The sequence below is a fragment of the Beta vulgaris genome, chromosome 1, assembly GCF_026745355.1.
Source record: "Beta vulgaris subsp. vulgaris cultivar EL10 chromosome 1, EL10.2, whole genome shotgun sequence".
NCBI classification, from domain to species: domain Eukaryota; kingdom Viridiplantae; phylum Streptophyta; class Magnoliopsida; order Caryophyllales; family Amaranthaceae; genus Beta; species Beta vulgaris.
In genome coordinates, this window is record NC_079202.1 from 4,530,781 (window position 1) to 4,602,869 (window position 72,089).

Consider the following 72,089-nt stretch of genomic DNA (forward strand, 5'->3'; position numbering starts at 1 on the left):
CAAGCTCACAAATGTTCCAAGTTAGAGCATTCATTGTCAACAATATTAGTTATGGAATGGATAACAACAGTTAGGGATGACCAACCCAGTCCCTTTGCTATTGAGAAAGAACAATCTCAATTCTTTATTATAATTCTTCAATCGAGCCCGAGAAAACCATTCCAATTCTTCCAGCAAATTCAATGATTTTTTAGGGGAGATTTGGAATTGTTGGAGATTATCATGATGGTGACGCATAGATGGGTGAGATTTGCCAAGATTTGAGGTTGATTGTTTTTGGCGAGCTTTCTTCTTTTGGAGCTTAATCAACCTTGTTTCTTCCTGAATCAATGTTGCTGAAAGGGGAATAGAGTCCTCAAATTCGGGGGGATAAAATGGACCTGACGAGGAGGTACAAGAGGATATTGGCCCTTTGGTTCGGAGTAGTGGCTCAAATATGTTGTTGAGTTGGATTTGACCAGAGGGGGAGGGTGAATTTTGTTTGGATAATTAGGGGGAAGGAATTGGAGTAGGGACAGACCAAGGAAAAATGGACTTGGTATAAGGTTGGACCTGCAGCGAGCTAGCCAAATTTTGTGAGGGGGGTTTTAAATTTGAGCCCAACGGAAAATTCTCATTGGTTAGGTTTAGTCGCACGTGATCATTAGAATTAGGTGGGGCAGGGGAGTTTGAGGTGGGAGAATGATTGAATAATTGATTGTTGTCATTGTCATCATTATTGAGGTGAAGTGAATTCCCATTGGAAGGAGAGGAGACAAGATTTGGGAATTGTTAGTTTTGCAGGCTAGACTTATCTTTTGGATTCTTAAAACCTTCATTATTAATGAGGGGCCCAGTAGAGTAAATTCGGCTACTGTCAGGGGTTAGAATTGGAATAGGTTTTTTAGCGACTGGTATTCCAGGGGCCCTATTTTTCAAAGATGAATACTATGAACTATGGTTCTTCAATTTCCAGGAGTATTTTACAATTAATCATGAATAAGCAATCCGTGTACACTAGGAATTTTGAGCAATCAAAATTTTTATGATCTACAGACAAGACCCTTCCGAAAATGCTCCCTATTCTATACATATTGTCATAGCCCCATGCACCAAGTGGAACAACATAAATGGACAAGCATGTTTCTCTCCAAAGTGATGAGAAATCATCATTCACATTCCTTAAATTCGTAAACTAGTTCAACAACCATTGACTTTCTAGCATTACATCTTTATATTCAATGGAGTCAAAGGAAATTAAATGTGACATACCTCCAAGTGGTTTAATGGATAAGCATCTTACTCCTTGTGAGAGAATGAGTTGAAGGATGTTATTAGATGAAAGGGAGGAGTTCGCCATACCAATGACACTTTGGTTAAACATCTCCATATAAACATTATCTTCACATTTTGAACCTTTTAGTATTGCTGCATGTTCATCATCATCTTCATTCATGGTGATGAGAGACTTTTTTTGATACGTTCCACATTTTCTCCCAGCGCACGTGAGCTCATCAGCTGATGTTGGTATGGTTTAAAGTGGGTACAATCAGGTTTGGGGCCAGGTATATTGAAGGGAGAAGAGAGTTCATGGTTTGTATTTTGTAGATTAGGATTTTGGTGTGGTGGTGGAGGTGGGGGTAGGGGTGGGGGTGGAGGGGGGAGGAGGTGTGTATGGGGGGGGATTTGGGAAGGGGTTGGTGAAGGCTTCTTTGTAGGAACGATGATCACGAGGGTTAAATTTATGAGAATAAGCAGGTTTGAAGTGGGTTTCGGGCTTCAGTTCAATGGGTCTACATTGCATGCAGGTGGGATGTTTCTGAGAGGGAGGCTTGTCAGCTTTCGCAGGAAAGACTTTCATGGAGGAATTTCCTAGTTTATGGCCATTTTCTTGTTGTACTGCCATGGTGAAAGCTTGATGAGAGTGGAATTGTACAAAAGCATATTTGTTGTTGCAGTTCGGGTGAATTTTCGGAGGGATATGAATGTTTGAGATATGACCGGCCATATGGCTCAAAGATCTTAAGAATGTCCGAAGGATTGAAGGAAATTAAAGAGGAAGAAAGTCAATAAAACAAGATCGGGAGGCTAAGGTGGGAGAAGGGGTTATGGAACTATGTGACTTTCTTCTCATAACAACAATCCATTAGTGTGTGGATTGGTTGGGGGGGGGGGGGAGGTTTCTCTCTAGGAATTCCCCCTCTCTCTCTCATGGTTGTTTTTCCCCATTACCTGTGATATTAGGCTAGTTTAAAATTTCTATATGATTTTACATGATCGGTGGAGTAAAGCAATATATTGTTAACATAAAGAAGATTATAGTCCAATGTTATTGGCTTATTCCAATATTGTGTAAAGTTAAAGGTAAAGAATTTGAGGATTACTACCTAATATGAGCGGAGAGAAGTACTCCATAGAGTTCAAAGTGGTCGGCCTTCCTACACGCACGCGCTCGCAAGTACAACTTGCTTCGGGACGAAGCCAAGCCGATACATACGATAGGCGAAGGAAAGACCCCCATTTCAGAGCGCCTGGAGAACGCAAGTTTGATCGAGGATTGGAGAAAAAGGTATGGCTGCTCCCCGACTTATGGCCGTTACGCTACTATTACTGTGCTGTGATGTGAGCGGTTTAAATTTAATTTGGTATTTTGTTTCCCAATCATTCTAGCCGGAACATTCACTTATTTTTTCTGTGACCCAAAACGAGCGTAACCGCTTACCGAGAAATAGAAAGGAAGGACAAGTTGGTCGAACAGAGAGTGACAGTCGAGTCTTATCGTAGTTAAGTTTTATGATCCAGTTATTTACATGTACGGGAGTAGATAACTCCCTCGGGCTTGTCGATTGACCTGAACATGTCGGTCAAGAACTTGGTGGCACCGCACGGGCCATGTCGATCGTAGTGCAACAAAGAGGATCCACTTAGTGTACTTGATGGTCTGAAAGATCACGTGGCAACTTGTCGTATTGACATCCTTTCTAGGCAGTGACATATACGGGAACAAATCTGATCATTGGGCAAAAAATATATATGCGAGATTCACTAATGGAAAATCGACCTACTGAGATCTTACTATAAATAGCCAACCTGCACTGACTACGAGGTACGTAATTACGGTTCATCTACCTACTTTACTTGGACATCCTTGCCGTACCTTATCTTACTTAGGCATCGAAGTGGGTTTCCTCGACAACCCTCCGAGGTGAGTCATCCTTGTTCCCTCTGCAGGTATATCGACAACCCAACTTAATCAACAACGACATACTCGACGTCGCCAAGCCTTGTCTACCCCTGAAAGGCCATCAACACCTTTACGTCTAGGGGAACCACCATGGTAACTTCAGGCCTCCCTAGACTGGTACCATACTCATATATGGCTTGCTCATCAGTCGCCAACAGATATTCGTGACTGATGGGATCAATTTCCATCGCTTGGAAGGAGCATCTGGCGGTACAGTGTAGGAAATAGTCCAACAAGAGTCTCATGGTAGAGCTTTTTGAGGATTTCAGGCGAGAGCTCCACCTATGCCAAATACTTCCCTTTTGCATCCTAGGTCTAAAGATCCGACAAACCCTGACACACTTCCTCATGCGTTATCGAAAAAGTATGCGACTCCGAATGGGTGGTTGATACGAGCCGACTATCACCATCCTCAGGGATAGAAAGGCCACCACCGCCGTCTAAGTGAGTGTAGGTCTCCTTAGAAGAAACCTCCGGAGATTTCGGGTCGAGCCCCAAAAGGGCCATGTTGTAATCCTTGAGATCGTTTTGCCTATCCCCAGACACGCTAGACATACTTACACCCTCGAAGAAGAAATTTTAACCAGAAAAAACAAAGAGACAACCTAAAGAGGAAGAAGGTTTGAAGCTTTATCTTGAAAAAGAAAGAAACCCTAACTCGCAAATGGGCAAATTCTCACTCGAGCTCTTACGAGAAAAACTGAAACTCACCAAAGAGAAAAACTGAAACTCACCAAAATAAACCCAGTTAAGAAATGTTGAAAAAACACACAAAAACGAGAGAAAAAGAAGAAATAAAAAGGGAAAAATGGCACCGAAATTTCTGAGGAAGAGGAGAAAAAAATAAGAGAGAAGAAAGAGAGAATTACCAGAGAAGGGGAAGAGTCGTCTGGAGAAGAAGGATCAATAGAGAAGAGAGAAAATTGGAAATAACTGTACCAATTAAGCCAAAAAAATGAATGCCCTAGATTGCACACAACTCAACTGCCGCGCGCAGATTGAAACACGTGGCAAGACCTCACATGAAGTTGCATCGTCACTTTTTTTGAAATAATATTCTGACAAGATCCCGATAAAGCAATGATGGCCTACCGCCATCACTTTGGGGGGGCTAGTTGTACGGAAGTAGATAACTTCCTCGAGCTTATCGGTTGACCTGAACATACCGGTCAAGAACTTGCCAGATTCGTACAAGCCATGTCGAGCGTAGTGCAATGAAGAGGACCAACTTAGTATACTTGGCGGTCTGGCAGATCACATGGCAACTTGCCGGTCTAACATCCTGTCTAGGCACTAGCACATACGTGTACGAATTTTTGATCATTGAGCACACGTGTATATCCGAAATTCACCAATGGGAAACCGACCTACTGAGATCTTACTATAAATATCCTACCTGCTGACTACGAGATACGTAATTACTGTTCACTTACCTACTTTACCTGTACATCCTTGTCGTACCTTGTTTTACTTAGGCATCGGAGTGAGTTTTGTCGCCAATTCTCCGAGGTCAGCCATCCTTGTTATGTGCAGGTGTACCGACAACCCAACTTAATCAACACCGACATACTCGACATAGCCAAGCCTTGTCTACCCCCTGAAAGGCCGCCAACACCTTGACGTCCATTGTTTCATAATCGAAACAGTATCATTTGCTGCTTCATCTGCCATCTATGCGACTGCAAAGGTGGTCAATCATAAACTAATAAAATTATTATTTACATAACTGAGATTGGCATTCTCATTTTCTCATTTCTCATTCTAACAAATATATGTATATGAATTAAATCAGCCAATAAACAAGAAAAAAATTATGTACGACTTAAGTTACTATCTACTACTACTAAGTACTACTAAATCATGACCCATAATAACATTGATAAGGACGTGATAGTCATATTCATGTAATTAACAACTATATTGTCAAAATATCGCTCCAAAAGCTAAACATGGCAATTTGCATCACAATCCAACGGTATTAAACTCCCAACACTACCAACCAAAGAAAGTCTCACTCTTTTCCTCTCCAGTCAATCCTTGCTCACATATCTCATGGGGAAGTTGAAAGAGCATATCAAATTGTATAGCGACATAAACCACGCATCTCTTTCCTCCAGCTATATACTTTCTCAATTTTCCATGATCAAGTATCTGCCATTTCGGCCCCAAATTACGAAGGTCAATTTTTACTTGATTAACATGTGTCCCTAAAGTCATCCTTATGTCACCATAATAGTATCATTAGTAATTCTTTAATTATACTTTCTCTTTATTCTTTTACTTTTCAATCTTCACTTAACTCATTATTACTAATTAATAAGGCATGTAGTATAACCTACTCCACTATAATGATTTATTTTATTTTATTTTATCAAAAAAGATATTGCTTTATTGTATGTAAGTTTTTCTATGTGACGTTGGTTTACTGAGAGTTAAATCAAGTATAATGAGACTTGTACACAATGCATAGCCAGTGGCGGATCCAAGAATTGACCCATGTGGGTTCGAAATCATTCGGAGAAAAAAAATCAAGATAAATTAGTTAAAGTTGCAATACACTAGTCCATGTTTTAAATTACAACCAAGATTTACATTTAAAAGTAGTATAATCAATTATGAATATTATAATTTGTTTATCATCCATCTTTAAATGTTAAAAAATATCCCATGCAATATTTAGTAATTAGCACTAACCCAACTTTCAAACTTTCAACCATTTTTTGAAAATAATTCCAACTTTATATTATTCAGGAGCTTTCTGAAGTTTTAGAGCTTTTTTTCAAAATAATCAATGTCCTTACTTTTCTTGCACTCTTTAATCATTTTGGATGTGTTCTATATAAAATAAAGGAGGAGTAACACATTTTTAATTGTTATAACTTTATAAGAAGAGCGTAACAAATGAGAAGTTACTTATAGTAGTTAGAAATATTAAGTTTCAAAAAATAAAGAGTCCAAATTATTTTATAAGATAACACCCAAACTTTTGGAATTTCTCATAATAAAAAAGTCAAAATTATTTTCAAATAATCGGTAAAAGTTATGATTGTTTAGATAGATTTTCACAAAATAAAATGACTTATATAAGAAAGATATATTCCATAAGACTTAAAGAAAACAATAAAACGTTAAAATTGCATTAAAAAGAAGAGTCTTTTTGTTAGAGACAACCTTTTAAATACAACTTTTTGAGAAAGACAACCTTTTAAAATTTTTTGGGCAACTTCAGACCTCATTGAAATTTTTTTTTGTCAAAAACAACCTTGACCAGAAATCCGGCATTGACTCACCGGAATCCGGCATTGGCTCACCGGACATACCTTTTTCATCCCAAATTCCCCCATTTTTCTCCTTTTACCCCCCTTTAATCATCTCACCACCACTCACCTCACGACTCTCCATTTTCAAATCTTCCTTCCTCAATAGATCGTCGGCTATTAACCCTTGAATCCACCGGAATTTTGGTCGGGGTGCAACGACGAAGACAAAGAGGGATGGTGCTTTTCAGCACTCACTTCGAGGAGAGAGAGATTGCAGCGTTTGAGAGTGCGTGAGTGCCAACGAAAGAGAAGATATGAGTTGCGGGAGAGAGGGAGGTCAGGCGAGGCTTGCGGAAGGGTGTCGGATAGGTGGGTCAGTGGCTGTGGAATGACGTTAGCAGTGGGGCATGGTGCTGCAGGTGGTTCGCATTACATTGCAAGGTGGCAGGCGGTGGTGGTGTTGTGGGCAGTAGCCCAAAACAGAGGAAAGAGAGAGAGAGGATCCTTGAGGTTTGTTTGGGCTATATTTTTCCGGTGGATTCAAGGGCTAATTCCGGCGATCTATTAAGGAAGGAAGAACTGAAAATGGAGAGTTGTGAGGTAAGTGGTGGTGAGATGACTAAAGGGGGTAAAAGGAGGGAAATGGGGGGAATTTGGGATGAACAAGGTTTGTCCGGTGAGTCAACACCGGATTCCGGTGAGTCAACACCGGATTCCGGTGAGTCAACACCGGATTTCGGTGAATCAATGCCGGATTCCTGGTCAAGGTTGTTTTTGACAAAAAAAAATTTCATTAAGGTCTGAAGTTGCCCAAAAAATTTTAAAAGGTTGTCTTTCGCAAAAAGTTGTATTTAAAAGGTTGTCTTTCACAAAAAACTCTAAAAAGAAACCTAAAAAATGGAATGTGGTAGGAGAAACCTAAAAAATGGAATGTGGTAGGAGGCAGGAGCCTGCCAACTAAAACAAGATAACAAAAATAAGAAAGAGAAAGAAAAGTGCTCTTTAAAGGAATTGATCCCTGCCAAGTAAAACAAGATAACAAAAATAAAAAAGAGAAAGAAAAGTGCTCTTTAAAGAAATTGATCCCGCATCCAAGATCTAGTAGGAAAGTTTTGATGCTGTGGAGCTAACCACTGAGCCAACTGTTTCCAATCCTACAAACATCGCGCGGAATGTTAATGTACTATCTTTTTTTTTTTGGGTTTTTCGCCAGTTTTTCTTTTTTTTATTCAGGATTTTGCGTGGGTTCAGTTGAACCCACTGAACCCACGCTAGATCCGCCCCTGTGCATAGCAATCAAGAAAAGTACAAAAGAAAAAAAAACTATATTCTCCTACCATCCAAATGTTTTATTTTTTATAAGATATTGTTTCAAAGATATTTTTAAATTATTTTAATCTCATAATACAGTTAATATAATAAGTAGCTAAAGGAGGGAGGAAGAGACAAATAAAATACACTTTTTTCGTCTTTCTCAACTAAATAGACAATTGACACAACATAAAAAAATGATGAGATATAAAAAATGATATTACACACCCTTGTTATATAGACAAAAAAAAACTTTCTCTGTCTTTCTTAAAACAACGTGTCCGCCCGAAAAACACTACAGAAAGACATAAATCTGCCACGTTTTCTGCAAATTTTACAAAATTTGTAATACGATTTCGCAAACTTAGTTTAATGTAATTTAAATAAACAATATATGAATATTAATCATCTTCAAACCAATCTAATCATATTAGAGTTTCCAAAACAAGTTATAGTTGTTTTGCTTATTTTGTTCAATTACTATATAATGTGTGACCTAATAGGATTTAAATATAATTATCAATAAGTCTAATCTACTTAGGACCTATAGATTGTAGTTTAGCAAAATAGTACAAGCACCTAAATATTTGAATATATTTATTTTCATAATCATATAGATACTAATTAAATATGGTATTTTCTAACTAGATCGAAAGACAACTCCTTCAATGTTAGGGAAACTATGAATATCAAGGGTCACAAGATCACATAATCTTCTAGGCATGATGCACTTTTCCAAAAGTAATATTCTAACCCTAATAATAAAGCACAAATTACACATAATTCACCTTCGAGATACAAAGAAGATCAATAATGGTCACGCTTACTATGAACACTATCAAATGAAAACAAGTTTGTGAAGTTTGTAATGAAGAAGAATTTCAGATTTAATCTTGAGAGTTTGAGTGCAAATATTTGAGAGAGTATATTTTCTCAACACTCCTTCATCATATGACAAATCTCATATAATCGTGCTATATTACTTTCGAAAGCCGAAACAATACAATATATCATCAGAATTAACTGTTAAACAAACGTAAAACAACGCGTCACAGACAACATGTCGCGAGGTGCGACACGCGTTGCGGGAGTCGCGGTCTGGATGTCCTGCTCCTGTCGCAAGGTGCAACGCTGGTCGCAGGGTGTGACCTGTTTTTGCCTCGACGACTGAAAAATGCAATCCATACTGCACTACGCATCGCGAGTCGTGATGTTGCTCGCGGGGTGTGGCTCTTATAGTTGTGTGTGTTTTCATAGTTGTGCGATGCAATTCGAGCAATGCTATGTACAAAATGTACCACGACTTCCATATAACAATATTATATCATGTGTTACTCAAGTTACGACACCATAATCAAACAACTTAAATAAACACATCACTAATTAAACCTTATATTATACTCTAAATCTCCAACAATCTTCCCCCACTTAGAGAAAATCTAAAAGATTTATTGCACAAACATCATCATAACAAAATAACCTCACGCATAAATGAAAGTGTACAAAGAGTTGAACTTTCACTTAATATAATACACATTTTAACCATTCGTATCCAAATGGTGTCGAGAAACGATTGAACCATTAGCAACACATAATGAAAATTTAAAAGATATTACACACACAAGATTAACTACTCATATCCAATATATACGTGACACTAAAAAGCTATGTGTCTTTATCAATTCATAATTGCATTAAATCTATGCCTCACTAGCTCCTTGAAGTGGCCAAACCTTGCACTTACATGGGTAAATTTCTAAGAAAATTATGCTCTTGTGGTAAAGCACAATGTCAAGAGACCTATTAAGATTAAACAATTTCTTAAATCATCACAAATTTAAAAAACTTTACCATTTATGTTAATATAATTTCTTCCAATCATCAAATAAGGAAATTAATCTTAGTGAGCTCAAGACCTAACGTCTTATTAGGCATTCAGTTAAGACCCCCTACTCATGCAATGGACACCAATCCTAAACCAGCACCATCCTTTTCACCGTATCTCTAGCTAATTGCCTTTGTGAAACAATCCGCTAGATTATACGTAGTTCTCACATAGTCAACAGTGATAGCACTATCTTTGATAAGTTCTTGTACTTAACTACGTCTAACACCAATGTGCCTTGACTTACCATTATACACTTGACTATAAGCTCTTACCAATGTCGCATCACTATCACAATGTATAATAATAGGTGATATTGGTTTTGGCAACAAAGGTATCTCAAACATGAGATTCCTTAACCACTCGGCTTCTTTGCTTGCCGATGATAGAGCGATAACTCTGATGTCATTGAAAAATCAGCAATCAAGTATGTTTCTTGGAAGCCCAAGATATAACACCTCCCCCAAGGAGGAATACCCATACACTTGTGGAGGAGTGATCTTCTCTATTAGAGATCCAACTTGTATCCAAATACCCTTCTAAAATCGAAGGATATCCACTATAAGACAAACCATAATCCATGGTTTTTCTCAAATACTTTAACACTCGACGAATAGCTTGCCAATGATCCATACTAGGATTACTAGTATATCTAATTAATTTCCCCACCGCAAATGCGATATCCAGCCTAATACTCATCATAGCATACATCAAACAACCTATAACCCTCGTATGCTCAAGTTGAGATGCGATATTACCATCATTTGGTAACAATTTTTCACTTGGGTCCATATAGGAGTTGAAACAAGAGAGCAATCACTAACATTATACTTCTTGAGCACTTTCTCCATGTAATGTGATTGTGACAAGATCAAGTTTCCGTAGTCTCTCTTAATTCTTATATCTAAGATGACATCCACCTTCCCCAAATCTTTCATGGAGAATCTCTAAGATAGAAAAGATTTTGTCCACTCAACTTGAGACAAATCCGTTACAAAAATCAAGATGTCATCTATATATAGACAAATCATGATAACATTACCGTTGTCGTCAAATTTGCTATATACACACTTGTGAACTATTTAATTTGAAACCATTAGACAAAACAACCTCATCAAACTTTTGATGTCATTGCTTTTGTAAACCTCTTACTCTAGTTCTCTATTCAAGAACGCCATCTTGACATCCATTTGATGTATCACAAGCTTATGAATAGCCGCAAGAGCTATTAATAACCTTATGGTGGAGATTATAGCAACGGGTGCGTATGTATCGAAATAATCATTGCCTGGTTTTTTTGAGAAACCTTGTGCCACTAGACGGGATTTGAACTTATAAATAATCCGATACACTTTCATTTTATTTTTGAAAATCCGTTTAACCCAATTGGTTTACACTTGGGAGGTAAATCAACTAGATATCAAGTATTATTTCCCATGATGGAATCCATCTCATCATCAATTGCCCCTTTCCAAAAAGTGGCATCTTGAGACCTTATAGCCTCATTGAATGTTAAAGGATCCTCTTTCATATTAAATATATATGGAAAATTAGTCATTAATGAATTTCTTGATCCTTCAACTAAATATACACGAAGATCCGGGCCTAAAGATTTCTCTTTTCTCGCCCTTTTACTTCTCCTATGTTGTGATGATGTTGATGCAACACTCTCGTCAAGAGTTTGTTCATCAACTCCTTGATCAATGTTTATTTGATCAATTTCTACTCCTTGATCAATTGCTTGAATATTAGTATTATGGTCTAGGAATTGAAGAATATCTATTTTCATCAAAAATTGCATCTCTTGATTCCACAATAGTGTGAATTGACCAAACGTCATTTTGTTCTATTACATAGAACCTATAGGATTTTTTATGAAGAGTATACCCTAAAAAGATGCATTTAACTTCCCTTTCTCCCAACTTTTTACGTTTGGGTTCCGGCACTTTTACAAATACCCTACATCGATAGCTCAAGTTTTTTCTTTTATACCAAAGTTTATATGGGGGTAACCTCTTTCATTAGAACTCGGTTTAAAATATGACAAGCAGTGAAAACATCTTCTCCCCCCCCCCAAACCATCACTCAAACCCGAATAGGATAACATAGAATTTACCATTTCTTGCAAAGTTCTATTCTTTCTTTCCACTATACCATTTTGTTATGGTGTATAAGCCGTAGTTGTTTCATGTATAAAGCTCATATAATTAAAATAATAATTTGGGTCATAGTATTCACCACCTTTATTTGTTCTAAACCATTTAACCTTGTCACTTAGTTGCAATTCAACTTCATATTTATAGATCTTAAACTTATCAATGGCTTCATCCTTAGTAAATAACAAGTATACATAACAAAAACGTGAATAATCATCAATAAATGTTATCATGTACTTCGTATTTCCTAAGAAAGGAGTGCTATGGAAATCACATAAATCATGCACTAAATCAAGCAATGAAGTATCAATTTCCACATTATTTGGAAAATATTTCCTTGTTATATTGGTTAACATGCATGATTTACACTTCTCTAATGAGGGAATCAAACCATGTTTAGACATGGAATTATGGGGAAATGGAATTTAATGATCAAGACTTCAAGTAGAAGCCTATGAAAACTTCAAGATGTTAGGTTTATACCTTAGTTTGGAAAAGAATTTGATTTTTAGGGGTCAATTGGACTCAGGTAATTTAACCAAGTTCTGTGACGTTTTTGGAAGGTGTCGAAAAGAACTATGGTGGTAGTCCGTGCCTCAAAAAGTATCACATTGTACACTATCATACACTAGTAGAAAAATGTTAATTTGAGTCTACGTATTTGCCTCGAACATTTGGATAATCGACAAAAATATTCTAATCAGCAAAACTTGCATATGTTTTTTAACTTATATCCGACATAAATTAAGTTGTTTGAAAGAGAATTTGCGTCGCGGGTTGTTTCTCAAAATCTTTGGCCTTTGTTAGCACTAATGGTATATCTCTAAAGGGCTATAGGTCTGTGTCTTGGGGCGGAGAGGTTTAAGGCAAGCTCAAGCTAATCTTCTTCTAGATTGTGCTTGGAAAATTGGTAATAAAGAGTCTACTATAGCGTTTAGAGATTATTGGGGGGCGGCCAATAAAATTTCTGAGCCTAGTGCACAATTTTCCTTGAGATAGTTTTTAACAACCAAGGTGAGTGATCTTATTCATCCACATCTTAATACTTGGAACGTTACCCAGATTCGTTCTCTTTTTTAGTTTAAGGATTCTCAACATATCATGGCTATGGAAACACCAAATTCTGAGGCTCGAGATCTCTTATACTGGTCCAAGCATAACTCTGGTAGTTATACTACTAAATCTGGCTATGCTGCTCTTATTTCTTAGGAAAGCGCACATCTTTCAAATGATGTGTCTTCTAAAGTGTTCAAAATTTTATGACATCTCCCGATTTTACCTAAGTAGAAATTGTTCATTTGGAAGCTATGATATATAGACTTCCAACTATGGAGTAACTCAAATTCGTCATCTAACAGATCAGGCGTTATGTGATCTTTTTCCCAGGGTAACTGAATAAGCTAATCGCTAGTTTCGTAATTGTGGCTTGGCCACTCAAGTTTGGAACCACATTCCTCTTGTTAATCAAATGTCAGACAATGCTACTATTTCCTTCAGCGAGTGGCTTGTCACCCATATCCTGCTTTTTTATAGCAATTATGGTTTTCAAAGTGTCTGAATTCAGCGGTTCATAACAACTTTATGGTGTATTTGGCTTCATAAGAATGAAAGAATTTTCCATCATATTGATGCGAATTTTCGAGCACTGATATCTAAGGTTCATGCTCTTCACATATATCATTCAGTTAATGTCCGTATGCCTCCGCTTAATCTTCAATTACTACATTCTCCAGAGCATGATCCGGATTACCCTCCAGGCTTCAATGTTGCTAATCTAGGACGAACAACACAGGGTCGGCCATAGCTTGTTCTTCAAACAGATGGAGCATGGTTTTGGCAAACTCATGTTATGGAAATAGATTGGGTCATTGATCAGCCTAATAACCAATGGCATCAAGGAGGCGGCTCATTTGAGATAGCTCATAGCGCTCTTCACGCTAAAGCCCTCGCTTGTTTGGGGGTCTTAAATGGGATCATGGGCAACAAATTTCCTTCATTGCTATTCATACTGATGATGCTAACCTTGTTGTCATGTTACATGTTTCTTCCCCTCGACATATTAATCTCTACTGGAATCTCCAGAAGATACGAAAGTGGTATATGTTGTTTGAGCACTATCATGTGATCCAAGTAGATAAATCACAAGTTCAAGAGTGCACACTTACTAGCTAAATAGTGTGCGTTTATTATGGTGTCCTTAAATTGTAGATTCATTTACTGTCAGAAATATTGATAAACTATGATCATTTTCATTTGAAAAAATAATTTATATTCCCTTTATCCTTTATAATTTTCCCTATTTGCTTTTTTCGTCTTTTAATGATGCATGTTTGAAAATTAGTAATATCTTTAATTACATATCATAAAAACTAGAAAAATTGATAATTGAAAAAAAAGTCTTACACGAAATCTAACAAAGATCTCTTATAATAATGTTTTTTTTTCTGTGTCTTTCGAAATTTTACCACCCAAAAAAGCAAATGGGACAAACAATAAGACAAACAAGGAAATTTTTTGATTACACAACATTTAAGATATGTGTCTTTCGAAGTAGAATATCTATTATACAACGTAAGGAGGAAGGAAGATAGTGTTCCCCCGCTTAAAAGACTAAATTACTTTTAATGATTTAATTAATGGAATGAAAAAGTTACAAAAGAAAACAATTTAAAAACACTTCTCATTTCAACTTGCCATTTTAAACAAGTTAAAAAATGGTAGTATATATGCATCAAATATTTCAATCAAAAAATTAAATGGATAAAATATATTGACCTTTTTTTTATAAGAGAAGATGGTATACACGACGTCCACTTGAAGAGTTTAAATTATTGACTTTCTTTGGTACTCTTTAATTCAGTTAAATCAACTCATTATGTTTATTCTTTTTGTTCAAAATTCATTCACAAAAAAATTACTAAAAATAATTCACAATCTTCGTTAGCATTATCAGCGGATTAAATATCTGAATTCATCAAATTATTGATCTTTCATATTTTAAGTGCAATCATAATCATAGGAGTTCATTCATTATACACACCTACCATGTGCATGATACACTCAAGACTTATTTTTGCTCATTTGCTCATTTGAAACTCTTTTTTTTTGTACGTTTTGCTCGTTTGGGCGATTTCATATGAGCAATCAACAAGCAAATAACATTGGGTGTACCATGGTCATGGTACACCCGCGTTTATGATAAATTTTTGTAATTATAATATGGATGGAGTATATATAATAGAATAAGAAGTTTTAAAATTAACAAATGCATCGAGTGCATACATGACTAGTATCCATTAATAGAGGATTAAGGTTAATATTGTGATTTGTATATATATAGATGATCACATAAGTTAGACATAAAAACTGTTAAAATTAAAATAAGAGTGAGGCTATTTATTCAACTAAATATTTATGTGATAAGAAGTGTAATGAAGTCGGCGTTATCATAACTGTAATCTATATTCTGTGTAGGTCCATCCAACGATGTCCTTACTAATTTTATGTCCAAGGAACATAATCTCGGATTTAGCAAACTCGCATTTCTCCTTTATAACATATAACTCACTCCCTTAGTTTCTCAAGACAAGTCTAACATGTTTAACATGCACCTCTAGATGTTTATGAGTACACAACAATGTCGTTCAAATAGATAACACAAAAACAATCGAGATATTCGTAAAGCATATCATTCATTAAATTACATAAAGTAGTCATGCAAAAGTTAGCCCAAACGACATTACAATTTAAGAGAACCATATCTAGTTACATATGTGGTCTTTATTTCACCCCCTTCAATAATCCTTACCTACCAATACCCAGAACGCAGATCCAGTTTCGTGAAATAAGCATCCTTTGACAGCGTGTCAAACAAATCATCCACTCTCAGGATCGGTACATGTTTTTACCGTAACCTTGTTCAAATCCCTATAATCCACACACATGGAGAGGGACCCATCTGCCTTCTTTTAAAATAAAAGAATAAATCCATATTCCAAGTTCCAACAACCCATCTAATTGCTTTTGAAGTTCTTCCAACTCGAACGGACCTATTCGATAGGGTGTATATGCACGTGGCCTAACGCCTGGTTCCATTTCAATTGCATGGTCAACAACCCTGCAATGAGTAATTTTTTTGGGAGATCATCAAGCACGATCCCTTCATATTCTTCCAGCAATGCAGCGTTCACATCGGGAACTTTAGCTAATGCATCCTTCTTCATCTCAACCATGGCAGCCAAAAAGGTGGGTTCCCCCTTTCTCAAACCCCTTTTGCCCTACATGGCAGACAACATCCCATTAATAGGTAAGGGACTTGAAGTAGACTAAACGACGATAAAGCATGGGCTTGCTTAGTTGTTTATCAGAATGCCGCCCAGATGCGGCGTCACAAACACCTTGGACTTCCTGATGAACTTATTGCCAAGCACTAGATCTTAGTCATCCATGGCTACAACCAACATATATATCCTACTAAAATGTGGATATTATTCATGAGGCTAACAAAATTTGAAACGTCCGAGTGCATAACCTTTATGGTATGCGAAGTTGGTCTAGTCTGTATACCCATCTTCCTTGTTGCCTCGATTTTAATAAAGTTATGGGTAGCACCAGTATCCACCATTGCCACCATCTTTATGCCATTATTATGAACCTTGCAGTACATAAGACCTTCTATTGGGGTATGTTTGGAACTCGTGGCGTTTAACAGTTTCCTCGTTCCAACCAGGGGAGGAGTGTGTTCCCTTCTACGATTTTATTCCTCCGAAATGTCACCCAAGTTGCTGATGTCTTGGAAAATTACTTGCTATGTGTTGTCCATTGAAAATGAAACAACTATCATTAAAACTAGCCTTCTTGCTTAAAGATCCTTTGTCTTTCTTTTTGAATTTTCAAGTGTTCGGTTTCTTAAATGACTTCTCATAGATTTGCATCTCTTTCTTCTTATTGAACTTCCTCTTTTTTTTTCCCACGACCTCGATCCTCCTTATGGTTGATATTCTTTTCAGAACTTTCGCCACTGAATTTCCAATCTACTAGGGCTTCAACAGAGATAGCCGCTTCTTTTAAGTTAGTAACTTTATGCCTTCTCAATTATGTCTAAACCCACGGTTTCAAGCCAGATACAAATTTATGGAGTTTATCCTCTTCGGACATTCTAGTAATATCAAGAAGTAGAGACATGAAATTTTTCACATAACTCAAAATTTCATGTGTGCCTCAATTTTTTTAACTTTCCACGAGCAACCCATGACCCGTTGCGGGGTGAAAATTGTTTACATAAATTAGCCATCATTTCATTCCATGAAGTCACTGTCGGGGCACCATTTGTACCATTAGATTGGTGTGATCTCCACCATAACTTGTCTTTACCACTAAGATAGAATGAAACAACATTGAGTTTTCGACTATGCCCTTATTTTGTAACCTTAAGGTAATCTTTGAGATCCCACATAAAATTTTCTAGTGCCTTTGAATCTCGACCCGTCAAATACCTTTGGTTCTGGAATCTTAGTCCGGTCAAAGTTTCTCATGCTACTTTCAGAAGCTCCCACCGTCTTCTTTAACAGGGTGATTTCGTCCCTCAATTCATCAATAACGGGAGTGCAAAGTTTTTTTTGTGGTTATAAAGTTGGTATGTGGCTTTTGGAAGATGATGATAGATGATTATTTGTACCAAAACAACCATTTCTTACCTCTTGAGTGTTAAAGGCCAAATGGTATGAAGGAAAAAGAATGAAGAGTGCTTGACAGTCAAGCTCTTATAATGGTGAGATTGGCATTGGCCTGGAGTGTGCCATTCAATGTCAAAGAGAAGAAAACAACGATGAAGTTGATGAAAACTCTATCGGATATGTATAAGAAATCCTCGGCAATTAACAACGCATATTTGACAGCCGGTTTTTTAATCTTGAAATGAATGGAAGAAATTCGATCGTTAAACTTATAAATAAGTTCTATTCGCTTATTATCCAAATTTCTTTACTTTATATAAAGTTTGATAATGAAGTGAGACATGAATGTATCTGTCATTAGGAACTCTTTGGGGAAGGAAAAGTTGGTATGTGATGACCTAATATAGAGTGAGAGCATCGGAAGAAGGGAGCCCGGTAATCGTTGGGTGGAGCATGTCATAGCGGTAATAGGGGGAAGGAGAAGGAAACAAAAGAGAAATGTAAAGCATGAGAGATTGAAGTCAAGGGGGCGAAGTAAGTTGAATGGTGGAGTTCATCTTGTGTGTTGTGGTTGCGGTGTGAAGGGGTACATCAAAAGAAAATTTCCTAATCCCAACTGTGCCAATCCTAAGAAGAAGCGAGCCAAAATAATCGAGATGATGCAAGTTCATCCGTGAGTGTTGCATCCAATGAACATGGTGATTCTTTGATCTTGAGTGTTAATAACCCAATTGAGTCTTGAACCCTTGATTCGGTAGCTTGATTTCATTCCTTTTCATGCAATGAGCTATTTTGCAACTTCAAGGGTGGGAAGTTGGGGAAGGTTTGTCTAGCAAAAGAAGAGCCTTTGGATATTATGGGGAAACGGAATTCAATGATCAAGACTTCAAGTAGAAGCCTATGAAAACTTCAAGATGTTAGGTTTATACCTATGTTTGGAAAAGAATTTGATTTTGGGGGGTCAATTGGACTCAGGTTATTTAACCATGTTCTGTGACGTGTTTGGAAGGTGTCCAAAAGAGCTAAGGTGGTAGTCCGTGCCTCAAAAGTGGCACATTGTACACTACCATAGACTAGTAGAAAAATGTTAATTTGAGTCTACCTATTCGCCTCGATCATTTGGATAATCGACAAAAATATTCTAATTAGCAAAATTTGCATATGTTTCTAACCTATATCCGACATAAATTAAGTTATTTGGAAGAGAATTTGCTTTGCGGGTTGTTTCTCAAACTCTCTGGCCTTTGTTAGCACTAATGGTATATCTCTATCTAAAGGGCTCTAGGTCTGTGTCTTGGGGCGGAGAGGTTTAAGGCAAGCTTAAGCTAATCTTCTTCAGGATTGTGCCATGTTTACCAAAAAAAAAAAAGAGTCTACTATAGCGTTTAGAGATCATTGAGGGGCCAATAAAATTTCTAAGCCTACTGCTCAATTTACCTTAAGATAGTTTTTAACAACCAAGGTGAGTGATCTTATTCATCCACATCTTAATACTTGGAACGTTACCCAGATTCGTTCTCTTTTTTAGTTTAAGGATGCTCAACATATCATGGCTATGGAAACACCAAATTTTGAGGCTCGGGATCTCTTATACTGGTCCAAGCATAACTCTGGTAGTTATACTACTAAATCTGGCTATGCTGCTCTTATTTCTTAGGAAAGCGCACATCTTTCAAATGACGTGTCTTCTAAAGTGTTCAAAATTTTATGGCATCTCCCGATTTTACCTAAGTAGAAATTGTTCATTTGGAAGCTATTATATAATAGACTTCCAACTATGGAGTAACTCAAATTCGCAATCTAACAGATCAGGCAATCTGTGATCTTTTTCCCAGGGTAACTGAATAAGCTAATCACTAGTTTCGTAATTATGGGTTGGCCACTCAAGTTTGGATCCACATTCCTCTTGTTAATCAAATGTCAGAAAATGCTACTCTTTCCTTTAGCGAGTGGCTTGTCACCCATATCCTGCTTTTTTATAGCGATGATGGTTTTCAAAGGGTCTGAATTCAATGGTTCATAACAACTTTATGGTGTGTTTGGCTTCATAAGAATGAAAGAATTTTCCATCATATTGATGTGATTTTTCGAGCACTGATATCTAAGATTCATGCTCTTCACATATATCATTCAGTTAATGTTAGTATGCCTCCGCATAATCTTCAATTACTACATCCTCCAGAGCATGATCCTGATTACCCTTCAGGCTTCAATGTTGCTAATCTAGGACGAACAACACTGGGTCTGCCACAGCTTGTTCTTCAAACAAATGGAGCATGGTTTTGGCAAACTCATGTTATGGAAATAGATCGGGTCATTGATCAGCCTAATAACCAACGACATCAAGGAGGCGGCTCATTTGGGCTAGCTCATAGAGCTCTTCACGCTAAAGCCCTCACTTGTTTGGGGGTCTTAAATGGGATCATAGGCAACAAATTTCTTTCATTACTATTCATACTGATGATGCTAACCTTATTGTCATGTTACATGTTTCTTCCTCTCGGCATATTAATCTCTACTGGACTCTCTAGAAGATACGAAAGTGGTATATATTGTTTGAGCACTGTCATGTGATCCAAGTAGATAAATCACAAGTTCAAGAGTGCACACTTACTAGCTAAACAGTGTGTGTTTAGTATGGTGTCCTTAAATTGTTGATTCTTTTACTGTCAGAAAAAAATATTAGTTAACTATGATCAGTTTCATTTGAAAATATAATTTATATTCCCTCTATCCTTTATAATTTTCCCTATTTGCTTTTTTCGTCTTTTAATGATGCATGTTTGAAAATTAGTAATATCTTTAATTACATATCATAAAAACTAGAAAAATTGATATTTGAAAAAAAGGTCTTACAAGAAATCTAACAAAGATCTCGTATAATAACGTTTTTTTTTCTAATAACTATATTAATATGAACGTATGGTCAAAGCTATAACAAATTTTAACACTCAAAAAAGCAAATGGGACAAACAATAAGACAAACAAGGGAATTTTTTGATTACACAACATTTAAGATATGTGTCTTTCGAAGTAGAATATCTATTATACAAGGTAACGAGGAAGGAAGATAGTGTTCCCCCTCTTAAAATACTTAATTACTTTTAATGATTTAATTAATGAAATGAAAAAATTACAAAAGAAAATAATTTAAAAACACTTCTCATTTCAACTTGCCATTTTAAACAAGTTAAAAAATGGTAGTATATATGCATCAAATATTTCGATCAAAAATTTAAATGGACAAAATATATTAACCTTTTTTTTTATAAGAGAAGATGGTATACATAACGTCCACCTGAAGAGTCTGAAATACTGACTGCCTTTGGTACTCTTTAATTCAGTTAAATCAACTCATTATGTCTATTCTTTTTGTTCAAAATTCATTCACAAAAAAATTAGTACTAAAGGTCATTCACAATCTTTGTTAGTATTTTACATCAGCGGATTAAATATCTGAATTCATCAAATTATTAATCTTTCATATATTAAGTGCAATCATAATTGTAGGAGTTCATTCATTATACACCTACCATGTGCATGATCAGTGGCGGATTTAGTTACCACCACGCTGGTGCACATGCACCAGCACTATTTTTTTAAAAAAATTACTTTTCTCACGCTTTCTTTTTTCACGGGTTCTTTTTTTACATCTCACCTCTTCTCAAACCTCAATTCTCCCTTTCTCTCTCATAGAATCTCAGTCCTCACTTAATCACTTCTCCCTCCCGTCATCCGGCCTCACCGGCGGTGTGCCGGCGTAGTCTCACCTTCTCGGAGGCTGTTCCGTGGACGCGTGCACGGTGCACTGCTTCGTATCGCTTCATCGTGACTCGCGACTTGCAACCACATATTCAATGGGAATTGGTGGACGGCGGAGGACGACGATGGACGGAAAACCTCCAAGAGTCGTGACTCATGACTAGGTACATCTTATCTGCTCAATTTGCTTGGTTTCTTGTTTTACATTATAGATTAGGGTTTATGAATTTCATGGGAATTGGAAAATAAATTGCAATTTCACTTGTTATGGGTGTTTATATATCAGATTATATAATTTAGAATTGTTATAAATGTTGATTTTGTTGTTGTATTTTGATTTGAGTATTATTGGTGTTTGAAAATTGAAATTACATTATATTTGAATCAGGTGTTATCATTGTTATTGCTGATTTTGTTGATTAAATCATATTGAGTATTTTCTGAATGTTGATTTCTATTAATTCGTTTCTTATTTATTGGAGGTGATACTTTCTATTAATTCGTTTCTAAACAAAAGTTATCACTGTAACATGCTTCTGTTAATGTGCTTTTCAGCACTATGGCATTATGGTTTCATGCCATGGTTGAGTCTTTGGAGGGTAGTGGTGCACAATCATACTTTCAGATGCATTCAAGACACATACCTATATTCCCTTTTAAAAAAAAAAGAGACCTATAAAGATATTGTTTTTGATATGTTTTTGATATTTGATTTTTTGCTACCTTCCATGTTCCTTAAATGACATTAAAGATCTAATAAGTAGTTATAAGTTAATTATTGGTTTTCTGATATATTGATTATAATTTGTGGTCTATGGCAAAATGGCACATGTTTCATTTGGTGAGATACATCAAATTTAGTTCAATTGTTACTTGATTTTCATATTTGATAATGAAGAGAAAACGTACTCAAATTTTCAGATTTTCAGATCAAATTTGGTTTTTCTAGTACTATGTGGTTGTATTTTGTATATTATTGGTTGTATATTTATTTTTTTTCGATTGAAATTTAGTTTGGAGTATTTTTAATCAAAAAATATTTTTGTTTAGTGAATGGTAATTGGTAGTGCACCACCATAAGGAAATTCCTGGATCCGCTACTGTGCATGATACACTCAAGACTTATTTTTGCTCATTTGAAACTCTCTTTTTTTTGTACGTTTTGCTCATTTGGGTGATTTTATATAAGCAATCAACAAGCAAATAACATTGGGCGTACTATAGTCATGGTACACCCGGATTTATGATAATTTTTTTCTAACTATAGTATGGATGGAGTATATGTAATAGAATAACAAGTTTTAAAATTAACAAACGCATCGTGTGTATACAAGACTAGTATCCATTAATAGAGGATTAAGGTTAATATTTTGATATGTATATATATGTAGATGATCACATAAGTTAGACATAAAAACTGTTAAAACAAAAATAAGAGTGAGGCTATTTGTTCAACTAAATATTTATCTCATAAGAAGTCTAATGAAGCCGGCATTATTATAACTGTAATCTATATTCTGTGTACGTCCACATTTTTTCCTTAACTAGTGTTACAGCTAGTTAAAATTTATTAGTCAAATAATTTTTCCTTGCCACACTCGTGAATGTACATCCTGCTTAGGGGAATATGATGGAGTACTGATGGACTGGTGGTTGCTTCACCTAGAAATTAACCAATGTAAACACAATAAAATGAGATAAGAAAAAGCTGGTCCATCATATGCTCTGTTTAGTGTTTACCATGTGGGTTGTAACTTTATCATATCCCTTTGTCTTTACAGCATCATCACCCAAGGTTGAAAATCAGCTGTATGTACCGTACCCCTTAGTTTAGTCTTTTTGAGCTAAACTGTACTAAAAAGTTCTTCCAGGAGCGGGGGGTGCTCAAAACTGTAAAGGGTATCCGGAATCCGGCTTACAAAAGAAGGAGAAACGCAGATGAGGGGGCGTGTTTAAAATCCCAGATGCAACTGGGGTGCTGCCTTCATATTTGCAGTTCTCAAAGCAAGGACCATTAAGATCAATGACAAGCTAAAAAGAGTGCTAAACAAGGTGAGCTCTCGAACACACCTCCGGTTTGTAAAATCGGAAAACATACGTTCCAACCATGAAATATTGTCATCGTCTCATTCATACTCACAAACTTGAGTCACTTTTTCCCTTAGCACAGATTCCAAAAAACTGACATATGTTACTATTACAACCTTGACCACCAATCCCAATTTTAACTTACAACTAATTTCAATGGCCACAACCAACGACAATTTCATTACCAACTTGAAAACAACGCACTCCTTTTATTCGGAGATTTAAGACACACTTTAAGAAAAAGTCGAACATACTTATATTAAACTACAAGTTTGAAAGCTTACCAACCGGGGAAGGGGGAGGGGGAGGGGAAGCCCGACACTAACAGGGGAAAGGGAAAAGGGGATCCCGACGCTAATTGGGGGGAGGGGAATGGGGAGCCCGATACCAAACTAAACACATGTAACCTGGGAGGGGAAGGGAACTACCTAAAACTAACACTACAGGGGAAAGGGGAGGGGAGTACTCGACACACAGGGGGACCGACCAAGGATTGGGGAGAAGGAACCAGCGAAACCACGACGGAGGACTGAGGAACCGACAGGGGAGGGGAGAAACGACATAACAGGGGAGGGAGAACCAGGGGACTGGGTTGGGGAATCTTAGAACGAAAACGATGGCGACAGGGGATGGGAAAGAACGCGGGGTGGGGAAGAAGACCAGGAAGACGCAACGATGACCGGGGAGGGGGGAAAAACACGGGGAGGGGAAGAACGACGTGGAGAAAAAACCATCGACCCTAAACTAAACTGGAACTACAAAAGCGAAAATCGAAAATGAAGAGATAGAGGGCTCGACTGCCGGCGTGAGGAGCCCGAGGTGGCTCACGCGACAGCCGAGCCTGCTAAGGTAAAGCTTTGCGGCAGGTTTACTTTTAGGGTTTGGAGGCAGAGAGAAAAAACGTAGAGAAAGATCTTTTTACTAAAGGTTTTTTCACTAAGTTAGTAATACTACTTACTATTGTTAGTACTTGCTCAGTTTCTCATCCAATAAGTAATGATTTTTTGTTTTACTTTGTGTTGATACTCTTTAGTATACAACTTTAACCATAAATATTTTTAGTATTAGTATAAGATTATAACCATCGATATCGTTAGGAGTTTTTATTAAGAGATACTTTTGAAACAAATTCGATAAAATTTTACATAATAAATTTTGGATCCACTCTCTCTCACTAAAGTTTCTATTTTTCTCGATAGATTAAGCTAGATGATCTCTCTTTTTTTTCAAAAAAATATAGCTAAATTACTTATCTCCTATATATTCATAAGTATAATAAATAGAGGGGACATAGATCTATTTACTAAATTATGCAACCCGATATATATTTGGACTTAACCACACATACACAAAGATTAAGTATAAGAAAGTTGAAAAAGAGAGAAGCGTCCACTCTGTTCAAAGTTTGATATAGGTTCCTATAAAGAGTGCCTGCTCCTAGGTCATCTTTACAATATCCAAACTATCTACAAATGTTCTGCATGGGTCTTGGATTACGAGGAGCGTCCGCTCCTATAGGAGCTGGGCCTAATATTCTTCGTTCTTTTACTCGCTTCATGTTGTTTTTTAAAAATCTCTTTACAAGTTTATCACTTTTTTTTTTGAAGTGAAAAGTCTTTTATTGTTAAGAAGTTACTCCCTGTGTCCCAAAAATGTTGTTACATTTGCTTTTTTTACAGTTTAGAAGATTCAACTTCAGACACCAATATCTTGAGTTACATATATGAAAAAAATATAAAAATTATATATTTGAAAAATATAAATTCTAACGAATCAGATAAGATCCAATATGATTATGTTTTTTCTTATGTATATCAACTAAAACATAGTCGAAGTTACTAAGTAAATAGTATTAACGGTCAAAATATAGCAACATTTTTAGGATAGAGGGAGTAAGCTTTTAGGCTAAGCTGTTGTTCCTGCAATCGTTGGATGAAGCTCAAAAGTCAATACCTGTCTCATCAACAGGGTAAAGCCGAATTTCCTAGGTTCTAGAAGACAAAAGTTTGAAAGTAATTTTGAATTGCTAGAGGCCTAGAGCTATTTTAAGTTTTTAACCACAAAAATCTTTTTCGCGTAAAACACAGTACATAGAGTATTACTCCCTCCGTCTTTTTTTATTTGCTACATTTTGCCATTTAGGGGTGTTTCAATTTATTTGCTACATTTGCAAATATTTCCATATATAGTACATAGGTCCCACACTTTATTTACAAATTTGCCATCACTCCCTTCTTGATTTTGTAAATGTTTCCATATATAATACATAGGTCCCACAATTTACCTATTTGCTTTTTTGTTAATTCCATTTATGTCAATGGTCCCCACTCCCTCCTTGGTCTTTGTGAAAAAGTGCTTGTACCAAATAAAAAAAGACGGAGGGAGTAGTAAAAGTCAAAACCCAATTTGAAATACTATAACTTCAGGAGCAAGTCTTAATTTATGCTTCTTGTAGTCTAGAATGGACCCTAACATTAAAAATGATTTAGAAAGTGGAAGGTTTTCTTAATTTATAAATTGTAAGAGTCCAATCTTACATGGACTTTTTATCGCATTTGTTAAAAGTTATCTCTTTCGTCTTAAAATATAGTTTATGTTTTTTATTTTAGAAGTTAAATTTTAAAATTTTTGACTAAATACTTTCACTAATGTATATAAAAAAACATACTCATGAGGGATCTTGTTAGATTTGCCTCAATGTGTACATTCACATCATCAACTTTTTTTTTTTACTAATACGAAATAAAATATTTCGTAGGTCAAATGTACATCTTGAACACTATGGAAAAAGAAACAAAAGCTATATTTTGGGACGGATGGAGTAATACTAAAAGTGGTTAAATTAGTACTTCTTTCAATATTAATTTAATACTTTTCTTACCAATTCACAAGAGTACTCTCGAATGTGTAAACTTAGAATCAGATTACAACATACACTAGAGGAAAAAACAGAAAGGGTTGCGCAGGAAGGGCTGCGCTTTTTTAAAAAAGCGCAGCCCTTCACAAGTAGGGCTGCGCTTTTTTAAAAAGCGCAGCCCTTCTGCTATGTAGGGCTGCGCTTTTTTAAAAAGCGCAGCCCTTCTGCTATGTAGGGCTGCGCTTTTTTAAAAAAGCGCAGCCCTTCCTGAAAAAATTTGAAATTTCGAAATCGCGGGCTTTGAAATATTGAGCGGGGATTTGTCAAATATATTATCCCTCATTCTCTCTCCTCTCTCACGTCCCTTATTATTCCTTTCCTCCTTCTCTCTCATTCTCTCTTCTCTCTCATCCTCTCTTCTCTCTCAAAAACTCCCATAAACATTTGCGACAAAAACCTTGAAATGATTTGCACTAAACATGGTGACGAAGTCCGATTGCCTATTGTGATACCTTTTCGGAAGCGAAACGGGCCAACGAGTCAAACGCACAGCTATGCTGTGACGTTTAGGCTTTTTAAGCCATCCGAGTTCGTTTAAGCCTCCAAATATCCATTTTAAGTTTTTCCGAAATTTTTTTTCCCTTAAATTATGTATTAGGGTTTTGTTTTATATATTTAAACATTATTAGGTTAATGTTTGGATGTAGTTCTTGTATTTTCAGATCTATAATGTTCTTGTATACTTCTCTTTGTTTTGATTAATGTTCTTGTATACTTCTCTTTGTTTTGCTTAATGTTCTTGTATACTTCTCTTTGTTTTGATTAATGTTCTTGTATACTTCTCTTTGTTTATTTTGATTAATGTTCTTGTATACTTCTCTTTGTATAGAATTTCTTGTATTTTCATCTTTGTTTTGATTAGTGTTCTTGTATACTTCTTGTATACTTCTCTTTTTTTTTTTTTTTTTTTTTTTTTACAATGAGAAAGACCAAACAAAGCAACAAGAGCTAAAGCCTCTCTTTCCTTGCTTTATTAGCAAGTGAGTGGGCTTTATGAATAATATTTCTACTAGTCTTAACACATTTAAAAAAAACGCATTTCCTTGCCAGCTTAATTACTTTCCGGATAATTTCACGAATGTCCTTATCCGCGCGTTCCAGGTTATGCAGAGCCGCCACAATTTCCTTACTATCTGTCTGAATAACCAGGTTATCAATTAGGGCGTTATCTTCCAGGGCATGCATCACTGCGTAGGCTTCAGCTTGAACCGGAGACTTGGCAAATATTTTCTTCGCGCTGAAGCTCTTAGTGTCCGCTTCATTAATCCAAGTTGTAGCTGCCTTTACTCCTTTTTCTTTTTTCTCCTTTTTCCAAGCTCCATCTACACTGATTATGTTCACTCTCCCCTGATGCCTTGTTCCTGACACCCACTCTTGGACCTCAATCTTACTTACCTTGTTTTTCTCTCTATCTTCAATTGATCTGAATCTCTCTTTATCAATTCTGTCAATCCTTTTCACACTTTCCTGATATATTATCATCACTCCCTTTGGATTTGGTTTGGTATTTCTGAATATCACTTCATTTCGATGCAGCCAAATGCTCCACAGAGTTGCTATAAAGCTCTTTGCACTCATTTCACTCTGTTCCCTTGAAATGTCTGGTCTACCCATTCTAAAATAGTTCATGAAGTTTTTTAGCCAGTCCTTAAAAGGGATCTTCGACGTGGTTGAATCAATTTTGATACCCATTGTGGCCATCCAAATCCTATTGGAGAATTGACAATCTCTAAAGAGATGCTCCATACTTTCTTGATGCTCATTGCACATCTTACAATGACCATCAATTCGAACTTTTCTTTTTAATAATCCCTGCGCTGTGGGCAAAGCATTATTGATAATCCTCCACATGAACATCTTCCATTTGGGCAAGATGTTAAGACTCCATATAAACTTTGAGACATGGCATTCTCTTATCTCGTTCTTGCTCTCCTGGTGAATATGCCAATAACCCGACTTAACAGTATAGTTCCCATTTTTCGTTTTCCCCCACCCCAGACCATCCTCTTGGTCTTCCTCCGGGATCTTGATAGCTAAAATGGTTTCTGCTTCGTGTCTCCCAAACAGTCTCCACACTAACGAGGCATTCCAACTTCTATCCTCCTTTATCAAATGAGCTACCTTCGTAACTCCAGTTCCCTCGCTCCCCGCCACAAATTTTTTCTTTATTTTAACTCCCGCCCAATCATCTTTCTCTATGTCAATGCTTTCCCCATTCCCAAGCTGTTTATAAAATCCTTCCCTCAAAGCCATCGAGGCCTTCCACATGCTCCTAAACGCATACGAGCTGCTTGCCGTTTTTTTTTCCTCCATAGCCTTAGAAAGGGGGTCATTATGATATTTTGCATTGTATAGCCTATGAATGAGGGAGGAGCTGTTTTGGTGTATGCGCCAGGCCTGCTTGGTGAGCAGAGAAAGATTTATGTCTCTAATTTTTCTCAAGCTCAGCCCTCCTTCGTTTTTATGTTTCTCCACCACACACCTTTTCCTCCAGTAAATTGGTTTCTTTTCAAAAGAAGAGCTCCACCAATACCTTAGCAAAGTAGACGTGATTTTCCTTTCCACCTTGACTGGGAGCAAGTAAACTGAAATGATATGAGAGGCTAATGAGGCTAGAATTGTGTTTATAAGGATGAGCTTACCAGCTGGTGAGGTATGCATGAACTTCCATGAGTTTATTTTCCGGTAAATCTTCTCGTGGATTTCATTGAGGGGAGACGAGTGTCTTCCATCAAGCTCCATAGGGCACCCCAGATAAGTCCCAAAGGAGTTAGAATTTTTTACCCCCAAGGGTTTCCTCATTAATTTGATAAATCTTCTAGGGGTATTCGGACTAAACATGACTTGGGATTTGTCATAGTTGATGAGTTCCCCCGATTTTTCGCAAAAATTCAGTAACAAGCTCTTAAGGAACCAGCAATTCTTGGGGATAACTTTGAAGAAAAACAATGCGTCGTCCGCAAAGAAAAGGTGCGAAAGGGAGGGAGCAGCCCTAGCTATCTTTATTCCTTGCATTTCTTTTGATATCTGACTTGCGCATAGTTTAGTTGACAGCGTTTCCATGCATAGAATGAAAAGGTATGGCGAGAGTGGATCCCCCTGCCTAAGCCCTGCTGAAGGTTTGAAATGCTTAGAGGGTTCCCCATTCACTAGGACTGAGTATGACACCGTGGTGATACACTGTACTATCCAACTAATCCAGATTTCCGGAAAGTTCATCTTCCTCAACACTGCTTCCACAAAATCCCACCTTATTCTGTCATAGGCTTTGCTTAAGTCCACCTTCAGAATCCCTGCGTACAGCGTTCCCTTCTTTCTTTTCCTTACCCAATTAACCACTTCATGGGTGATTAGGCAATTGTCCGCCATTTGCGTTCCAGGAACAAAAGCGTTCTGGAAGTCTCCCACCAGGTCCTTAAGGATAGGCTTAATCCTGTTAACCAACAGCTTGGAAATAATCTTATAGGAGGAGTTACAAAGGCCAATGGGTCTAAACTCTTTCACCCGTTGTGGTCTCTCCACTTTGGGGATAAGAGTTATAAAGGTCCTGTTTTGCTCTTTCAGAAGAAAACCACTCGACAGGAATCCCCTTACACTGTTGATCACACTTTCCTCAACAACATCCCAGTTTTGTTGGATAAACGCTGGGGGGATACCATCTGGTCCCGGGGACTTGAGGGGCTTCGAACTAAATGCTGCAGCCTTGATTTCCTCCTTTGAGAACGGGAGAGATAACCACTCTGTGTGGTTTCTAGTCAGCATGGGTAGATTTTCCAACAAGGGGTCTGTTGGACTAATCCTTTCCTCCTCTATAGGCCTGCTAAATAGTTCTTGGAAAGACAATCTGAAGTAGTCCTTCAAATCTTTTTGTTCATAGATAGTGTCCCCATTCTCCTTCACAATCCATTTTATTTCGTTCCTAGCTGCTCTAAGCTTCACGCTTTTATAGAAGAACGAAGTGGTCTGATCCCCTAGTAAGTCCCATCGCGATTTAGATCTTTGTTTCCAAAACTTCCACTTACTATCTATTTCAGTAAGCGCAGCTTCACGCGATTCGATGTCCTTTACTGCATCTTCCGTAACAGTGATCCCCTCTTGATCTTTGGAAAGCTTCTTGTTGATCTCTTGCCAGTCTATTCTTAATGACTTTTTATACTCTAGGCACCACTTCATTGCAAACATGGAAAAATCCTCAAACTTCCGTTGCAGAGCAAAAGCATGAGATCCCCCATGGTTTTGCTGCCATATTGTCTTTATTTTGTCCAGAATTTCTTGCTTGTCAAGGCACCAGCTTTCTAATTTATAAGGTCGTTTTCTCCTTTCCTTTTTGGGGGGAAAGCTCCAGAATTATAGGGCTATGGTCAGATAGTAAGATAGGAAGGTTAACCACAAACGCATCTGGGTAGCACTCTTTCCATCCCTCATTGCAGAATGCTTTATCTAATCGTTCATAGATCACATCCCCCCCCCCCTCCCTATTGTTCGTCCAGGTGTATTGAACTCCATGGAAAGGAATGTCTAAAAGCTTGTTCAATTCTTTCTAATCTCTAAAAGCATTCACCCCCTGAATTATTTTTGAGCCACCCAACTTCTGACTATTATCCTCCACTTGATTAAAGTCTCCTATGAGCACCCAAGGACCCCTATCAACCTCCATTTTTTCCGATATTAGGTCCCAGGCGCTCTGTCTTTCCCTAACATAAGGCGAGCCATACACAAAAGCTACATTATAATTACTAACTTGCTGGTCCGAGACCGAGCATACAATTACATTCTTAGTAGACTCAATAACAGACACTACCTTACTACTCGTCCAACAGAGAAATAGGCCTCCTCCATTGGACTCAGCATCAACTCCTACACACCCCTTGAACCCGAGATTTAAGAAAATTGGTTCAAGGGAAGAGACACTACACTTAGTCTCGCTAAGGAAAATAAAATCAACAACATAAGTACTAGCAATATTACAAATAAACTGATTAATAGGGGCTGAAATATTGCTAAGACCCCTACAATTCCAGCTGAGCGTTGTCATATTGGTGGTGAAGACTGTGTTGAGCCAGTCGCACTCTTGTTGTTGTCAAAGACCAAATCCTGCAGGCTTTTGAATTTCAGTTCCTCCTCATCCTCGTCACTCAGACCATACTTCAGCACATTCTTCCCCTTGCTCCTTCTCTGAACTTTCTTCCTCTTTCTTACCTGGCTTGTACCTTTAGAATCGTTCTCCCCTGGGGTAATGTTCAGATCTGGGAGAGAGAAAGACGAAAGAAGTTTCCTCTTCTGGGCCACTTTCCTCTGCTTACCCTTACTCGAACCCTCGCTCCAGGAAACATAGGCCTTCTCTTTCTGGTTCCGAGAACTGTCCCTTGGGCCCCCTGAACTAGCTTCCATCATACTGATTACCAAAAAACCATTTGGGACCCAAGAATGAATTCTCTCTTTTTCCTCCCTTTTCCTAGCTCTTTTAGGCCCCATGTGGTCGTGTATCATATCTTCAGGCCCTACCTGAGACTTAGGAGCAGAGGGAAAATCTAGGGGGTGGGTATTCATGGTTTGGTAAAAGTCAAGAAAATTTTCCTGCACTGGAAATTCTGAGTTGGCCGAGAGAAAGAAATTTGTAGAGCTTGGGGAGTTTGGTGGGGGTTGAATTATAGGCTCGCAGTAACTGCTTAAATTTGTTGGGGCCTGGACTTTCTCAAACTCTCCTTCATGGGCCCGCGAGATATTCTCATCAAAGCCTATAGGTTTCTCTTGGTTGAAGAATTGCACGAGTTCCTCCCAAGGGTCCATACTCAAATTTCCCAGGCCCACCTGAGTAGGGTCACCTTGAACAGGAGAAATCAGCTGGTTCATGGGCTCAAAAAAGGGGTCTTGGTTACTAACCAGTACACCATGAGCATCTACATACTCCAATGACCCAAAGGGGATGAAAGGAATAAACGGGTTAGCATATGGGTCCTGGGGAAAGTAAATTCTATCCGTTTCTTTAATAGTGACAGTGTTGAATAGCTCATCTAGCAAGACTGCTTCTTGATTCTCATTCTGACAATTTGGGTTAGTTTGAGGGTGATTTATCAAGGGAAATATTTGGGAAGGTGAAATGTTTGGCGCCATGTGGGGAACTAGACTGAAAATGGAAGCTGGTGAATTAGGAATGTTTCCTCTTTTTGGGTTAGATTGCTTAAATAAAGGGGGGAGTGGAAGGGGTTAACTTCAGTACGTTCCACAGTACCAGAGAACCTCAAGTAATGAGTACTTGACGTAAATTGGGGTGGTTGAGAAGGTATAGGAAGATAAATGGCTGCAGACCTATCCAAAACTCCCTTCTCCATGCAGGAGTTTACCATACTGCCCTTCCCCAGCTTCAAGTCTTTCTTTGCATGCATAGGGGTATAACTGTAATCCCCTCGGTGTAAGTAAATAAGGTGGTTGAAAAGATTAATACCTGGAGCAGCTGTGAGATATTCATTCTCGGGAGATTTCTCGAAATAAGGGTTATTTTCCTTCTTCTCCTCCTCTCCTACGCGCGTGCTTCTCCTTTTCCCCTGCCTAAGCATATTTTGGCGGGCTTTCCTCTTGGACCTCCTTGCTTGTTTCACACCCCATTCACCTATCTGAGAGTGGTAAAGTTTTTGCTTTTTCCTCGGAGGCTGCTGGGAGCACTCACCTCTCTCTTTTCTTTTATGAGAGTTAGGTGTGTTGGAGTTATTGATATGAATTCCCTGGATAGCCCTATCCTGTGCTTGTCTTGGATTATTATCATCCCCTCCACTCGAACTGTCTGAATCATTTTCCGGGCTATGCGAACTGTTAGACCCTTCTCCGTCATGATTTGCATCCTCATTATTTGACCCAGTTTCTTCAGACTGACTATCACCTTCGCTCTCTCGATCCCATTCTACATTTACTAAGTTTACCTGCGATATTCTGTTACGTTGAACTCTTTTAAGACCTATGAGTTTATTAGAAAATAATGGGAAGAAAGAAGGAGACACCAGTGGCTGGTCTGTTCCTTGCCCTATATCGTTCATCACCATGTGGAAATGCCTTTGAGATGTTTCTATGGATATTCTACACCTCGGCCTTCTATGCCCTATTCTCCCACACTTTGAGCAGTAGACAAACACCCCCTCATATCTGAGGTCTACCCAGTCTGGTTGTGGATTTTCCGACACAAAGTAAAACCCTGGAACTAGGGGGTTATTGATGGGTATGATAACTTTTGCCCTCAAGAAGTTTTTTATCCCTTGAACTGACGATGGATCATCAAAGGATAGCACTCTACCTATTCTTTCTAATGCTTTCCTTGCTATATGCGACTTGTTATATAGCAATGGAAGCCCCTCAATTTTTATCCATATGGGGACCCTTGGTGAAACCAGGGCGCTAAAAGGGCGACGAGGTTCACACTTAGAGAAAATAAATAAGGCTCCTTGATAGTTGGCCATGCCCCTCGAGACAAGATTATATCTATCCCTTAAGTCAGGACAGATAAAGAAGAATAGTTTACTCACTTTCTTTACTCTGATATCTCCATGAGTGATCCACATCTGGTTCACCCATTCCCTGATTTCTTCCTCTTGGAAATCTCGGATGTCCTTTACCCTTCCCACCACTGCTTGGAATAGCTCGAAATCTTCCGGCCCTGAATCCTCTTCTTCTTTCGAAATCTTGATACCCATCCTTCTTAGCGAGGGAACCTCACTAACATTATGCCTCCTAGTTTCATTCATTGCCTTCAATTTTCACTACCCTTTGGACTACTGGTTTTTTTTGGGATGTGTTTTTAGGAGATCTTGAAAAGCTACCTTTTTTTAGTTTAGGAAAAAATTTCTCGTCAAACTCTAATATTTCGTAGAGAGAGATGCTCTCCCTTTCTAGAGAGATAAGTCTTGAATTGTATACTTCTCTTTGTATATTAGTTTTTGTTCCTTTTTTTCATTTTCGTTTCATTCTTTTTATTGTTTTGGGTTTAGTATTTTCGTTTCGTTTCTCTTCTCTTCTGTTTAATTTCAGAAAATGTGAGATTTTTTTTTTTGGTAGGAAGGGTTGCGCTAGTTAGGAAAAAGCACAGCCCTTCTAGCTCAGAAGGGCTGCGCTTTTTCCTAACTAGCGCAGCCCTTCTGGGCTAGAAGGGCTGCGCTTTTTCCTAACTAGCGCAACCCTTCTAGCTTAAGGGCTGCGCTTTTCTAGCGTAGCCCTACTTAAAAAGTGAAGGGCTGCTACTGAAAGGGCTGCTGTCAAAAAGCGCAGCCCTACATGCCTTTTTTAGCGCAACCCTTCTTCATTTTTCCACTAGTGATACTAGATCTGAAAACATTCAGCTCATACCTTATTTCCATTTACATAGTACCAAATATCTTCAATATCGTGTTAGAAAACATTATGAAATTAGAGGATTGAAAAATATACGAGGAGACAGTTTCAACAAGATATTACATGAATATGTTTTTTCTTCTACTTTCTTCGTATCAAATTAAATGCAACATTTCCTTAGACACGAACTCCTAGGCAAAATTTCTTAAAGTAAGATTAATACAAAAGTTTAGCATGTGGGTATATTAATAAGGAGAGAGAAAGTGGAGCTAAGTTGTAAAGGAAAGGAAAAACTGGAGGAGAAATTAGAAGGGGAGGAGGTTGTGGGGACCGCATGTGGGAGAAAATTTTAGCTCCAACATTTTTTTCTAGGGGGCTGTGGGAACCCCATGGGAGAAAATTTTGGCTCCAACATTTTTTGCTCCAAAATTTCAGAATTTTGGAGGCAAAAACATTTTGTCCATTTCATAAAAAAACCCAAAAAATATTCACCCCAACAATACATTACAATTTTTCTTTCTCTCTCCTCTTCTTCTCCTACCTTAACTATTCCATTGTTCTAAAAAAAAACCACCAACTACACATGGCACACACAGCACCATAGTTTAATTAGTTTTAGAGATTACTTTGTACAAAAAAAATCAGTTTGCACAACACGGAATTGGTGAATTTGCATCATGGAGGATGGAGGACTTGATGACCTGAACTTCTTCTCAATTGAGCAGCTACTGTGGGAAGATTTTGAGCTACAAGAAGCAATAAAAGATGAGGAGGAAGAAATTGTAGAAGAAGAAGCACAAATTAATGCAATTATTACAAGGCACAAATCATGTCTAACAGTAGCACAAAGGAGTGGATTGTCTACTACTAAATGAGAATGAGGGAGTAATGAAATGGGGATTTCAAAGCAAACTTGCAAAGGAAGTAGGTATACATAAAAGCACTATAAATCGAATCTACAAAGATGCAATGAAACAAAGTAGTGAAGGTCATGCAATAGATGTTATGCACAAGAGATATGGTAGATGTGGTAGGAAACCTAAGCACTATAGTGATGATTTTTTACAATCTGTCCCACTGCATCTTAGAACAATAATTAGAAGCTGTGCATGAGCACTGAAAATACCACACTTTATTGTTGCAAGGTTGTTAAAAAAAGGAAAATTGAGGTCACACACATAAAGTACACATCCAAGAGTGACAGAGGCACACAAATTGACAAGAATGAAGTGGGTTTTAAGCCATATCTATCCTCCTACACAAACTACAAAATCAATATTCCATGACATGCAAAATATGATACACATAAATGAGAAATGGTTCTACCTAAAATCGGAAATGAGGAGATTTTATCTCTTACCTTTTGAGGATGACTCATATAGGTGTTGTCAATCTAAGAGGTTTAGGATAAAAATAATGTTCATGGGTGTAATTGGGAGGCCAATTTATGATTCAAATGGATTGGAAATCCATGATGGAAAGTATGGAATATACCATTTTGTTCATTATGTAAGAGCAAAGAAAAGAAGTTGCAACAGAGAAGTAGGGACCATTGAAACAAAGCCAGTTGAATCAGTTACAAAAGAAGTCATCAGAAGAATACTAATTGACAATGTCATACCTAGCATTATGCAAAATTGGCTTGCCTTTTTACCAATGAACATTCAATTGCAGCGGGATAATGCAAGACCACACATATCAGTTGATGATATGGAATTCAAACAAGCTGCAACACAGAATGGCTTCAACGTACAACTAGTAAATCAACCACCCCAATCCCATGATCTCAACTTGTTGGATTTATGTTTATTCACGGATCTTCAATCAATTCATAATCAATCATTTCCACAGAATATAGATGAGCTTATAGCTAGAGTTCAAGATGCATATGAATTCTATGACACAGAAAAGATTAAGTTTGCATGGTTAGAGTTACAATATGTGATCACTGAAATTTTGAAAGACAAAGGGGGTAACAATTACAAGAATCCTCATCATGGAAAAGCATATTTACAAAGAATTGGGAAATTGTCAGAGAATGTTGAGATTGAACAATCCCTACTTGATGAGGCAGTTAAGTACCTTAATGAAAGGGAGGTTCCTATATTTTCTAATGTGCATGACTTTAATGAATGGGATGAAGTTGATGCAGATTCATTTATTTTTGACATTGGTAACATACCAATGCAATTTCATTTTCATATTGATGCAACAATTAATGACTGCTACACCTAACCAGAGACTAAGTATTAGGAGGAACATGATGAACTTTTTTTTTGTTTAAACAACTTTTTGTGTAGAAGGAACATTAAGAAGTTCTGATTATGTGTCTTTTGTGTAAATATGTAACTGTTGAGACAGTCATGTAATGTAGTGCATGTTATGAAGATAATAATGATAGTTAAGTGTTCTTGTTATGTATAATTACTTTTAGGCCTTGTTTGGTTGTATATGGGAAGTCATACTTCCTAGGAAGTTATTTTTTCCATGTATTTGAAATTCCTAGGAAGTGTAAAATTGTGTTTGGTTGACAATGGGAAGCTCTACTCACCTAGGGGGACCTAGGTAAGTAACTTCCTCCATTTTGGAGGAAGTAGAAATTCCTAGGAAGTGCAAAATTGTGTTTGATTGACAATGGGAAGCTCTACTTACCTAGGGGGACCTAGGTAAGTAACTTCCTCCATTTTGGAGGAAGTAGAACTTCCTAGGAAGTGCAAATTCCCATGGTTTTGCCAACCAAACAACTTCATATACTTTACTTCCTAGGAATTTGCACTTCCCATGATTTATTTTGTCAACCAAACAAGGCCTTATTTACAAATGAGATCATATTATGGGAACTCTCCACCCAAGTTGTATATGGCAGACAAATCACTATAATGGAAACTTAACATCATTTGATTTCTTTAATGCATCAGGTATGAACATAATCATCAAACATAACCCATGTTTGACTCCTCAACAAGTTTGAAGCACAAAGTGCATTCAAACTTGGAGCCTATAACATGGGTTATGTGATATGTTGAGTCCCTTCATCATTTGCATTATGTGTGACTATTATCTCTCACAAAATGATCATTGAGATGTAAAGGGACTCATTTTAACCTAAACAACAAAGCATCCAACTAACAAACACAGGGATAGTTCATAGGACAACACAAATTCCAACACAATCCAACATAAACCAACCATGAAAGGGACTTAAGGGAACTAACTAAGCAAGCAAGCAAGCAACCACACCAACCAACCAATAACAATAAATAGTAAGCACCCAAGTAGCCAACTAACCAACAGTAAGTCCAATTTCTTCCAACACAATCCAAACATGAAACCATACATAATTATAGCAAGAAACAGAGAGAAATATCATCACAGTGCCATGGGACTCATAACAGAGTTGGCGATTAATTTCAGCACCACACACAACACACCATCATCATAAATCATCATAAGGCAACAAATATACACAATCACAGAGTACATAAAAATAGAATAGAGAAGATAACAAAACCTCAGGAACTCTAATGAGTTCCTCTTTCCAACAGTAGATAGAAATGCTCTCTTGGATCCAAATCCTCCCCTTCATGGAAGGGACTCAAGGGGATGTCAGGACAACCATCATCGAACTCATTAGCATACTCCTCATAAATTTTAAATCGAAGCATGGTACCGTATTCATCCTCCATGAACAAATCGTGGTAACTCCCCCCAACTTCAAACTCATTCTCCCACCCATAAATCAACTCACAGTCAACCCCTTGTTTTCTTCCTCTTTACTCTCAACCTCCATCTTTACCTCCTCATGCATCTTCCCTTTCCCCTTTCTTTTAACAACAGTTGGCGAAGTTGAACCCACCGCCATTAAACCACAAACAACTGGTAGTATGTTGACATGGGTTGCCCTAATTTTTTACCTCTCCTCCTCAAAGTTATGTTCTACAATTTTAACACCCTTCCCCTGAGATCTTCTCGCAGAAACCCTAGATCTAGGTTTAGGGATAAGAGACTTACTAGTAGGGGTGTTAAAAAATAACTTTTTCTGCGCCATTTTCTTCTCCTCCTCTTTCTCAGCAGATTTTATAACCTTTTCTAACGCCTTCATCGAATTTTTTCTCAAACAATTCTCCGCTTCACCAGAGTAAAAAAGCTTCCATGCATAAAAAGATTCGTCAGATATGGAATGTGCAAGATCTCTGCAAATTATAGTCTCTTCTTGCGATTTTGCAGCAAAAGCTGCATCAGTAAGTGGTTGGGTGTTCACCATTAAAAGAATTTTGGTGAGAAGATGAAGAGAGAGAAGAAGTGAGAGAGAGAGAGAGGGAGAAGAAGATGCAGATAGAAGAAGATGAGGAGAGAGAAGACGAAGAGTGAGAATTGGCTGAGGAGAGGAAGAAATTAAGGTTCTGGGTTGGGTGGGGTTTTTTGATGATGAACATTTATGATCAGCTTCAATTTGATCATAAATGTTTGGTGGGAATCATTAAGTTAGGCACAAGTTAATAATCTGATTTTTAGTCCAAATTAGGAGAATATAAGAAATGTTAATTAATGTTAGTAAGGGTATTTGAGTAAATTCACACACAAATTCTTTACCATAAATGGAAAGAAGGAAATTGTTGCAATTAATTTGAAACAATTATTTTTAGAAACTGTTGCATTTAATTTGATATGGAGGAAGTATATATAAATTAGCCTCAAAAGTAAAACAATTTATTAGACTTGACTAGAAAGATCCAAATCATCAAATCTTAATAAATTTAGACATTACCTTATTTCAACTGAGGGGAATAGCCTTAAAGTGGTAGAATTAGTATTGAAAACTAGTACTAGTTTTAGATTTTGACCAATTTAATTTTGGAACCAATATTTAATCAAAAGACTAAAAAGCCCTGAAGGGTTATATGTCAAGATTACTCCAACTTGTGGTACTAAAATATGTGCTTTTAATACTAGTTCTTTATATAATTTATTTAATTTCATTAAAATTCATAATAGAGTTAAAAGCATACATCGAAATGTCAAGAGTATTAACCCCTTAAAACAGCAAGATAAACACCAAAAATCAAACACTTCAAACACAACTAAACCCCCTAGACAACAATACCACTAGAACAAGATAAAAATATCACACAACTACCAAAACAAATAACCTACGAACGACGACACCGAATCTTGATGACTAGATACAACAAACTAAGACAACAAAATCAAACAAAACAAGTAAAGAACTCCTTAGAACATTTTCGAAGAATGAACGTCGTATTAGCCATTGGGATATTCCTTATTAGACCATCTCTTTGCCACTTGTACCCCAATTTTCTTCTCCGTTTTTCTGCAAAACCTAAGGTGTTGAAGTAATTGAGATTGATTATTCTTCTCTATATTATAATGGAAACCAAGATGATTAAGCAATTGACATTGATTTTTCTTTGTTTGCCATTGAAAAGGAGAACTTGGCACAATATTACTCATATTAGATTCAGACATCAGATTCGATCCTCACTAATATTACTAAATGAATTTGCATTTTTGCTAATTCCATTAGCACACGCAAAGACCTCATTTCCATCACAGAAACTGAACTTCTCTTGATACACATCTCATTAGCAAATGAAAGGGAACTTACATTGCCACTCAAACTAACACTTTTCAATAACCTCTATGGATTTGTCATCTTCTCCTTGTTAACAACAACTTCTTTTAAAGGGTCATTGCTCAACAAGAACATTGCATCATAAGAGTGTAAGGTTCCATAACATGATGAGCAACTTGACTAGAGCCAGTCTGCGAATTTTCCAAGTTGAGTAAAGCATCCATTTCTAACTTTAGCTCACTATAGTGAGAGAGAGACGTATAATCTCTTCGAAGTGAACCAAAAGAATCCAAAAAAAAAACATTATGGCATTCACCATCAATAGCAGCAATCGGTTGCTTTGATACTTCTTAAGCAACTTGTAAAATGACATGGAAAAAATTCTCTAAGGATTAGCACTACTTAAAGTAAGGACAAAAACTGAATACCAAAAACTTAATCTTCATACTTAATTTCAAAAACCACCCCCATCAATTACAACTAGGTTGAATTCTCCACCAAAGGCAACCAGATCTTGTAGAGTGTTCAAATTCAACCAACTTTGAACAATCACTGAGGACACCGAAAACTCATTCAATCAACTTAATTGGAACATTAATCCACCGCTTTTGATTCTTATAGAACTTACCAATTTTTAAGAAACCATTACTCAACCCAAATTCAAAAGCTTTACTATTGATTTGAATTATCATATTCAAACTTTAATCTCCCAACCCCTCAAGAATCCCATGAAAAACACACCTGAAAATTTAACGGTAGCAAACACCACTTAAAAGAAGGGAATAAATTGAGACAAAACACCTAGAGAACTACGAATTAGGGAAAACTGATTGAGAGAAGATTTTTCAAAAATTTGATAAAGAGACAACTATGAAAAGGAATGAAAGAGGTAATGGAAAAGTATTGAGATGAGAGGTTACCCCTGGGAAACGCACATTGAAAGAAGGAAACGCAGACGGCGCCAGCGTAGAGAAAACTAAGAAAAGCTAGGGTTCTGGTAGGGGTTTTAAAGGGGGAGCAAGAAAGCTGAGAAGACACTATATAAATTGAATATACTTTATTTTCTACCGAATAAAAATTGCTATAATTTTTTGTCATTAGAGAGTTTTTTATAATACTAGCTTTTAAATCTAATGATACATTTTCCCAAATTATTAAATTGGTTCCTAAAAAAGGTTGCATTAAACTGGTACAAAAAGTAGTTTAAATGGTACTCCCTCTGTATTTTTTTATTTTTCCCACTTGGAATCTTGACAGTATTCATAATTAGAGAGAATCTTCAAAAAAAATCTCAATATATAATTAAGGAAAAATATAGTCATGTGAGGTCTTGTTTGATTCATCTCAATGAGTACTTTATTAATACTCAATCATTATAATTTTTACTAAATATATATATAATGAAAGTTATTTAAGTGTCAATAAGTGCATTAGCAAATGTGCACACTTAAAGTAAGAAAGATAAAAAAAATACAGAGGAAGTACTCCCTAATGATTAATGCCATGGTACCAAATAAACCACTTATGATATCTACTATTAATAAGTTTTTGAATATGGTATAAACAAGTGGTTTAATTAGCATACAAGTGGTATTAATTAAATCACTTATGATACAAATTGTAACTTATATCGCAAAAACATTCGAGGGAGAGCATGTACAATGGTAATGGCTCTCCAATGAACTCTCAACTATTCTCTGTCTTCAAACTACTCTAAAAAACTATAACACGGAAACACCCAACAAATATAAATCTCTTTAAATAGCTCTCTATTATATATTCCACTATCTACTGAAACTCATATCAATTAATGAAACTAATTTTTTTGTGTGTCATGTGTCACTAATTGATTTGTTAGGACTATGGAAAATCATTTTTCATTTCTCCCAAATGACATATGCTCCAAGTGACACTTTTCAAGTGTCTCCAGGGAGATATACTCAAGACACACGAAAAGCTCCATTTTAGGGTAAGAAGTAGCACTTCTCTCTCTCTCCTTAGAGAGCTAATGAAGATCCCTTCCAAGCGTCCCATTATACATGCTCTTAGGACATGAATGAGCAAAATTGCTCCAGTGAGTAGAAATTTAATTATTTGGTTTGCATCTTGGTTTCTAAGTTAAAATGGTTTTTCCATCAAGTACCTCATCAGTTTTCGGTTTATTCACCGGGTACCCTCGCGCTTCTAAAAATACACCAACTATCACTCAGTATTATGGTAATACATCAACATGCCCTTAATGACTAATGACGATTGACTTTGTTAGTCTAAATCTTAATTATTCCTAATTAACCTAACTAATCCTAATACTATCCTCTAACTTCAAACCCTAATCCTAACCCCACTACCACCTAACAACCACTACCTCCCCCTGCAACCCCCACCCCTTCCCCCACCAGCACCCCCATTGTAGCCCCCCTCCTCCACCATCGCAGCCCTGCCAGCCCCCTCCTGCACCCCGCAGCCCCGCCAGCCCCCCTTCCCTACCTCCGTAGTCCAGCATCCCCCCTACACCTTCCCTAACCCACGCGCCCCTACCCCTTTGATTTCCGCCTAGCTCACCCCTCCCCTACCCCCGCAACCCCCATCCCCCTTTAATTTTCATGAAACAACCTGAGAATCAACTAGATTTTCATGGTTCACAAGCATAGGTGCAAAAATCGAATTAAAAGGGTGAGGAAATGAAATCGGCCGGGTGAGGGGGTTAGGGCTGTTGTGGGGATGCGGGGTGTGGGGATGTAGGGATGCGGTAGGGGAGGTGATGGGGGTTGGGTGCTGGTGGGGCTAGGGTTAGGGTTTGAAGTTAGGACTTAGGCTTTAGTTAGGCTAATTAGAGTTTGATTAGGATTAACACTAATGGACTTAATCACTGTTAGTTACTAAGGGCATGTTGATGTATTACCAAGAAATTGAGCTGTAACTGGTGTATTTTTAAAAGTTCGGGGTACCTAGTAAATAAACCGAAAAACGAGAATACTTGGTGAATAAAACCGAAGCTAAAAAGATAAGGCAAGATAATTAAAAAAAAACTATCAAAATAAGGAAAAAATTATTCTAATAATCCAACCTTTAGTTTGTTCGCTCAAAATAATCCGACCTTTTAAATTATTATTGAATAATCCAACCTTTTATCCCAATCCACTCATAATGCACCGTGACCTGTTGAAACAGGTTGATGACCAGGAGAATGGGTTAACTGCAAATGTGTCTTGCTCTGATTCTTTATAATTAAATTAAATATTTTTTTACTACCCCCTCCCTCCCCTTGCCTACCCACTGCCACCAACCCACCCCATCCTCCACCCCTCCCTCCCCTTTCCCACCCACTACCATCTTCCATCCCCTTCCCCACCCACAGCCACAAACCCCCATATCCACCCCCTTCCTTCCTTCCCCTTGCGCACCCACACCCACTGCCACCCCCTCCCTCTCCTTGCCCACCCACTGCCACCCCCTCCCTCCCATTCCCTGCCACCAAAACCCTCTCCCTTCCACTGCACCCGCAACCCTACCCCCTCCCACAAATCTCTTTCTCTCTCCTCGCTATCCCCGACCCACAACTCACCCAACCCTCTCCATCCCCGACTCCAACCACACCTCCCCCCACCCCGAAAGCTCCCCCAACCTCGACTAACCATCACCAACCCGTGAAGAAAATTTGCGTCTGGTCTCGGAGATTGCGAGTAGAGGACGACGAAAAGGTTGAAGGTGAGTGGAAGAGGATGAAGGGGGTGAAGCGGGAGATAATGAGGATGCTAGTGACGAAGGGAGAAGAACGAGGGAGGCTATAGGGTGAGGGTGGGGTAGGGGTTGTTCGCAAAGGGGTGGGGTGGGGCAGGGGTTCTTCTAAAAGGAGTGGGGGTGAGGCAGGGGTTGTTCGCACGACTAGGGAGTGGGGCTGGGGATCATGAGCAGGGTGTGGGGGTGGGGTGAGGATCGTGAGCAGGGAGTGTGAGAGGGTGGGGATCGTGAGCATGGTTGGGGTGGGGTGGTTCTTCATGACTGGTAAGGCAGGGGAAGGCGGGATATTAAAGGGGACAATGAAAAAAAATTACCATTCCAATAGGTTACCGGTCTCAACGGTGCATTACGAGATGATTGGGAGAAAAGGTTGGATTATTTTGAGCAAACGACCCAAAGATTGAATTATTATAATCAATTTTTCCTCAAAATAATGGTTTAGGGTGCATTCTCTTCACCTTAATAAATTAAGTTTCGAATCCAATAAGTTCAGTTCAGATAAGTTTCAATCAGGACCAATCAGTGCAATAAGTTCCAATCAGATCTAATAAGGTCCAATAAGTTACAATCAGGTGCAATAAGTTCCAATTAGGTCTAAGGGTGCGTTCCCTTCACCTGAATGACCCTGAACTTATCTGAACTTAACTTATTGGACCTAAACTGAACTGAACTGAACTTATTAGATCTGATTGGACCTGATTCAACTTACTGGACCTGACTGAACCTAATTGAAACTTATTGGAAATGATTGAACTTATTGACCTGATTGGAATTTCTTAGACCTTATTGGATCTGATTGAAACTTATTAGACCTTATTGGACCTGATTGAAACTTATTAGACCTTATTGGATCTAATTGAAACTTATTTGACCTTATTAGATAAAAAAAAATTGATGAGTAATAACATAAATATTACCCCTAATGTAAATACTACCCCTCAAAATTTATTATGAAATATTAATTATTAAAATTTTCTCTTTAAAAAAATAATTATTATTAATTATCTCTTATGATAACCTATTTAACAAAAAAAATTACTATAATTATATACTTGCCTATACACAACTTTCACCACTAATATATCTAATAGTCTTGTTTTCATTTTATGAAACACTAGTAGAAAACCAAAAGTTGATTAACATTTACTGCTAAAGAGTGAGAAATTACCACGTATGGAAAAATATATCTCTCACTTCACTTCAGTTTTATGACTAAATTAGTAGAACTCACTAACTCTCACTCCACTTTGATTTACTTGAAGGTAGTAGAATTCATTAACTCATATGAAATAATAAATTGATAACATTTATCTCTTTGATTGTTATTAATTAGTAACGAAAATATGTTATCTCTAGTTATTTAAAGACGAAGTGCAAAATATTGTAATTATGATGATTATTATTATTACCTTATTTGACCACGATTATAATATTTTTAATAATAATATAATCATCGAATAGTAAGATGAATAATAAAATAATAGACAATAATACAAGTATAATACTATATATTGTGGTATTTTAATTTAAAAAATTTAATAATAACATAATCAACTAATAGTAATATGAATAATAAAATTATAGACAATAATATTTATCTTATTACTCATCATTTTTGTCTAATAAGGTCAAAGAAGTTCCAATTAGGTCCAATAAGGTCTAATAAGTTTCAATCAGATCCAATAAGGTCTAATAAGTTTCAATCACGTCAGTAAGGTCTAATAAGTTTCAATCAAGTCTAAAAAGTTCCAATCAGGTTCAATCAGATCCAACACTAGTAGAATAAATGCTTATTGTTGCGGTAAAAAAGTGGCCTATTGTTGCGGTTTTGGGCGCGCAACAATTAAGGGGCAGCAATAGGTAATAATTATATTGCTGATGCGGTTTCTAGCGGAAACCGCAGCAATATATTTATTTTATATTGGCAAAGTTCGATATATTGCTGCGGTTTGTAGGACAAACCGCAGCAATATACCCTATTTTATAATAAATAATATGTATATTGCTGCGGTTTTTAGTCAAAATCGCAACAATAAGTAGGTCAAAAAAAATTATCATTAAATTCGAAAGATAACAAAATTCAAAAAAATTGCAAAAAATCATAAATTTTCAAGAGAATCTAACTACAAAACATAAAAAAGAAAGAGAAGCTTAACATTACAAAAAAAATGAAGTGACAAACATAATATTATATCAGAAAAGCTTAACATGAATTCTAACCCACTAACAAAAAAAAAATAAAGAGACAAGCTTAATATTATATCAGAAAAACTTAACAATAATTCTAATACATTAACAAAAAAAAAGTAAAGAGACAAGCTTAACATTACATTAGACAAACTTAATATAAACTATCAAAATCAGAACTAAATGATGTAAGTTTTCCTCGTTTTCATCTGCGTTTCAGTCATTCCAACCTTCATCAACTTCCTAAAAGAAAAAAAAGAAAACAGCACCATGAGGCCAACCCCCCAAAAAAACCAAAAAAACGAAATAAAAAACAGATCTAAAAGAACGAGAAAAGAAAAACGAAAAAAAAAAGATTTTAAATAATAAAAAAAGAAAAAAATAAACAAATCTGAACAATTGAAAAACGAAAAAAAAAAGATATGCGAAATGAAGAAAAGAACGATAAAAGAAAAATGATAAAATAGATCTGAAATAATAAAAAAACGAAAAAATAAAATAGACGATGAACGAAAAAACCAGAAACAAAAATAAAAACGAAAAAACAAGGCTGATGAACGAAAAAAAACAGGAACGAAAAGAAAAACAAAAAAATAAACAAGGCTTATGAACGAAAAAATCAAAAACGAAAATAAAAATGAAAAATAAACTGATGAACGAAAAAAAAAGAAACGAAAAAAATAGACAAACGAAAAACAACGGCTGCAAGGCTGATGAAGAAACAGTAAAAAAACGAAAAACAGATCTAAAAGCCGATGAAGAAGAAATCTCGAGGATGAGTGGCGAAGAAGCGTTACCGACGAAGAAGCGTTGGCGACGAACAAATCTCGAGGGGTTGGCGACGAAGACACTGGAAGATGAGAGGAGTGATGAGTGTGAGAGGTTGAGAGGTTGAGAGGAGAGAGAAAATGGCGAGGAGAGGAGGGATTAGTGTAAGAAATTCAGAGGAGAGAGAAAAGTGTGAGAGGTTGAGAGGAGAGAGAAAACCGCGAGGAGAGGAGGGGATGAGTGTGAGAGTGTGAGGGTTTGAGTGGAGAGAGAAAATGGCGAGTAGAGGAGGGATGAGTGTGAGACAGTGAGGGTTTGAGAGAAAATGGCTGGCAAAAAGGGAGGATGAGAGACTTAAGGAAACCCGCGTGCTTTTTTTTTTGGAAAGTGAGTGGAGCAGACAATATTGCTGCGGTTTTGGGCGGGAAATCGCAGCAATATATTTTAAAAATATTTTTTTTATTATATTGCTGCGGTTTCCCTCCCAAAACCGCAGCAATATTAGCTGTCTCCAGGCCCTATATTTTTTTCAAAATGTATCCGTTGAACAATATTGCGGCGGTTTTGGGCGGGAACCGCAACAATATTGTTATTTTCTATTTTTTCTTTTCTTTTTGCGTGTTATATTGTTGCGTATAGGTAAAACCGCAGCAATATCACCGCAGCAATAAGCATTTATTCTACTAGTGCAATAAGTTGAATCAAGTCCAATCAAGTTTAATAAATTTAGTTCAATTCGAGTCCAATAAATTTAATTTAAATAAGTTCAGACAAATTTTGAGTCATTTAGGTAAAAAGAACGCATACTTAAGAATCATGGGGTAACCACAACGGTCGAGTTCAGTATACTTTTGGGTATTGAACTTTGATAAAAGTTGCAGTTTGCTCACCCAACTTTCAAAAGTTGCAGTTTGCTCACCCAAAGTACAACGATGTTAACTTTTCTGTTAGCTTGCAATTTTATATTAAAAAAACTATGCGGCCCCACTATCGAGACTGACAGTTATACTTTACAGGAAAGATATTTAATTCCTAACGGCTATTTATGGCTCGAAAAAAAATGTATTTTTTTCTCTCTCATTCTCCAATTAATGCCCACTTCTCCTTCTCCAATTAAGCTTCTTTCAAAAATTCAGTAGTTCCAGTTTATGATGTCCCACTTGATGGTAATTTACATGTTTAAATTCTTCTCCAATATTGTCAAATTTACATGTTTACAATTGCGAAAAATACTCCTATCGAAGATGAAGTACTTACAACATAACCATTAGGAGTCCAGTTTATGATGTCCCACTTGATGGTAATGTTCCCATTCGGGTCGAGAGGATCATATGCTCCGGAAACCAACCAAAAAAAAAGCTAGCAAGCTTATTTCTACAGCCTTCATGTTGTGAATCAAACCACTACTCGAATGGAACATGTCAGATAAATCTTACTCATGACATTCACAATTCCAGACAAGAAACCAATCAATTACCAACAGTAAAAGATTGCAAGCACCTCAAATGATCATGATTCACAAACCTAAGATGTAGACTAGATTCTATACATGAAGTAGCCAACTTCATTCATGTACATTACATCATCCAAGTACAATAACACCATAACTTGTAGAATGCATGTGGCAAAAGAAAAAGAAGTTTTGATTTTATACCAAAACCTTATTGAAAACCAGGCCCGACCCTGAGGGGTGTTTAGAAGGGCAAGGGCCTAGGGCCCAAGAATAAAAGGAGCCCAATCCTCTATATTTTAAAATAGCAGTAAGGGAAGAAAAAAAAATTAATTTCACATTGGGAAGTTAAGCCTGTAATTATGCTTGAACTGTTGAACTTCACGCCTTCACGAACGGCTTCTCGCCTTCTCCTCTCTCTCTCACTCTGCTTCTAAGATCTAAATTAAACTCTTCTTCTAATTCCCAAAATTTTCTCTAACCACCATTAAACTCGTTTAAACTTTCATATTTTCCAAAAATTAAGCTATTACTGTAAAACCACCTTGATCTTCGATTCTCTTAATTATGACAACGAGGATTTTCTTTTACAATTTGAATTGGGATAAACTCATAAGTTTGAGTTTCAATAGTTATTAAGAGATTATGAAATTAAGAATATAAGTGTTTTCTTTCTGGGAAATTTTGTTGAAGGGTGTCGAGGTTGGGATTGCTCCGCCTTTATCGACTGGGTTTATTGGTTGTCGCCTTCTCGGAGCCCCGGACGTCTTCAATCTTCTGATTGGTTGCTACCTGTCGAACTTCTTAGCACATTATTCAAGGTGTTGTTATGGTGAAGGTTAGTTAACCATCCTTAACTATATTCCGTATCTTGCTGTAACTCATTGTTATCTAGTTGTAAGTATATTCCGTATCTTGCTGTAACTCATTCTAGATGAACTTATCCTCCTTTAGTTGTTATTGTAGTCACTTGTAATCAACTATATATATTGCAATGCTTGCTGTTAACATAGTACTTAGGATATTCTCTCATACTCTTATTATATTTTTCATTCCTTAATTTTTTTAAATATGATTTGAGTGTTTGATTTATTTTTTATGTGCGAATTGTAATGTTGTTTAAAAACATTTATGGGGAAAAAATGGACAAAGAGAATTTGTTGAAGAGTTACTAATATGATAACAAGGTCTTATTGACATATTTGTTGTTAGAAATGTAGTATATGAAACTTTAGATCATCATTTTTGTTTGGACAATTTCTTTTTTTTTTTTGATAAATGAGTTGATTTGAGTGTGCAGTAGAACCCATTTTTTTAGTATCATATATTAAATGATTACATATGAGTTGCTTAAACTTTTTTTTTTGGCAAATTTATTAGTTAAAGTGCATATGAAAAAATGGACTAATTATTTTGATAAAACTATTGTCATTCGGTCATTCCTTTCAAAAAAAAAAAAAAAAACTATTGTCATATGTTATTATTTTGCTTTATTATAAATTGCGTATTATTTTTAAAGGGCCCCAATTTACTATTCTGCCTAGGGCCCAAAAAGTTTAGGACCAGGCCTGTTGAAAACTCATGAAATTCACAGTTTCTTACAAATTCTAAGCTATAGGTAAAAGATTTAAAATTTTTTGAGATTTTTATGATTCACATAAATCAAATCTACACCTAGGTAGCAAAATTCTGTTATTTACTTATTTTACTTTTTATTGAATACAAAACTGTTTATTCATGTAAGATTACCCATTGCTTAAAACAATACAGGATTATGGAGAATCTTTATAGTAGACCTGGGTGTACCATGCTCATGGTATAGTAGACCTGGGTGTACCATGCTCATGGTACACCCAAGGCTATTTTCAGCAAATGAGTAAAATCAGCAAATGAGTAAAATCAGCAAATGAGCAAAATGAGCAAATGAGTAAATGAACAAATGAGTAAAATGAGCAAATGAGCAAAATGAACAAGCATTTCTACTCATTTAAGAAAATGAGCACACTTTTACCCAAACTTTATCATTTGTTCATCATCTTCTTCCATAATTTCAGATCTAGAAATTTCTTTTTTTTCGCGAATTTTAGATCTCCATTGTTGTGTTTGGAAGGAAGGAGGTGAGAGAGAACTACTGAAACAACAACAACAGAAAAAACAACACACAACAACAACAACAATAGATCATTTGCTCATCATTTCTACTCATTTAAGAAAATGAGCACACTTTTACCCAAACTTTATCATTTGCTCATCATCTTCTTCCTTAATTTTAGATATGGAAATTTCTTTTTTTTCGCGAATTTTAGATCTCCATTCTTGTGTTTGGAAGGAAGGAGGTGAGAGAGAACTACTGAAACAACAACAACAGAACAACAACAACAACAATAGATCATTTGCTCATCATTTCTACTCATTTAGAAAATGAGCACACTTTTACCCAAACTTTATCATTTGCTCATCATCTTCTTCCTTAATTTCAGATCTAGAAATTTCTTTTTTTTTCGCGAATTTTAGATCTCCATTGTTGTGTTTGGAAGGAAGGAGGTGAGAGAGAACTACTGAAACAATAACAACTATACAACAACAACAACAATAGATCATTTGCTCATCATTTCTACTCATTTAAGAAAATGAGCACACTTTTACCCAAACTTTATCATTTGCTCATCATCTTCTTCCTTACTTTCAGATCTGGAAATTTCTTTTTTTTCGCGAATTTTAATCTCCATTGTTGTGTTTGGAAGGAGGTGAGAGAGAACTACTGAAACAACAACAACAACTGATCAATCGAACACTCCATTTTTTTCTGTTTCTAAGCTTTGGAAGGAAGAAGGAGAAAGAACAATTATTGCCCCAAAATTACCAGCGTGCCCCTTAAGTTGCAATTAACTACGAAAATGCCCCGGGGTGTACCATGAGCATGGTACACCCGGGTGTACCATGAGTGGACTCAGGATTATGCAGGACATCCCTATTAATATAAAAACAAATAAATACTAATCAAGGAAAAAAAATATCAATTTTCTGATATTTCAATTCACACAGTATTTCCCTAATATAGTATTAAAAAAATCTCAAATATCAATATATTCTTATAGTCACCCTACTTGAGGCAAACATTCTCAAAGTACTGTAGCATTACACCAACAAATCAATCATAAGAAGAAAAATAATTTACATCACTAAAGTAATTATATATAGCATAAAATTAGCAAAATCAAATAACATAACTTTTTTAAAGAAGCTTAATTGGAGAAGGAGAAGTGGGCTTTAATTGGAGAAGGAGAAAGAAAAAAAGCGCATTTTTTTCGAGCCATAAATAACCGTTAGGAATTAAATAACTTTCCTGTAAAGTATAACTGTCAGTCTCGATAGTGGGGTTGCATAGTTTTTTTTTAATATAAAATTACAAGTTAACAGAAAAGTCAACACCATTATATTCTGGGTGAACAAACTGCAATCTTTTTAAAATTGGGTAAGCAAACCGTAACTTTTATAAAAGTTAAATACCCCAAAATATACTTAACTCCAACAACGGTCCCTCAAAAGTTCTAACAGTGGGGTCGACCACACCTGACACTTAGTCGAACACTGAGCTAAAGAAGCAATGAAGCAAAAATTAGGATCCGATTGAGTACAATGACAGCTGGTGGGCCCTCCTTCCAATTTACACGCTTTCTTGGCTAAGTTGGGGTCCATCTGACGCTCTCCCCTTTCCTCTTGGCGTCTCATCCTTCTCAATGACTGCTACGTGTCAGTTCAAATATGCGTCAATTTCCAACACCAGATACCATGATTTCGGGATTTTACTGCTTGGATTTTACTGAAGTCGACAGCGTCGGCAGCTCGCTCAAATATTTGTTTCAACAAAAGCTCTGTTTTACTTGACTTATTTATCCGAACTTGTTTTTTTTTTTAATTATTATTAGAAAACATAATTGGTCCGAAGATTAATTCTTGTTAGACTACTAATTTATAAGGCTTACCACCTTAGAGGCTAGATGCAATTTGGGGTGGTACTCCATTGAGTTACCACCTCTCACTCATCTAAACTTGTTTAAACTTATTAAACTTTATCAATTCTTAACAAAACAAATTTAAATATATCTTAATTATTAAATTTATTTTATAAGAGTGTTAAACCTTATTTTTGCTTATTTTTGTTGAATTGAACTTATCTAAACTTTACTTAATTTATCATACCTAATCTAAACTTACAAAACTTTTTTATGGTAAATACGAATAATAAGATGGACTCAACATGTCTTATATTCATGTTTAGATCCCGATCTGCATATTATGCTTCTACGATTCTACAATCCAAAAGGACCTCACCGAACCCGATTCTATCCAACCACAAAAAAATCACATGACACGTTTTCAATACGATTTTACGATCCTAAGACTCAACGATTCGATTCTATTGTAAAAAAAATCACAACGTAACTTCACATGAAGTATTATACTTCTCCTATTAGATTTTAATTGCATGTTACTTCAATCTTATAGTATCGAAAAACTATCACCATTTGCTAATGAAATAAGTCATTATTAATATGTGCATATTTTTAACATGAGGCTCTAACCATATTCTAGTATAATTATCTCTATTTTACCGAATTGTATGATCTTAATTGGGATCCTTTGGTTGCATGTCACTTCAATCTTATAGTATTGAAAAATTGTCACCATTTGCTAATGAAATAAGTCATTATTAATAAGTGTATATTTTAACATGAGTTTCTCACCATATTGTAGTATAATATTTTACCGAATTAATTCGATCCTACCAACCCCTACGATCCAAAGTAGAATTTCGATTTTGATAACATTGTATATTTGTAGTTAATAGTGAGGTATATTTTTTATTGCAGTTCTTTAGAACTGAACTCAATTGAACCAAATTAACATGATGAAGTTGGCCTAAACTAATAATAGTAATTGATATAATCTTTACAATACTTAATAATAGTTACTTAATACTTCGTCCGTATTCAACTTGCAACATAAAAGTATGACCAATGTTTTAGGATCGTAGGGACCGATAGGATCGGATTGGTGGGTTCGGATTGTAGAATCATAGGATCATACAATTTGGTAAAATAGAGATAATTATGCTAGAATATGGTGATAACCTTATGTTAAAAATTTACACATATCAATAATGACCTATTTCATTAGCAAATTAAATGTTGATAGTTTTTCAATACTACAAGATTGAAGTAACATGCAACCAATCTCTATTATATAAGCCAAGGGGGGAGCTATGGTGTCCCCCTTTAAAAAAGTCATTTTTGTCCTTAGCTAAATATATAATTGGAAATTCAAATCTTCTACAATATATCCTTTTCTAATTTATAGATGGGGCTAAAATTCTAATGATAAATTAAACTAAATAAGCATTAATAAAGTAACTTGACACAATTAGAAAAATGGTTATTTAATTAAAAAAAATTACAAATTTAAATTGACTATAAGACCTTATATCTTAATGTTCATTACAATTTCTAACCACTTTACATTAGTTTATACAACTATAATTATAAATCACACTTCTAAAATTATATTTAGATTAAATTTATTAAGAACAAACCCAAACAATCGACGCACGCATCGCATGCATAGAAGGCTAGTATCTAGTAGGAGAAATATAATATGTGAAATTACTCTATGATTTTTTTACGGTAGGATTGGATCATGAAGTTGTAAGATTGTATTAAGATCCTACCATGTGATTTTTTGTGGTTGGGTAGGATCGAAAGATCCTACAAAATTAAGATATTACGTAGGATCGGGATCGGTGAAGTTCTTTCGGATCGTAAGATACGTATCGTGATTTTAAGAATAATGAGTATGACACAATAATTTAAGAGCGAAGAGAGATAAAACGAGATATATAAAAAAGCAAACCCCCCCCCCCCCGGGACCTGTGATAGCAAAGAAAAAGAGATAATACTTTGTCCAAAAATTAATATCGCAAGTAATATGCAAGTTCCGAAAATGAGAAACTCTCCAAGTAAAAAAACATAAGAAGTACTACATGCGTTCCTTTTTAATTTACACACTTTCTTTTTCTAATCATTCATTTTTAATGGTTACACTGTTACTTTATCTATATAAGGTGAAATGTTCAAACACCGTTATTCTCCATTTTTCTCCCCCATAAGGTCCATCACCAAATAAATTAACCCACTTAAAACCCCCTACCTACCCAAATTTTCTTTCTTCTTTCTTTTTTTATTTACTTTTTGTACTTCTTACTCCTCACTTTTCATAATTCATCTCTTCTCTCTCCTAATTTTTCACTTTTGCCTTGGCTCTAATGAAAAGCAAAGTGTGTAGATTATTAGGAAAGGAGGTAGTAGTATAACTTTATTATTATTATTATTATTATTATTATTATTATTATTATTATTATTATTATTATTCTTATTATTATTATTATTATTATTATTCTTATTATTATTATTATTATTATTATTATTATTATTATTATTATTATTATTATTATTATTATTATTATTATTATTATTATTATTATTATTATTATTATTATTATTATTATTATTACATAACCAACATGACGATTATACTTCGCATAAAACCAATTCGGAGAATTTAGCGAGGGAAAAATGAATGTTACAAGCGTAAAATCTTCTAGGTTCTAGTCAATGTAAGGCTCTATTTTTAATGTTGAATTGAACTGAAGTGACAGGAACTATTTTTGAATTGAAACTGTGAAAGATAAGTAGTTGAACTAAACTGAAATGAGCTCAATTAAAACATAAACTTTGCCAATAAAAAACAGGGCTAAGTCTGCAACCACAAAATTTGGGAAATTATCTTGAGTAATTGCATGTACACTACTCCCCAACCTGATGCAAGGGAACCTCCTAAGATTCTAGTGAGTGCACCTCTCGAACCTAATTCTAACGACAACTGCTACTTCCTCCGTTTCTTTTTTTCTATTCACTTTTTTTTTAATGTACACACTATTGCTTTTTTTATATTTGGTAACATGTCCCCTTTGACTTTTTCCTCTTTTTTCACCTATATCCACTTTTTAATATTTTAACTCACTTTTTGGGCCTGTTTGTTATCATTTTCTGTTTTCAATTTTCAGTTTTTTGTGAAAACTAAAAAGCAAAGACAAGAAACCAGAAAAAGTGATTTTTCACTTTTTAGTTGTCAGTTTTCAAAATTATCATGTTCCCAATAAATTTGACTAATTTTTTATTCATTATAGGACATATATCATATGACTTTGAAAATCAAAAAACCACAGTAATACCGAACGGTAGTTTCTCTTTCTCACTTTTCAGTTTTTCTCTCCAACTTTTCGATTTCTCTTTCATAATTTTATACTTCCTTATTGGTTTTTTCCCACAGTGAAACGAATAAACTAAAAAAAACAAAGAGAGTAGTAATTTAGGAAAGGAAAAAATCAAATCAGTACCATTCAATAATAATCTTTTAGGAAAGTATGCGAAGATAGGTTTGTTCTTCTGCATCGAAAAAATTATCATCCCTCCAATTACATTACCCTCTAAAAAATTATTTTAATCAATTGACTTATTCACAGCTTATCAATTTCAACCTTTTAAATAAAATCCAAAACAAGTCAAGTGGTCTTTTCTTATCACATTTTCAAATCCTTTTTACTAATTATCTCCTTTATTTTAATATTTACACTATTTATAGAAATATTACACCTAACAGCCGTGAAATGCGTAGTGCATTTGGAGTGTTTGAAATTTTTTGCTCTCTCCTAAACCATAGCCTCTCTCTCAAATCCTAGCCTTCAAAAGTGTTCTTGTAGGGTTCCCTCGGTTGTTATACTGGTGGAAAATTTTAAATTTGCTTATTTTCATCTTCTTAGTTTTATTAGTCTACTAGTCTTATATACACGTGATGCGTGTGTTAATTTCAAAACTTGTTATTATATACCCTATTTGTATTATATTTATGGTTACTCTTAAAATATGAATATGAATGATCAATAGTTAGATGAATTTATATATATTAATTCGATAATGTAAAAATCTAACAAAGGTTGTGAGTGATTTTTAATATTAATTTTTTTGTAAATGAATCTAAATATATTAATTCTTACGATTTACTTAATATAGAACATTACACATACTTTTATGTTCAATAATGAACTGCAAACCTGATTAACAATAAAATATCCGCAAGAATATCGTATTTGAGAATGTCGTAAAACTCCGATCTATGAAGAAATAAAACTGATTTTTTTTTGGTTTGGAGTTTGTTTTTGTAATTGTGTTTGTGTTACGGAAAAATTATTTTGAGTTGAGTTTGAGTTTTCTATGTAATGAGAATGCCATGCATTTTTTTGTTATTGTGTGTGGTATTAATGGTTCGTAAGTTATTGATTATGAATCTTTTTTATTTGCAAGTTTATGTGATTGAGCTTTTATATGAGTTGATTGGGTTTAATAAAGATTTGATTGATTTTGTTTTTGGCAAGTTTATGTGTGGAAATTTCTAATATTTCTGTTGTGGAGGGGCAATTAAGTAAATTTCAAGGAGGACACCATTGCTCCTCCTTTGACTTATATAATAGAGATAATTATTTTTATTAACTCTCCTTTTTGTTATGAGGGTTATCTCTCCATTATGTGATAAGGTTTGTCTCTGTCAATATGGTGGTTCTATTGACTGTCCCCTTGAGAGTCTTGATTTATTGTTTGGCTTGGAAGTTTGAAGATGTGGGAAAATTGGTTGAAAATCAAGAATATCTTCAGATTTTCATTTACTATTACACTGGGCGTAAAAGATATTGAGTCATCGAATTTCGTTTATGGTTGAAAATTACATATCGAAGAAGCGGTTTCGAAGCAATACTATTGATAAATTGGATGAAGAATCTCATATTGATGTTTTAGATTATCCTTTACTTATGGATTATTATTATTGTAGATAGTGTATGTTTTGATAATTTTCCTATGAGAAAAACTTAAATGGACCTGGTGCACACCGGATTAGTAAGTGATATTAACTTCATATAGTGAATTTTACAGAAATATAGTGAACTTATACACAGTATAGTAGATTTTATTAACGTAAAACACATAGTGAATTATATGCAATATAATGGAGGAATTAATTAAAAAGTTTTAACATACAGGAAGATCTAACCTGCATAGTATACATCATGACACGTGTTTGAACATGTAGAATGATTTAGTTTATGCATGATATAGTGAGTTTCTGCATGATATAGTGTGTGTTTGAATAATATAGTGAGTTTCTGCATGATATAGATGTGTGTTCGAATGATATAGTGAGTTTTTGCATGATATAATGTGTGTCTAAATGATATATTGGGTTTCTACATAATATAATGAGTTTCTACATGATATAATGAATTGTTCAGTAATAATACGTGCTTTTGGCCTGATAGACATTAATGTTAACGTGAAACGGGTTCACACAAGTTGAATTATTTTCCTATTCCGTTCAAAAAAAATAATATAATGGACTCAAAAGTGCTCGCTCAAATCAAACATAAAATGTTTTTAGTGGACGGACATCATAACAATTGGAGCAAACATACATACTCCACGTCAGATATTGGCTAATGTAGTTATCTCTCATCAAAACTACCAACTAATCCCAAATATCTAATCTTATATAGAGACGTAATAATTTCAAGTAATCCAGATAAGTGGACCAGAGTTCACCAAAACCCGTGTTTAATGTAGTACTACTAATTTTTACAAGCCAATAGCGAGCTCCTTCCTAAAAACATACTCCTATAATCATGTCAACTTCATGTTGTGCTGTTACCAATCGTCTCGATGATGGAAACAAGTTAGGAACTTGGTCTTTTTCATCAATTAAATTAGTCTACATTATTTTGTATCTAATTCTGATGAATCACTATTTTTTTTTCCTTGTCTTGTAGAGTTCAAGTCTACCTAGTTTGTTTTGTCTATTGAATGAGTGAACAATTGAGCATGCATCATGGATGCATAAAGAGTAAGGATAGGAAATGCACCTCTTTTATGTGGAAATCATCCAAGCGATTAACGTATGATATTTTGGCTTAATTTCACCATATTACAATTCAGTCGTACAAAATTAAATTTCAGTAGCAAAATTAATTTCACCATATATTTGTTCAACACATCAATATTAATATTTAAATTTATATTTAAATTTAAATTTAAATTTATGTTTATGTTGTTTATATATGTTTATGTTTATGTTGTTTATATATGTTAATGTTGTTTATGTTTATGTTTATGTTTATGTTTATGTTTATGTTTATATTCATATTTATGTTTATATTTATATTTATATTTATATTTATATTTATATTTATATTTATATTTATATTTATATTTATATTTATATTTATATTTATATTTATATTTATATTTATATTTATATTTATATTTATATTTATATTTATATTTATATTTATATTTATATTTATATTTATATTTATATTTATATTTATATTTATATTTATATTTATTTTATATTTATATTTATATTTATATTTATATTTATATTTATATTTATATTTATATTTATATTTATATTTATATTTATATTTATATTATATTTATATTTATATTTATATTTAATATTTATATTTATATTTATATTATATTTATATTATATTATATATTTATATTTATATTTATATTTATATTTATATTTATATTTATATTTATATTTATATTTATATTTATATTTATATTTATATTTATATTTATATTTATATTTATATTAATATTTATATTTATATTTATATTTATATTTATATTTATATTTATATTTATATATATTTTATATTTATATTTATATTTATATTTATATTTATATTTATATTTATATTTATATTTATATTTATATTTATATTTATATTTATACATATATTTATATTTATATTTATACATATATTTATACATATATTTATATTTATATTTATATTTATATTTATATTTATATTTATTTATATTTATATTTATATTTATATTTATATTTATATTTATATTTATATTTATATTTTATATTTATATTTGTATTTTATATTTATATTATATTATTTATAAATTTATATTATATTTATATTTATATTTATATTTATATTATATTATATTTATATTTATTTATATTATTTATATATATTTATATTTATATTTATATTTATATTTATATTATATATTTATATTTATATTTATATTTATATTTATATTTATATTTATATTTATATTTATATTTATATTTATATTTATATTTATATTTTTGTATTATTGTTATTATTAATATTATAATATTAATAGTGTAATATGTGGTATTAATAATAATAATATAATTAATATTACTCCTTATGTTCCTTATTCCTTATTGAAGTTCTTAATTTGACTTGTTATTTGCCAATACACATTTTTGAATATTAACAACTAGTATTGGGCCCGGACGTTGCTCCGGGTTGGTACTGTTTTCTGAATTCGATATGCATTTTTTTCCATTTCCATTAAAATATATTAAGGAAAATTTAACATTGAAAAGGTACAAATATAATAATGTGGACACTTAAATCATGATTAAAAGTTGGTTGAGATGGTAATTACGTCATGTATAATAGCAAGAGGTCTCGGGTTCAAATCTTGTTGCAAGCGAATTTTACTTTTGTTAATTGACATGAGTTATATACACATTGGACAATTCTAGTGGAGTAACAGATGTACCACGTGGTGTGTATACATTGTCACACACGTCTTTTAATATATTTGTATAGACATGTAAATATGTATTGCAAGAAAATATTTGATATCATTAGAGTACTAATTAAGATGAATCAATTAAGACCCTAAATAACTATATTTTTTCTTATATATTGGAAAAAACTTAGAAGATTCTACTTCTTCCATTCCTTATTGATGTTTCTAATTTGAATTGCACATTTGTCAATGCACATCTTTGACTATTATCATAAGTAATTGCGTATTTGTACAAAATTATAAAAATTGATAATATTACAGTTCTCATTAACACATACTCCCTCTGTTTTTTTATTGTTGCTCACTTAGAATCTTGACACTATCCATACTTAGAGAGAATCTTCTCAATTTTATTCAATTTATAAGAAAAAATATAGTTATATGGGGTCTTGTTTGATTCGTCTCAATTAGTAAATTATTAATATTCTATCATTATAATTTTTACTAATATATAATGCAAGATATTTAAGTTCAAAGATGTGCATTGGGAGATGTGCATAGGAAAGTGAGAAAGATAAAAAAAACAGAATGAGTATCACATAAGACCTCGCATGACTAAGTTTTTTCTTATGTATTGGGAAAATTTTTAGAAAATTATGTTTACTTCTAGATAGTACCAAGATTTTAAGTAGGAGTATCAATAAAGAATGGAGATAATATGTAGTTCTAAATTGTCCCAAAATTCCAAGTAGAAACATCTCTATAAGGAACGGAGATAGTATGTAGTTTGTTAGTCTTATAATTTATACACAAAAAAGACTAATTTTTGGTGACATTATTACGCAATCAAATTACTGAAAATCTAACTCAATTGTCCAAATTATTTGAAGTTAAAGTTCGAACATTCATATAGGGTTTTGATTAGCAAAAATAAACATGTGATGTGATAAAAGCATTAATCACACAATCATGCATATGAATATAATATATAAATATGAAAAAGAAGTGGTATTACAGAAGAATGTTCTCAATAACATTAATCCTTTAAGATCTACATCATCAAAAGTATATTGTTAGTATAATAGGAATTAATTTGGAATTGGCCCTTACGAATTATACCTTTGTCGCTTAGGTAGTCTTGTATAACGGGCTACACGTTGAGCAATCTTGAACCTTCAATGCCAATCAATAGAGTTCGAATAACATTTGAATGCATGTGTGTTTGAACGTATTTGAATGTGATATACATGAAGTGTATGTATGCGTATTGTAAGTGTTGAAGCGTATTATAAAGTGTTGTTATCATAGGAAAAAAATATTTAAGCTGTGTGGAAGCATAGGGAAAAGTCGTTCGAAAAAACTAGTTATTTATAGGCATAGAAAATCGAAAACGATGCGAGAAGATAAAACAAAAATGTGAGTCTAACGTACAACTCGTGCACTAAACGCACAGCTCGTGCGCTAGGCGCACAACCTGTGCGTCTCGCGCATTGGCTTTGAGTTTTTTTGTTTTTGTGTACGGCATCGACGTTGCGCACGAGCAATGTATTGCGTCAAACACAACGTTGATCTGACCGGTTCTTTATCGTTTTAAGATTTTTTTTTATCTTTTGATGAAACTTATCCTTTCAAATCCGAAATCAGCTATCTTTAGGAATACAAATCTGATTTTCGAAATATCATTTAAAAATTAATCATCGGGAATGATTAATATTAAAATATTAAAAATACAATTAATTATCAGGAATAAGTAATTGAGCCTTTAAAATTGAGGTCGGATTTAATAAATAGATTTTGTATTTTCGAAAGACTTTTGGGCTTATCTCGTTTGATTGCTGATGTTATGGTTTTATATAGGGTTTTCCCCCACTTATAAGCTAAATTGTGCGACAAATGGTGCTATTCGGAGCCATTTTATGCTAACTATCTCCATCTAGTTGTGGTTTTTTTTTATTGTGATGATTTATAGGTTTTAGGGAACTACCTTATTCTCTGCTACTCTATGACTACACAGTGGATTGGAGAGGTTTGAAGGTACATATGCTGAGTTTCGAGGTCCTGAGGATACATTCCGAGGCCTTGGATAGAAGAATATTTGATGACTTGGTGTCTAAAGCCAAGAAATGAAGAAAAGAAGGCTCGTCCGGTTCAATCGGGCGACTTAGGCTCCGTTTAATACAGCGTAAAACATTTTCCTGGAAAGCGAGTTTCCTCTATTTACAATTCTATATTTTTTTAGGGGATTTACAATTTACATTGTTGGTTTGCAAAGGTGTGTAAAATCATTTTCCCTATGAGTAAAATTGCTCTCTCAATAATGGAAAACCATTTTCTATGAAGGAAAAACTGTTTTTCTTCCTCTTTTTTTTTATATTTCTCTTGTACACTCCTCTCAGTACCTCCTTGCTTCCCTTTCATTTTCCTTTCGTTTCATCATTTTCTTACATGGAACCAAACAACAAAAACTAATTTTGGAATTTGTTTTCCATGGTAAATTTTCATGAAAATCATTTTATACTGAAAATGTTTTACACTCAACCCAAAGGAGCCTTAAGCCTGATCGGGCTGCAACATTTGACAAAATTGGTTTTCGTTGCGGACTCGACCGGGTGCTCCTTTCCCTATCGTATTTCGATGTAGTGGCCCGATCACACGGGTCAGCACGATGCTATGGGCCGTTGGCTTTTCTACTGCAAAAAGGAATCGAAGACAGAAAATGCTCCACTTGATCCCATCGTCCGTGTTTGGCGACGACCCCGACTTTCCTATTTTGATATTCTTCTGGCTATTTTCTAATTCTTTTCCTATCTTTTCTAGTGTTAGTATAATTTCTAAAGTAGAATATTTTTGAACTATATTTTTTAATATTTTGCCTAGTTTTCTCTTTCGTTTCAAGAACCCTGTTATTTACTTTTCTCTTTCAATCAAGATTTGATATTTGGATTATTTACAAGTTTTCAATAAAATTCTTCTTTTTGACTTCAATCTAGTAATCCTTTTTATTGCTTTCTTTACTCTTGTTAGATTAATTTCAATAGTTATTTGCAATACTTCCAAGTATGAATCTTTACATTGAATTTGTTATTGCTTTCATAACTATGAGGGAGTATTTACCTTTCTACCAATGATGAATTAATAATATATTAGTTTGATTGCCTTTTATTTCATTTGCTTCCTATGATAGAAAAGTTCATGCTAGATTATAAATGAAGCCTGATTTGTATTTCTACTATTGCAATGTTGAATCTACTCGAGAGTAGAGATATCGTATAAGCTTTTAATCATTAGGCACAATATAATGACCTTGACCATGCAAGAGCGACTAGGTAATCTTTGAGGGAGGCAATGTTCGAGAGAAATTGCATGTGTCCTAGGTAAATAGACTCATTAGGTAGTTGTTATTCGTCCTTGATTTCCCGAATTGTATGCATAGTGATTCATGATCCTAGTTCTTTATTAATTGATTTATCCCATGATATTTGATTATGTTAGTAGTTTAAGTTAGATCTTAAAAATCCAATCTTTTGATAGTTAGTCTAGTAGAATAGTTCAGTTTAACTAGTGACACCATCTCCCTGCGGAATCGAGCCAACCTGGCTTACTAAATTAATTAGTAGAGAGACTTGTAGGTTTATTTTTTTATAGTACGCGTCTGACATGTCAATTTGTTTTCTTTTGGACGAGACAAATTAAGACGACGACATATTTCATCATTGGGTACTTTATAGCAGGGAGACACGATTTTATGTTCCACTGAAAACTAACCTTAAGCTGAAAAATGAAAACGACCATTTTTCTCATTTTGCATATTTTTGCTCATTTCATATTTTTGCTCAATTTAAGAAACTTTTGCTCATTTTAGCAAACTTTCGCTCTTTTTACGAAGTTTTTTGCTCATTTTATAAACTTTTGTTCATTTTATGTTTTTTTGCTCATTTTATGTTTTTGCTCATTTTAAGTAACTTTTAATCATGTTACAAATTTTTACTCATTTTATGTTTTTTGCTTATTTTAAGAATTTTTTGCTCATCTTTATCTTTTTGCTCATTTTACAAAACTTTTGTTCATTTTATGTTTTGCTCATTTTATGTTTTTGCTCATTATAAGGAACTTTTTTCTCATTTTACAATTTTTTGCTCATTTTATGTTTTTGCTCATTTTTATCTGTTTGCTGATATTATGTTGTAGTTTTTCGTTTTCAGTATAAATAATGGTGGTGTTGTTGTTTTTTCAGATTTAATTATCCTAATATTTATAATAATATTTTTGTTTATCATTATTTTTTTTTAAAGTTGGTTCATTTTAGTTCATCTGAATACAACTCCATTAAAATCCGTTTTTATATGAAAACAAGTCTTAAGCTTTGTATATCAATGGTGAAATTGAATCCCGTAACTTGTGATGACAGTTATTAATAAGCACCACACCTTTTTCCAAAAGTGAAATTGAGCCCCAATAAAAAAAATGCACTTCATAGTATCAATATAATTTTTTTTAAAAAAAAAGTAGTATCATAAGAACAATTTTAGAGACTATCAAAACTATTTATTGGCACTCCCAAAAAAGTACATCTGGATATTTATAAAAATCATTGTTTGTGTTTCAAGACACCATGATTATTTTTAAATGAATCCTTTTTTATATGTTTGAAATACTTGTTATTTATAAATTAATATCAGTTTGTGTGTGTTAAAATACTAAAATTACAAAAATATTTCTATAAATGATTAAATTAACCACTAACTATTAGTGTTTTATCACTGCTCGTATTTGTAAAGCCCTTTCACACGTAATGTACTCCTCATAGAGGAGGTATCATCTTATTCATGATAAGCACAATATGCAGAGTGCTTGATGACTATTTCCATTTTGAGGGTAAACAACCGCAGATGATATAGAAAAGATGCTGACCTAAGGTTCCAAACGAATGATGCACCAGAAATTCAGAACACTACAGTATTTAGAATGCACTCTGCCTTCAAGGATAAGCATACACAATTGCCTTGAGCTTCAATTTTCCACCTTTTGAATTTTGACTAAACTGAAATACAAATATAGAAAAAGAATTACAACAGTGTTTTCGTGGACCCACCCTAACCTAGAGGTCTTTCTTGTACGATTTAGGAAAGAAAAATATAGAAAAACATGAAAGTTAAAAGGTAGTTTGGGATAAAAAATTCTTTAATTTATTTAATTTTTTTCCTTGAATAATGTAAAAGAGGGTATTAATTCCAAAAATGTGCCCCAAAAAAAAAATTCCCTGCGTACCGTCCATGTAGGACGGCACGCGAGAATTTTTTTTTGTACTTCTGTTAAACCGCTACTTGGAATAGCGGTTTACACATACAAAACGCTACTCTAAGTAGCGGTTATGTTTAAAATTAACCGCTAGCTTAAGTAGTGGTTGATACTCGTTGACCGCTACTTGAAGCAGCGGTTTAGTTGTATTTGGACCCGGCCCTATAAACCGCTACTTGGAGTCGCGGTTCATTAAAAAAAACCGCTACTTCGAGTAGCGGTTTAATAAAATCCCCAAATTTGCCCTAATTCCCCAATTTCTCACATTCGAAATTATTTTCTCTCAAACTCCCTTCTCCCTCTCTCTCTTACGACGACAGCAGCGAACGACTAGGAAAACCACCGACAAGGACGACCGGCCACCGGAGCTCAGCCATCACTACCATCACCGTCACCATCGCTCACCGGACGCACCATCACCGTCATCGTCGCTCACCGGACGCTAGGCGCACCATCACCACCAACTGATTTTTGTGAGTTTTTTATTTTTGTTTTTTTTTAATTTAATTTGCTTAGCATGCCATATTTGTTAGATGGAAATTGTTTAGTTTGATTAGTATAATTTAGTTGTTGATATTGGTTGGTCAAAAATTTAGCATATTGTGATGGTTGATTTTGCATGAATTGGAAGGTGATATATTGTTGATATTGGTTGGTTAAAAATGGTGTTGAGCATTTCGTGATGGTTGATTTTGCATGAATTGTTGTGTTTAAGTTGCAAATACTACTAGTATAGGTGAAGAATGGTGTTCATATTGTTTGAATGTGTAGAATAAGAATTAACTTAAACATTATGTTTTTTGTATGTAGAATATGGAACAACCTAAATATCCTCTATACCTTTATTGGAATGCTGAATTATCTCAAAATGATGTTGATATTGTGTATGAGGTGGAAGGAAAAATTTTTGTTCATCGATTCCGGTATGATGTTTCAAGAGATTCTGAATAGGGTATATGACGTTGTTGGATGTGATCGTATGTATGTGGAACTGAAATTGTTTATGAGATATCCGATGCCGGGGAAATATGTGTCAATTGCACTAGAGGTGACGAGTCACTGAGTGCTATGTGGCTTTCAGTGACACAAACGCCAGCCATGGCAATGGAGGTGTACATTGAACAAGTTCCCAAGGAGATAAATCTTCAAAGTAATGTGGGTTATGTACCTACAATGGACTTTAGGGATAGCATGGAGGTACCAACATCAGCTCCTAGTATGCAATTTGTTACATTTACTAACATGTTGTCAGACCCAATTATGTCAATCAGCACATGAATGAGTTTATTTCTCCTGTTCGTCTCCCCACATACCATCCACATTCCATCTCGACACTCTACATCAAAATGATGTTGATTTTTTGGGAAAGAGGAGGAGCATGTGGATTCTGATAGGGATGAGGATGATGATGCAAGGAAATAGCTGACAAGGCACAATAAAGGCTGGTGTTCCTTCACAAGATTGGCTTAGAGTTGACGAAGTTGATCAAAGGTTAATAGATTCATGGATGACTTGGAATTGCACTGGTTCATTGACTGTGGCTTCTGAATTTGAGATAGGACAAGAGTTGCCTCATTGCAGCAATTAAAGAATTTTGTGAAAGCATGGTCGATCTCTAGAAACCAGATGTTTCGGGTGTTAGAGTCAGAGCCCACAAAGTATGTCATTGAATGTGCCAGAAAGGAAGTGTGTCACTGTCCATGGAGGTTGCGTGCAATCATGACTAAGTCGTTCTCATTCAAAATTGTACGATATGTTGGTCCACATGCAAGCAATTGTTTAGGAGACATAACATGTGGAGAATCAGATTTCGTTGCTGATCTTATCGAGGATTTCATTAGGACTGATCCTTCATTCAAAGTTCAGTCCATCTTGACTTTTGTGAAGAACCAATATCAATTTTCAATAACATATAAGAGTGCTTGGTTAGCCAAACAAAAGGCAATAAGCTATATTTTGGTGATTGGAATAAGTCGTATCAAGAGTTACCTAGGTACTTGCAAGCCTTGAAAGAGTCCAATCGAGGCACTATCGTTTATTGATGTACGATCCCAACACAAGATCCTACTACGCACATCTTTAAGAGGGTCTTCTGGGCCTTTAAACCCTCCATTACCGGATTCCGTCATTGTCGGCCTCTTATCACTATAGATGGTACTCACTTGTACGGGAAATACAAAGGCAAATTATTGATTCTATGGGAACATATGCTAATTTCCAACTATTCCCACTTGCCTTTACTGTTGTGGAGGAAGAAAGCAGGAGGACTGGTCTTGGTTTTTAGCTTGCATTAGACGTTCTGTCACAGATAGAAAGGATTTGTGTGTCATCTCTGATCGTCATAGGGGTATCCTTGCAGCTATGAACGAGCCTCAAAGTGGATGGGAAGAACCATATGCACATCACCGATTTTGTGTGCGACATCTTGCTTTGAACTTGAATAAGAAGTATAAGAATGCTGCCATCAAGAATCTATTCTGAAAAGCTGCATATGCTAGGCAGAAAAGGAAGTTTTTGTACTATATGGATCGAATTGGCTCCATTAAGTCGAGGCAGCTAGATATCTGTTGGACATTCCCCTTCATCTATGGTCTCTGCATCATGATGGTGGGTGTAGATATGGTGTGCAAACCACGACAACATGTCTGAAGTGTTTAATGGTGTCCTAAAAGGGGCAAGATGTCTGCCGATCACTGCTTTGGTAAGAATGACATTTTATCGCGTCAATTCTTATTTTGCTACAAGGGGAGAATTGTGTAGAAAAAGACTTGAGAAGGCCATGATTATAGCCCGAAGGCGACTACCATCATTGAAAAGAACATGGAGAAGGCAGGTGCTCATGAGGTGATTGTGTTTGACTATGAACGAGGGCTATTTGAGGTCACTACTGGACGTGGAGACCGTATTGCAGGGAAAGGTGGAAAGAAACACACGGTGAACTTAATGCAGAAGACATGTACATGTGAGAAAGTCATAATATATAAGTTGACGTGTTCTCATGTCCTTGCGGTATGTCGATACCGGAGCTTGTCATATATTGGTTTTGTGGACGCTTCTTTTCTGACTACCGAGTATCGATCTACTTATATGTCCTTTTTCAAGCCTGTGCCTGATATGCATAATTGTTCTCCATATGATGGTCCGAGAATTATAGCTGATGAGAGGCTAAAGCGTGGAGCTGGACGTCCAAGGTCCACTCGAATACAAAATGAAATGGATGCAGCTGATAGGCCTGACAAATATAGATGTAGCATTTGTAAGGTTTCAGGACACAATAAGCAAAGATGTCCTAATAAGAACGGTGAAGGAACATCTGGGTAAATATTTTCATATTTTTTAAATTTCATAAATTTATATTATTTTCATAGTCGTCATTGTGTTACTAACGGTATATGTTTTTTTTTCTTATTAGGTCTGATGGCGCAATTAATCTTTCCCGGCCCCACTGATCGCAGCGTTCTCATCCTCCAGGACAAGCATCGGAGTGAGGATGCCAGGGAGGGGAGTAGCGGACACGGTATTATCGTGTTGGTTGCATCATCATAGTCTCATTCTTGACTGGGAGGTTCACGAGAGGGTTCTTCGGCATGTTGAGCGTGCTGGTTTTCTCGGCATACATCGTTTGATAGGGGGAGGTTTGGAGATTGATCGACCAATTCTAACGGCATTAGTGGAGCGATGGAGGCAGGAGACACATACCTTTCATTTGACTGTCGGGGAGGCGACGATTACTTTAGAAGATGTCGCTGTTATCCTTGAACATAGAGTGCACGGGCCACCTGTTACTGGTCGAGGCGAGGGTAACTGGGCTGCACTAGTTTTCGATTTGTTAGGGATTTGGCCCACCATACCGGAGAACGAGCCCAAAGTTATCCAGGGTTCGTCTTTGAGATTGACATGGCTTCGGCATCATTTTTTCTTGTTGCCGAACGATGCTGATGAGGTGACAGTACAACGATTTGCACGGGCTTATATTCTTGTCTTGATGGGGTCCATTCTTTTTGTTGACAAGAGTGGAGATGCAGTCCAGGTTCTTTATCTCCCACTTTTGGCAGATCTCGACGTAGCAGGGACATATAGCTGGGGTAGTGCGACCCTTGCATACTTGTATCGACAACTATGTCTGGCATCACAGAGGGGTGCGAGGGAGTTAGGTGGCCCTGTGTTGTTGTTACAGATTTGGGCATGGGAGCACATACACATCGGCAGACCTCGGATTTCGAGGGCACGGGACCTACCTCCACAGTTTGACGATGTCGTTCCTATTTTAGGCTCCCAGCATGTTCCGGGGGTTGACCCCTTAGCTGTCAGGTAATATTCAATGTCTCGCATTTGTTGACATTATTTAGTTTCATTTTTCTCAAGGATATTAATGTGTATTTCTTTTCAGTTGGCTTCGAGTACACCTCACTAGGTCCCACTTAGCAAGTGGGCTTCCTTACTACAGGAATGCACTTGACCATCAGACGGACGAGCAGGTACATAGGGTCTTACATTCCTAACTTATATACATTGGTAGACATCTCTCACATGCCTAATATTTGCAAGATTCTTTCTTTGTAGATGACTTGGAAGCCATATACTGATGCGAGACTGGCGTTGTTACCTGCTATATGTCAAGCTGATCAACATGTATGGCGCACAGTGGCTCCACTTATTTGTTTCGACATTGTGGAGTTCCATTTTCCTGATCGATTTATGCGCCAGTTTGGATTCAAGCAGATGATTCCAGCACCTTGTGATACGAGTACAACCCTTCATGGCATAGATCGGAGGTCAAAGAACAAGAATTATCCGCTCAGACATCGACCTTACATTGCACAGTGGGATGAGCGCGAGGGACACATATTTCAGGGCACTCCATTTAGTGGTCGTATCCATGCCATTGAGGAGTATATGATATGGTATCGTCGCATTACGAGGTTACGCATGACAGATCCATTGAGGCGACCTCCTTCTACACATTATCAGCCTGCGTCTGCAGATATAGTACTGGTAAGTCCAAGGTATGCACAGACATTGCAGACCATGAGGGGACTGTGTATTGATGCTGTTGGCCGAGCTGGACATGGCCACATCGTAAAGGGCGTGCCTACTTTTGTTGGATATACATCGACTTCTACATCTTCTATGTCTGCTGCCCATATATCTACCACGACAGCTTTGCTTTCGCCTCAAGTCTGTCAGAGGACCTATCGACGACGTACTGACTCTACTCCATTACTAGTAGAAAAAGGTCAATTTGCGTCGCCCCATTTGCGTCGCACAAACACGGAAACGATGCAAATATACTATTTGCGTCGCATGCGACAATGAATCGACGCATAAGACGAATTATGTGCGTCGTATCTAAATAACGTGCGATGCAAATCATCTATGTGCGTCGCATGAAGCCCATCATGCGACGCACATAACAAAGTAATCTGCGTCGCATGAAGCCCATGGTGCGACGCAGTATACAAGCCCACCCGTGTTTTATATCCTCAAACCCTAAAAAACTTCATTTGCAGCGAAGAAACCAGCGCCTCTTTCTCATCACCCTCTCTTTCTCTCTCACCCTCACACCCTCTCTCTCTCTCTCTCACCCTCAACCTCACCCTTTCTCTCTCTTAACCTTCATCTCTCTTTCGAATCTCAATAACGAAAGCATAAATCTTCTTAATTTCGTGTTTTCGGGTCTCTGGCATACAAATTTCGACAAGTTCTTCTTCAATTCTTCTTAATTTCGTGTTTTCGGATCTCTGGCATACAAATTTCGACAAGTTCTTCAATTTCGAAGAGTTTTTCAATTCCGACAAGTTATTCTTCAATTTCGAAGAGTTCTTCAATTTCGACAAGTTCTTCTTCAATTTCGAAGAGTTCTTCAATTTCGAAGAGTTCTTCGATTTTCAGGTATTTTTATATTTCTGTTGTTTAAGCATAAATCTCCTTCAATTCTGTACTAGTGTTTGCTAAAGATAAATTCTTGGTTTTTTTTTCTTTTTAATTTCTCGTATATATTATAATGAAATTCATTGAATTTCCAGATCTGAAGGAGGAAGAGAAGAAATTGCAGACAAGATCTTACATTTCGGTTGTTTCATTATTTTCAGATTTTAATATTTCTGTTGTTTAAGCGTAGGATTTTCAGATTTTTTTATATTTCGATTGTTTTAGGATTTCGCTGAACACTTCATATTATTCCAGATTTTTTCATTCTATACTGGATGTACAAGTGATATAATTTTTTGGTTCGTTTCATCGACCTCGCTGTATAATTTCATTGTTTAATTTCAGATTTTTATATTTCGATTGTTTAATTTATTTTATTTTGATGATTTGTACTGTATAATTTTCATTTTGAGATTTTCGTCATGTTAATTGCAATATTCATGTCCCATAACTTAAATTATGGTTCACGAAATTAATTTCTTTGTTAGTTTCATCGACCTCGCTGAACAATTCATATTATTCCCCTCCTCATATTATTCAGTATTATTGCACTCGAAAAGTTCACCTTCATTCCAAGTTTTTTTAATTAAAAAAAAAAAAAAAATTTTTAAAAAAAATTGCAATTTGCGTCGCACGTAGCCCAAGGTGCGACGCAAATCACTCATATGCGTCGCACCCTAGGCGATGTGCGACGCACATTACCCTTTGAACTTGGTGTTGGGCTGTGGTAGCCATCTGCGTCGCACCGTATACAACGTGCGACGCAAATAATTAACTAATCTGCGTCGTTTCCGCATACGACGCAGATCGTTTCTGAGTCATTTGC

General features: G+C 35.5%; 2 protein-coding genes across 2 annotated transcripts; one reads left to right on the forward strand and one right to left on the reverse strand.

The window, feature by feature from the left end:
* Window positions 1-15,884: 15,884 nt before the first annotated feature.
* On the reverse strand, window positions 15,885-30,450 carry LOC125494427 (uncharacterized). Its single transcript, XM_048637985.1, has 2 exons — window positions 27,337-30,450; window positions 15,885-16,112 (listed from the first exon to the last, which is right to left on the reverse strand). The coding sequence occupies exons 1-2, from the start codon at window positions 30,448-30,450 to the stop codon at window positions 15,885-15,887; spliced, it is 3,342 nt and encodes a 1,113-aa protein (XP_048493942.1).
* A 5,481-nt stretch (window positions 30,451-35,931) lies between these two features.
* LOC104905803 (uncharacterized) lies at window positions 35,932-36,828 on the forward strand. The gene has a single exon (XM_010694438.2). It carries the CDS (start codon window positions 35,932-35,934, stop codon window positions 36,826-36,828), a length of 897 nt encoding a protein of 298 aa, XP_010692740.2.
* The last annotated feature ends 35,261 nt before the right edge of the window (window positions 36,829-72,089 follow it).

Coding starts and splice junctions, on each gene's coding strand:
- LOC125494427 (XM_048637985.1), bottom strand. CDS start 30,450: ATGAAGTGGTGCCTAGAGTATAAAAAGTCATTAAGAATAGACTGGCAA. Junction 16,113..27,336: donor TTCGTGAAATTATCCGGAAA/GTAATTAAGCTG, acceptor TCTGCCATGTAG/GGCAAAAGGGGTTTGAGAAA.
- LOC104905803 (XM_010694438.2), top strand. CDS start 35,932: ATGAGGAGATTTTATCTCTTACCTTTTGAGGATGACTCATATAGGTGT.